Source organism: Anastrepha obliqua, chromosome 3 (genome assembly GCF_027943255.1).
Source record: "Anastrepha obliqua isolate idAnaObli1 chromosome 3, idAnaObli1_1.0, whole genome shotgun sequence".
In the NCBI taxonomy this organism is placed as follows: domain Eukaryota; kingdom Metazoa; phylum Arthropoda; class Insecta; order Diptera; family Tephritidae; genus Anastrepha; species Anastrepha obliqua.
In genome coordinates, this window is record NC_072894.1 from 28,530,644 (window position 1) to 28,602,732 (window position 72,089).

General features: G+C 37.8%; 1 protein-coding gene across 1 annotated transcript; it reads right to left on the reverse strand.

The window, feature by feature from the left end:
- Positions 1-29,062: 29,062 nt before the first annotated feature.
- Positions 29,063-40,972, reverse strand: LOC129241900 (uncharacterized). The gene is made up of 4 exons (XM_054878449.1): positions 40,927-40,972; positions 38,529-38,568; positions 38,084-38,150; positions 29,063-29,425 (listed from the first exon to the last, which is right to left on the reverse strand). Exons 1-4 carry the CDS (start codon positions 40,970-40,972, stop codon positions 29,063-29,065), a joined length of 516 nt encoding a protein of 171 aa, XP_054734424.1.
- Between the last annotated feature and the right edge of the window lie 31,117 nt (positions 40,973-72,089).

The following is a 72,089-nucleotide window of genomic DNA, read 5'->3' on the forward strand; positions in this document are numbered from 1 at the left end:
TTAATAGTAAAATGAAAAATTGCAATTTGTGATTTGCCACAAAACATCAATCAATCATCCGTAATAATACCGCAGCTTAATGCACAAATATAGAAAATACAGCTATGGTCAAACGTTTAGCGCACTTAAAAAGAGTTCAATATAATGGTCGATTAAATGATATGAAACCAAATTAAATCCAGTTTTTTAACTAAATATATTTAACACTTTATTATAAGACAAAATAACTTAAAGTAGACAGTTTTCCCTAGTAAAAATATGATAAAATAGAAGTAATTCTTATTTGGTTATAGTGGGATTTGGACAAAGACTTAGCGCAGTTTTGATTTCTGTAAAAAATATAAAATATTTGTAAGAATTGAGAAAAGATTTTTGACTATTATTATTTACCATATCAATATTTGGCACCAAAGGAATAGAGTTCCATGCTTCCTGTACACCTTCCCAAAGTTTACCGATATTTTTAAATTTTTTTTGTCCAACCATCGTCTTCACATCATTCCACAAGTTTTCGATTGGATTTAAATCCGGACTTTGTGCTGGCGAATCGAGCTGGGTAATATTTTCCTGCGAAAGCCAGTTTTTGACCACTCCCGCAGTATGTTTGGGATCGTTGTCGTACATAAATATCCAATTTACTGGCATAAACTCGAAAGAATATGGCTCCATATTATTTCTAAGTATATTCAGATACATATGCTTATCCATATTTCCTTCTATCTTGACCAGCGGCCCAACCCTGCGCCACGAAAAAGACCACCAAACTTTTAAATTCCCACCGCCATGCTTCACCGTCTTTTTTGTGTACCTGATTTTTGTTTCCTGATTTTTTTCACGATGTACATACGTTTTTCCATCAGGACTGATGCGGTTTATTTTAGTTTCATCCGTAAAAAGTACTCGTTTCCAAAACTCTGTCTTTTCGAAGAAGTGCCTACGCGCGAATGATAAACGCGCTATAATATTCTTTTTTGATAGGAGCGGTTTTTTTCTGCTTATGCGACCAAATATTTTATTTTCATTCAAACGCCTTCGCTTACGAGCTTACTGGAAACAACTAAGCCTAATTCTGCCCTTACTTCAGCCGATATCGTTCGTGAAGACATAAAAGGATCCGATCGACTTTTTCTTACAATTATTTGATCCTCACGGGGGGAACTTTTACGTGGCGGAGCTTTACGAACTTTTTTTTGTTTTAATAAATTAGCATCCGACTTGACATCTCTGATGGCATTGTATACCATTTTTCTTGAACAATGCACTATTCTGGAAATCTTCACTTGATTGGTCCCCATTTGGCAAAGATTCCATATTATTTTTCTTTGTTCAACTGAACAACACTCTCCTCTAGCCATTTTAGCAAAAATTTAAATAATAGACGTTAGTAATTAAATATTCACCACAAAAAATAGTTATTTGCCGAATTAGTGCGTTAATTAGTTGTGCAACATAATTGAGACAGAACTCAAGAAAAAACAAGCAATAACAAATACGAAAGAATTATAACGGTTATTTTTTGGGCATTTGAAGAGACCCATAAATAACTCTTATCATGCTGAAAACAAAATTAGGAAAATTTGCACTCTCTTAGAAGTAACTGCATTATTTATCAGTTTAATATTATATAAAGTGCGCTAAATGTCTGACCACAGCTGCACATACATACTTGTAGGTTTGAAAACACGAACACTAGTTTACAGCAAAAAAACCAAAGAACTAGACCGACCATCTCCGATGTAAAATCGCTCGCTGAGTTCGAAAATCTATATATTTTTTTGTAATCTATTCCGAAACCTTTAAAATCCTAAACAGAGAAAATATTGTGGTTTGCTAAAATCCGCTGATATCTGGAAGGAATGGCGCGTATGTAAAACATATTCATAATAATCTAAGACAGGCGGAGTATTGTAGGTGTTAACAATAACCACCAGCCCATGAGCTAACCAGCACCGTGAGATAATACCCTTTTGGCAGTTCCTCAGGGAGAGTGGCAGATTGTGGAGGGGTATTCAGTACGTATCTACTTAGGTGTAGCTGTGTAGTCTACACGTCGGTATAGCAGTACTCATGAGAGTTCATTCTTTACGAGAGTCATCTCGATGTGATTTGTTGGAGGATTTACGCTTTCTCATTTTGAGGCAAATTTTTGAAAAAGCACCGTATTTTCAATTGCTTACAATACAAACGCACATACACATACATGCATACATTTTGTATACACATTACAAAAATCAATAGAAACCATATTTAGATGATTCGCTGTTATTTTTAGGCTGCATCAATTTACGTACGTATGTATGTATGTATGTATGTAGTAGGTGTGCATGTATGCATGCCTGTAGCGTAATGAAGATACGCGCAGAGAGAAAATATTTAAAGCTTTAACCTACCGAGAGTGTTACGGATTTCAGAGCACTACGGTTAGTCACGTGCGGTGTTATGCAGTCTTGTATGTTTTTTTGCCGATAGAGCGCTTTACACACATACTTATACACATGTAAGTATTCGTTTTTCCCCAGTGCGGACATACGAATTGCGTGGCTTATGTGCGTTAAGGAAATTCACCAGCAATCAAATGAAAAAGAAAACAATCGAAAAAAAGTAACGTAAATACACAAAAACACATATTTGGAATGCAGTCCTGTACACGAAAGCCATTCAGCAGCTTAATTGGTGGCACAGGTTGAAAGTACATAATATGTAAATATCAAAATTATATTCGGTGGAGTAAAAAGTTTTCAATTTGTTTTTCGCTTTACGTACTTCGACGATATTATTCCGCGTACCTAATTTACCTCATGCAAATAAATTTAAATAGTTCTTGGACGAATCTTCAATGGGTGGGCAATGAAATAAGTGCTCACATGTCGGTCCGACTAGATGATTTTTTTTATATTATTAACGTTTTCAACAGTAGGCCCACCAAACGAAAACACTATTTTGTTGTTGCATTGGAATTGAATGCAGTGTTGGATCCAAAAACAGCGGAAACTTTTTGGGGGCCTGCCTGCTCCAACTTTTCAATCTAGTCGTATTGATGCTGAAGGATGTATTAAATTTCCTCTTTCTTTTTTTACAGTTATTTTGGAACGCTGTAACGCACACAGGCTTTACTAATTCACAAATACAAAACTGTCAATCAACTTTTTCAGAGGTGTAGACTAAAATGTTAAAGAGTATGACCCGCTGGAATGTACCGCAAGCTATGGCTCGCCAAAAACATGTAGCGTAAAATTATCAAAACTTTTTACTTCACCTAATAATTACCTAGGCAAGTATGTACTTATTTGTATATTATCGATGTTTGCTGCGCATAGTGCCACAAAAGCAAAATCCTATCGGCCCTTCGTGACTAGTAAGCAACTCCATTGTCCTTCATTACATTCAAGTAACCGAAAGGGGCAAACATAAAATTTTCAGCAAGTTTGTAAATAAATGCATGCACAGGTGTCGAGAAAGTATAAGCAAATTTTATCAACTAATATTTGTGTTTATGCTTTTCGCGGCAGCCATTCACGACAAGTCTATAAAAAGCTCTAAACTTGTTAAAAAAAAACCTAGTTTCGAGGCAATGAAAAATATTTGTTCTCAGCGGTGGATTTACCTGTATACTAAGAACCCAGCGCGGCAAGTTTCTAGAGTGGCAAAATATGGCACGCTACAAATACAATAAAAAATATTAATGTAAACATAGTGAGCTTGAGAAAGAATGCTGTCAGCCGAAAACTGCAACAGAACTGGCGCAATTGGGCACAGTCATGACCTCGTTAAAGTTGCAGCCGACAAATGAAAGTGAATCAAAATCTACGAAAATAGAGCTCTGAAAATCTCTGAGAATCAAGAGTAATCAAGATGTACGGAGATATGTGCAGATGTGTGGTCAACATCGCGTCGTTAACCGGCTCTCAGTAATTTTGGAGGACTCAGCTGATTTGCTGACAATGTTATGAGATTGTGTTGGTGATACGCCTATAAAAAAATCATCGCAGCCACTGCTCATCTTACTTCGATGGCATCTGAGCACTGACTGATTTGAGAAGTGTATAAATACGAATGAAAGGAGTGGCCAGAATTCTCCTGCCGAATCCCCAATGACGTGGCAGCCGAAGTTACTTCCTATTGCCCAAGGACGATAGACTACCATTCGAAACAAAATTGTGAGAGTAACTTCGACTGCGCAGCATAATTCGGCGGCTCCGCTGCAAAATTCTCTCCACTCATTTCACACACTCGTCCCATCTGTCGTTGTTCAAACGGCAACGAAGTAACTGAGTGAAGATTGTGTTCATTTTTTTTTCATATATTATCAATATAATCTCAGTTTTTTTGTAATGTAATGACCAGTCGAACGTAGGTTCGAACCTCGGTGAAAGACCAAAAAGAAGGAAAAGTTTTTTCTAATAGCGGTCGCCCCTCGGCAGGCAATGGCAAACCTCCGAGTATATTTCTGCCATGAAAAAGCTCTTCATAAAAATATCTGCCGTTCGGAGTCGGCTTGAAACTGTAGGGGACCATTTGTGAAACAACATCAAGACGCACACCACAAATAGAAGAAGGAACTCGAACAAACACCCAAAAAGGGTGTACGCGACAATTATATATATATATATATATATATAGTGACTAGTCATGATCCCGGTTATGTCATTCAATGAGCTGAGACCTTTAAATTTGCTAAGAGCCCGTTAACGGTCTGATGTGGGCCACACCACCCCATTCTTTACTTCTTGGGCGTTTCCGGTAAAACTAAAATAAAGTTAGAAGCTGATGAATCACAAAATAAAGAAGTTCCTTTGTCAGGTCTGAATGATACCAAAACTAATACTCCAAGCCTTATTCTGGACATCATTGAATTTAATTGCCAAAGAGATACACAACATGTAAAAATGTTAGCGGAAGTTCTTTCCTTGTCATTGAATTGGACAATCTGAAAAATTCTTGAAAGGCCGAAATATATAAGAGAATTGACGAATTTGTGTACTGTCACGAAAAATGTTGGAACAAAATGCATCTTTCACTATTTGCATGCAATTTTGTGTAAATGTCTCATTTAAATAAAATAATTTCATTCACAAATGAATCATTTTATTAAATTAGAAAATAGTAAACATCACTTTTTTAAAGCGTAGAGGCTTTAAGTAAAGGGGTGACATTTTTAACGGCTCCTCAGTATGACATTTGAAGAATGTAGATCCCTCTCGCCCTGTTTGTTCTCATATAACAAACTGGGCTCTTCTAAAGCTCATACATGTATTTGTAGTAAATGGACAAAGACAGTATATTAGCTTAGGAAAAATTATAAAAGGAGAAGTAAACCGAAAGCGAAAGGGGAGGAGCGAAAGTGGTAAAGAGTATTGAGTATAACAACACTCATGCAATCCCTACCCATGGAGAATATTGGATTTCTAAGGCATCTTCAACAACAATATCGAATTCAAATGAATTTTTAATCAACCTACTCTCTGTTGCATTTGTTGCATTAAAGTCGCTACAGGAATGTACTGCTTGCAAACAAATGTATAGAAAATGTGATTAAGTGTTGTTAAACTGTATTGCAAACATTAAAAGGATTAAATTTGTTCAGCAATTTACAAATAGATTGCACAAAAATGTATTTACTAACAACGCTGCATAAATAATAGTGAATGTTTTGTAAATATGTTGAAGAAATAAGGACAACGGCCATTGCCCAATGCTTCTTTCCGTATTGGTTATAAGGGTTTCTCCGTATGTTTGGGCTTGATGAGAGAAATTAATGGAATTAGCTTATTTAAACATGGTTCCGTTTTCAATACATACATGTTTTAAAATTTTAGATTATTTTTTAAGCTTTTTCTAATAAAACTATAATACACTCATCACACAATAACTTTTTTTAATCCAAATATACCCAACAGAATTAATGGAATTATTAATTTGCTTCAGCAATATTAAAAATATTTAGAAAAGCTATGTATATTTTTTTTATTAATTTTTAACATTTCTCTAGAAGCAGAAATCGATTACTCTAGTGGCCGCTTTTATTGCTGAAACTAAACCGAATTATTTATTTTGTGCATTTTAAATCCCAGTTGTTAGCGTCCCAAGTATTTCCGCGCGAAAGTTATCTACTACCTTTTTAGCAGCTCTTTTATGGCCTTCGTATAAATTTTACTCTTAAAGAATTGCCCTAAAAGTAAGAACGATTGAGTTAACATAAGCCTCGAAATCTTTGCTGCCAGCCAATATCGCTCTCAGTCAACCGAACATACACTCAAAAATCCTACACAACTTTTTTAATCCGAATGATGGCGAAAGCTAAGTGACGCAGCTAGTTTTGAATAATTTCCCAATAATCTTTGAGTCAACTCTACTTTATATGGAAATATACGAAGATCTTGATTGAAAACCATTCTTACTACTGTGGGCAAAAAGTAAGGTGAATTTGGTTGTAAAATGAAAAATCTTTATTTATTCTTGTAAATCAATTTCATCCCCTTCAAAATAATCCCCTCTCGATGAAATACACTTATGCCAACGATTTTTCCAATCCCCGAAACATGCTAAATAGTCCATTTCCGGTATAGCCATCAGCACCTTCTTCGATTCAGCTTTTATCTCCTCAATCGACTCGAAACGCGTTCCCCGGAGTGGTCTCTTGAGTTTTGGGAATAGCCAGAAGTCACACGGAGCCAAATCAGGCGAATACGGTGGTTGCGGAACGATATGCGTGGAATTTTTGGCGAAATGGTTACGAAGAACGAGTGCAGTGTGAGACGGTGCATTATCGTGATACAAAAACCAAGAGTTGTTGGCCCATAATTCTGGTCTTTTTAGACGAATTGCTTCACGTAAACGACGCATAACGATCAAATAATATTCCTTATTAACAGTTTGGCCAGGTGGAAGGAATTCATAGTGCACCACACCACGAAAATCTAAAAAAACTGTCATCATGACCTTTATTTTTGAACGATTTGACGTGCTCTTTTCGGTCTGGTCTCGCCTTTAGCACGATATTCGCTTCATTGGTCGTTTGTTTCAGGGTCGTAAGCATAAATCCAAGTCTCATCTCCCGTAATGATGCATTTGAGCTTGTCCTGATAGTCTGAAAGCATTGTTTCACACACATCAACGCGACGACTTGTTTCCAAGAAATTAAGAGTTTTCGGTACCAAACGAGATTTGACTTTTCGTAGGCCAAATGGTCTTTCAAAATGGTTTCCACAGATCCTTCTGATATTCCGATCATATCAGTAAGATCTTTAACATTCAACCGACAATTTTTCAGCACTAACCCTTTCACTTTATTGACGTATTGTCATCTGTTGACGTCGATGGTCATCCGGAGCGCTCCAAGTCATCAACACGTTCTCGACCCTCTTTGAAGTCTTTGTACCACTTATAAACATTTTTCTACGACATGGTCGAATCACCAAATGCCTTCTGCTTGCTAAACGTTTCCGCAGCCGAAATTTCATTCCGCAAACAAAATTTGATGGCACTTCTCTGCTCAATCAAATCAGACATTGTAAAAATCGAAAAATGCACTCTTGGTCGTTTGGTAAACACAAGCGTAAATATATTACTGATAAAGACATTCACATGAGTTGGCCCAGATGTTATTAACAGTGCTGCCAACTCATGAAAAAAATAACTAGAGCGAAATTTTAATCCCGCGAAGTTTGACAAATAAATTCACCTTACTTTTTGCCCACAGTATGGGGTTCAGCCATTGTGAAAAAAATTCAGATTGGCTACACCAATATCAAACAGTTAACTGGTTCTCAGCGAATTTGAAAGAGCCGGCTGATTGGTTGACGCAAGCAGTGTCATGACAGCGGCTTGTTTATGAGAAAAACTGAGATTGTGTTGCTCATAAATGTAAAAAATCTGCACTTATGTTACTTTGTTGCCGTCTGAACAACGATTGAATGGCCGAGTGTGTGAATACATGTAAAATGAGCGGGCAGAATTCAGTTACCCAGTTCCCGGTGATGTGGCGCGCTGGAATTTACTCGCTCAATTTCGTGTTTTACAGTAGCGGAAGGCCAAAGCTGGTAATATAACAGCCTTAGAGTTTAGCGAGAGTTGACTGCTAAGTTCAGCGGCAATACGAGATATGCATTTGAATATTGTGAAAATTATTCACTAATTCTATTGATAAAAAACGCAGTTACCTCAGGGTGTCATAACTTAAGTAGAAAACGAATAATAAGCTATAAAGTGGCAAAAAAATTCGGTGGTGTTCCAAACATTTCATTCAAAAAGCTAAATGTGAAGCAAATATTATTTTTGCTTTTTTATACGATTCATATCGTCTCGACAAGTTAATAAACAAGATCAAGGCAACAATTGACCAATATAAATTCTTGTATTTTTTGTTATTCTTTTTCGAATACCGAAATAATTTTCAAAATATACTTGTGTTTATTTTTTGTAGATAGGTAGGTGAAATGGTTGAAGTACCGGTCTGGCACTTCTCAAGTAGCACAAAAGCGCCGTTTTGATACCATTATGAGACCTCCAACAGGCACATATCTACAGCCAGCAGAGCTGTTGATGTAATGGAGAAGATTTATGGGATTTAGGTTGGCGCACTGCCCAAGGCTGTTGAAGAAAAGAGTACCCAGTGATCTTAATCAAGCCCGAACATTTACACAGAAAATGCTCTACAGCCTCTTTCTCTGAAAGGTCCCCGCAGCTTCTGCAATGGGGTTAAATCTGCAAACCGGTAAACACAGTTACGAGTTAGGAAATTGAATGGCGAGGAGTCTAAAGGTCTTTCTGAGTTCTTCGTATATGGTATCGGGACCAAAGGATTTTCGAAATAGCACAAGAAATAGAATTCCATCTTTTCTGCGCTTTTCAGAGAAATAATTTATGCAGTTTCCCTTTAATAACTGTCAGGAGAATGCCGATGACCGGGTAGGAGGTCTCTAAGATCAATTCAGTCCCCTTCCTGGCAAGCTCATCAGCAATATCATTTCCCCCTATGTTCTAGAACCCAGATTAGAGAAATGTTACCTACACACCCAAGAGGTTTGATCTCCTCTTTACAGGAGTTTACTAGTTTCTTTCTGCACCATGGCGTCGTCAGAGCCTTGATCGCAGCTTGACTATCGGAGAAAATGTTAATATCTCGCTCGCTTCCGCGTTCCCTAAGCATTTTGCATGCCTGCTGAATCGCCAAGCTTTCTGCCTGAAAGACACTAACAGTATACGGCAGTTTAAAGGAGATAGATAAATTGTCAGCTCCGACTACCGATTCCATCCTGGAGTCATCAGTGAAGACAGAGGTGCAAGGTTCGGTACACATTTTCCCCTCGATCCAATCCTGCCTATTTAGAAAGATTGCCCTGGCACGATCCTCAAACTCTAGTTTGCGGCTAGAGAGATCTGTTCGAAGTTCGGAGAACTAGGGGGTTCAATACCTTTATTTTTTGTTAATTTTTCTCAAAACTAAAGTATGAATGTAAAAAAATACATGCGAAATTTAATGTATGTCTCTTTCCAATAAAAAGTGATGTTTAGATATGGGATATTCTTAATTAGAATTCTAATGGTTTAAAAAATATTTCTTAAGATGGCATACAATTAGAAGAAAAAGAAAACAAAAAATGCATGTGTAAAGCGATTCCATGTCAAAGGATGCAAATATTTTGGACATGATCCCACATTTTTCTGAAAACTGATTTATTTGTACGCTTGAGTTTAATGCGAAGTGAAGAAAAAAATTTTAATTTTTATAATTTTATAATTTTGGGATCTATTCAATGTTGAACATTTTGCTATGGATTTTTTTAAAGTCAAATATCTTCTTCTTAATATACACATATACTTTTTAAAAAAACATTTTTTTTATTTAAAGTCAGGTTTTCTTCTCTTTTTTTCATTTTTTTTTTATAAAGTATACTTTTTAAAAAACCTCTTTTAATTTAAATTTTTTCTTCTTCCCAGCGCAAATTTTTCCCTTTTTCCATTAAAAGAACTTCGTACCAAAATATTCAACATTGAATAAATTTCAATAAAAGTAGATTTTTTCCAAAATTATAAAAGTCCACGTTTTCTTATTACTACGAGGGGTGCCTTTTATATTTCGGGATTAGAAAACAAAAACAAATTTTAATCATCGGAAATCACTTTATTGTTTTTCAAAATATTCTCCATGAAGATCTATACACTTTTGCATGCGTTTGAACCAATTGTCGAAGCACTTTTGCCACACCTGAATGAGGTACCAACCGCTTCTTCAGGTGTCGAAAAATGTTGACCTCTCAGTTTGTTTTTTACGTACGGGAATAAAAAGAAGTCATTCGGTGCCAAGTCAGGACTATACGGCGGATGACCCATTAATTCGATGCTTTGGGTGCTCAAAAATGCAATTGTTTGAGCTCGCATTGTCCTGGTGAAGAGTGATCCGTCTTTGGCGATTGGTTTTTAATTTCTTGGAAGACAACTGGCAAACAAATGGTTGTGTACCACTCAGAATTTACTGTTCTGCGTTGTTCTAGTGGTACGGTTGCGACATGTCCAGTTTTTCCGAAAAAACAGGCGACCATTTGCTTGGAAGTGCTTCGTGCGCGAACAACTTTTGTTGGATTTGGCTCATCTTGAAACACCCATACAGTCGACTGCTGCTCATACGCGTAATTTCATAGACGTGTTTCGAAGCCCCGCGATCGTATTTTTTGAGCATTTCCTTCGACCAATCGACACGAGCCTTGTTTTGAGCGATTGACAAATTGTGTGGGATCCAACGCTAACAAATTTTTTTGACAGTCAAATATTTATGCAATATTGAATGTATGCTGGTCCCACTAATGCCTAAGATAGTCTCAATCTCACGATAGGTCACATGACGATCTTGCAATATCAGTTCGCGCACAGCATCAATGGTTTTCGGAACAACAACTGATTTTGGACGACCTTCACGAAATTCGTCTTGAAGTGAACTACGACCACGATTAAATTCACCATACCATCGATAAACACTGGTCATTGATGGAGCTTCATCGCTAAAAAATGAATTAAGTTCATCCATGCAATGTTGCTGAGTTAATCCACGTCGAATGTTGTAAAAAATAAACGCACGAAAATGTTCACAATTTAATTCCATTTTTGGACCGAGATGAATCTTTTAAGTTACTGTAAACAACACAAATAGCGCTGGTATTTCAAAACGTTCTGAGCACGTAAAAGCCAAAAAATGTCAAACTTTGCGATACAGCTGTCAGTTGCCAGATTACAACACCAGGATTGCCAAATCCTGCCAAATAAAAGGCACCCCTCGTATAGATAAGATCAGATTAGGTTTGTTGGGGCTTGGACAAGTCCAAGCACTCAGTCAGGAAGACCATTGTACTACACCCGGATAGTTTACAGTAAAAAAAATAGAGATATAGGATATATACAGTATTGGTGGTAAGGCGGAAGACTTAGTTTGAGATCACTCTTCCACAAATTCGATGAATGTTAAGAGATACGAAAGAGCAAGGTATGAACTTTATCCATACTCAGTACATCGCATCCTTATATATATATACAACGGGTGATCAATTAAGAGGAGTTTTTTTCATTTGCGTTTTTTTTACAGATCGCGCGCGAATTGTGGCAAACTGTCATCGTGGATTTGTTGAACAGCGCTTGGCATTTCATCATGGAAAGACTCACACCGCAACAACGTCTACAAATTGTTCAACTATATTATGAAAATCAGCGTTCTGTGACAAATGTTTTTCGTGCGCTTAGACCGCATTATGGTCAACATAATCAGCCTGCCTTAAACACTATTCGACATACCATCAACAAATTTGAATCCGAATATTCATTGGTGGATAATTCTCGACCGAATAGACCACGTCCAGCAAGAAGCATTGAGAATATAGCGGCAGTAGCAGAGAGTGTACGTGAAAACCGCGATGAATCGATTCGGCACCGTTCTCAGCAACTTGGACTGTCGTATGGAACAACTTGGTCAATTTTACGGAAGGATCTTCATTTAAAAGCATACAAAATACAGCTCGTACAAGAACTAAAGCCAAATGACCTTCCTGCACGTCACCGTTTTGCTGATTGGGCTCTTGAAAAATTGAAGAAGATCCGCTGTTTTCGAGCAAAATTTTGTTCAGCGATGAGGCGCATTTCTGGCTCAATGGTTACGTCAATAAGCAAAATTGCCGTATTTGGGATGAAGAGCAACCAGAACAGGTTCAAGAGCTACCTTTACACCCAGAGAAAACAACGGTCTGGTGTGGTTTATGGGCTGGTGGAATCATCGGTCCATATTTTTTCAAAAATGATGATGGCCGCAACGTAACTGTGAATGGTGCTCGCTACCGTACCATCGGACTTTTTGCTACCTGAAATTGAATATAATGATCTCTACGACATTTGGTTTCAACAAGACGGAGCCACTTGCCATACAGCTCGTGCAACAATGACTTTATTGAGAAGTCATTTCGGAGAGCAGCTCATTTCACGTTTAGGACCTGTGAGTTGACCACCAAGATCTTGTGATATCACACCTTTGGACTTTTTTCTTTGGGGATTCGTGAAGTCCAAGGTCTATGCTGCTAAACCAGCTACGATTGAAGCTCTGGAAGCCAACATTACGCGTGTTATTCACGACATACCAGTCGAAATGCTCGAACGAGTGATTGAAAATTGGACCTTCAGAATGGACCACCTTAAGCGTAGTTGCGGCCAACATTTGAATGAAGTCATATTCAAAAAGTAAATGTCAAAGAATGTCCTTTCAAATGATAAATTAAGGTTTTGAACATAATTTATATTTTTGTTTTTTTTTTAACTATTGAAAAAAGCACCTCATGATTGATCACCCGTTATATATAATTGGCGCGTACACCCTGGTGTTTGGCCGAGCTCCTCCTCCTATTTGTAGAGTGCGTCTTGATGTTGTTTCACAAATGGAGGGACCTACAGTTTCAAGCCGACTCCGAACGGCAGACATTTTTATGAGGAGCTTTTTTATGGCAGGAATACACTCGGAGGTTTGCTATTGCCTGCCGAGGCGCGACCGCTATTAGAAAAATGTTTTTATTAATTTTGGTTTCACCGAGATTCGAACCAACGTACTCCCTGTGAATTCCGAATGGTAATCACGCACCAACCCATTCGGCTCCGGCGGCCGCCTCCTAATCCTCCGCCTCGCATACTAATAGCCTAAGTCTTATTCTAGAAAACGCCGCTCAGTTACAGCCTGAGTTTTATTCTAGAAAAGGCCAGATGCTTTGCAGTGTCCTCATTCTAAAAACGGGATAGGCATATTGGGTCGCTAATCATTCCCATGTTGCCATATCTGATCACAGGCGTTGTGCCCTGTGATTGCAACCGTCAGTTCTCTCAGTTCCTTCCTACTAAGTTTTAAGACACAGGTCGCTAATTCCCTGTTTGGTTCTTTCACAATGAACTTAACTACTCTGCAGGAGTCCAACTCAGACCAACGACACCTCATCAAGTCGTTAATCCATAGTAGAATCGATGCGGAATTGATACCTGGAAAGGCTTCAGAGCCTAGTGGTATGCTAGCAGAGCCTCAATTAACCAGTTTATCAGCCAATTCGTTCACTATAATACCACTATGTCTAGGCACCCAAACTTTGTTGTGTTTTGCAACACTGTTTAGTTTTATCTGGCATTCACCAAATAACTTCGAAAACCAGTGGGTTAGCAAGGGCTTTAAACGCAAGCCTACAAATCAACCAATTCCCATTAGAAATTAAGGTAGTGTCCAAAATAATTAGATCACTTGGCATGGAAGCGCTAGTAATGCAATAAAAATAAATGTTTGTTTCTCAAATAGTTCCCGAACTTTTCGGTGTGGTACAATTATCGCAAGTTTGCTGTACCTATAGGGCCATGTAAAATTTGCTTTTTGAATCGGCTTTAAAAAAAAACTAATCAATATTTTTTCAAACTTTTTTTTTTATTTTGAAGATTGAACATTGTCATTTATGAATGAAAAATAATATCGTTCAAATGACTGCCACGACTGGCTTTACAGTAGGCCATTCGATCAACCCAATTTTTAAGCACATTTTCGATTGTTTGGGCTCCAATTTCATGAATGGCCACTTCAAATTCGTGTTTTAAAGCATCAATCGTCTCTGGATGGTTCGAATAGCATTTGTCCTTAACGGCTCCCCACAAAAAATAGTCCAACGGGCTTAAGTCACAGCTCCGAGGCGACCAATTGATATCGGAATTCAAAAACGGTAGCCAAAAGTTCGAGTGTAACTTTGGCAGTGTGACAAGTTGCAAGGTCCAGTTGAAACCAAATGTCGTCTATGTCATCCTTCTTTTTAATTTAATTTTTGGAAACAACTCGTTGAGCATGTCACGGTAACGCTCGCCATTTACTGTAACCGCGGAAGAAGAAGAAGACTCACCACTTTGGAAATAGGTTTTCAATAGTTTCCAATTTTGTTCAAGCGTATAGCGTCCCATTTCGTAAATGTCAAACCTTTAAGTAAATTATGAACACATGAACACATTATGAAACACATAAACTCAAAAAAATAAGTGGTTCAAAAAGCAAACGCTATATGGCCCACCCTGTAGTAATTTCTGAGACTTATGGCTCTATTTTTAGATATTAGGCAATTTTGAAATAATGTTTTTGCCAACTACTTAAACACTTAAAATGACTGGCATTAATTTAATGTCCCGAAATTATTTCCATCGCAGCAAATATATGTATGACTTTCAAAGCTCCATAAAAGCAGGCCTCCATACTTAAATATATGTACATATACATATATACGAGTACATCGGCAATATGTTTGTTAGACTTATGACAAAAGAGGCATTTTCAAGCACTGAGCACGAACGACAACAAACACTTGGAAATACTCAACTCATACAGTCAGACATTCGAGTATAGAGCGAGTGATGTGAATTTTCGCCTACGGCGCACAGTGTGATATTAGGGGTTTCTAGTGGAACTTAATACAAAACTAGTATGTTCCAAATGGGAGAAAAATTAATTCCAAATTAACTAACTATTCATACAATTAAATTTTAGAAAAAAAATCGAATAATTTTCATAGGGTAAATTTCGAAATAGAGAATTTTTTCTTCTCACAAAAACAAGCAAATCAGTACTAATTTTTCAACAACTGAGAGAAGGTTTGTAGGATTATTTTTAGTGCATAAGCGCATAAAATTTTATTGAATATAATTTTCTGAGTTTCATTATTTTATCACTACTTATCATCAAAAAATTTTTCAATGTTTTCAATTCTTTAGAACAATTTATTTGAAATGCAATTCTTTATTTTGCATTTGATTCTAAAAACGCCCGGCATTGTTTGCTTTACAAATTTTTCCCTCTTAGATAGGTAGGTGAAATGGTTAAAATGCCGGTCTGGCACACCTCAATTAGCACTAAAGCGCCGTTTCGAAACCATTTCGAAACCTCCAATAGGCAGATATCTACTGTCAGCCAGAGCTGTTGATACAATGGAGAAGATTGATAAGATTTTGGTTGGCGCACTGCCCAAGGCTGCCGATGAAAGGAGCAACAAGTGGCATTTATCGTCTAGCTGTCAAACCCGTACATTTACAGAGAAAGTGCTCAACAGTCTTTTTACTCCGAAAGATTCCCACAGCTTCTGCAATGGAGTTAAATGGTGCACTTAGCTTTTACGCGTGTGATGACCGGTAAGCATAGCTACAAGTTGGAAATCGAAAGGCGAGGAGTTCAAAAGACTTTCTGAGTCCTCCGTTCCGTGCATTGGGGCCAAAGGGGTTTCGACATAGCACATGAAGAAAAGGAGTTCCATCTTTTCTGCGCTTTCCTGAGAAAAACATTGTGCAATTGCCTTTTAATAACAGTTATGGGGGATGCTGATGGCCGGGTAGGAGGTCTCTGAGACTAATTCAGTCGCCTTCCTTGCAAGCTCATCAGCAATTTCATTGCCCTTTATCTTCCTATGTCCTGGAGCCCAGATCAGAGAAATGTTACCTGCACATCCAAGAGATTTGGTCTACTTCTGTAAAGAGTATCTGCTTCGTCAGAGCCTTGATCACGGCTTGACTATCGAAGAAACTATTAATATCTCTCTCGCTTCCGCGTTCCCTAAGCATTTTGCATGCCTGCTGGATCGCCAAGCTTTCTGCCTAAAGAACACCAGCAGTGTTCGGCAGTTTAAAGGAAATAGATAAATTGCCTAATTCAGAGAAAAACGCAGCTCCGACTCCCGTTTCCATCTTGGAGCCGTCAGTGAAGACAGAGGTACCAGCCTAGCTGCAGATTTTCCCCTCATTTCAGTCCTACCTACCTGGAAAGATTGCCCTGGCACGACGCTTAAACTTAGAAAATTGGAAATTACTTCTTTAATATAGAATATATTTCTGGCGCGAAGAATGTTCGCAAGAATTCAAAAAGTACACACTGTAAACAGCACACAAGCAGACGACAATGATGCGTAGAAAGATATAAGTGTGTGCATGCATATAAGTGCCTACCCAGCAGGGAAATCCTCTTGCTTTGTTTATTCAATACGTACTTTGGCACTTGTTTCAATTTATCCGAACTTGATACGCAGAAGTAAGACAAATTTCGCACGAAGTAGCTTGAGCTCCTTTAAATATCTACAAGACCAGGACTTATTGACAAGTTTTGCTACTTTATTTGTTTATTTATTCGTTTATATAATTTTAATATTTTTTAATATTAATCTTTCCTTTGGAAATTTAGTTTATTCTAATACAAAAACCATAACAATATAAGTTTCAAACTTTGTGTAAATTAAAAAAAAAATATCGAAAAATTTCACTTTTTTAATCAGAATTTTTTAGCCAAAATTTCGATTATACAGTTTTATAGCCCACTGAATTTTAGTATAATAAAAAGCAAATTTCAAATGGCTCGAAAATCGTGTTGATTTAAAAAAAATCCATTTTTTTTTTTTTTTTGATTTGCACAAAGTTTGAAATTTGTATTTATATCCTTCTTATATGAGAGAAAATTATTAATATTAAATGAGAAACAAATAAATTGTCAAAACTGGCCAATAAGCCCCTGTCAGTTTAACGCTGTGTATAATTTTTAAATTTTCCTACAAGACGAAGCCCCACTTTGGTCTCTCCCAGCCATATTTGCAGTTGCGGAAATAACACCAATTCAAAACAAGAAATATTTTTTACCGATTCAGATTTTCCCTACAGGATATGAATATCATGTAAATGCCGGTAATGATTGCAAAACTCAATTCGCCCTTTTGTTAATGTTGTTTGCAATTGTGTACGGAAGCCGGCCAGCTTGACTGACTGCAATAGCTGTTTGATGGTGAAAACAAATAAACTTCTCTCACTCGCATTCTCACCTCAAGGGGTAAACAAACTTCGCAGGCAACGGAAGCGCATAGTTAAAAAACAAAAACATATTGAGGGACAAAAACATGCTGTCTCATTGTTGCCGACGACAAATGCCAAATTGGAGCTTCGTGTTATTTGCGCCGCTTCGATGCCAACCTCCACGTCGTTGGCAGTTACCATCCTAGCGAAGTTAGTCACGAATGGCTGCATGGCTAGTGGAAACAGACAACTAGCAACATAAAGCAAAAACAATATTGGCCCCATCAAGCGAACGACGAGCACTGACAGAAATATATTAGAAAAAGGATTTTGCACTTATCAAGTAAACCGAAGGGGTAGTGAAAAAACGCGGATACCGCACACTTCGGCATACAGTGTAAGATTTTGCCAATCTAAGGGAACTTAATTCAATTGCTGCCGTGGCTTTGAGAGATGTTGACTAGAAGGTTTTATTTTCAATATGTAGGTTTAATTCTAAGAGGAGTAACAAGGGCAAACAATATTCACCCCACTCCTTGTAATCCGACTTTTACTAGTTTTAAGGCCAACAATTTTTTTTTTAATTAAGTAAGTAAGCAAAGTAATTAATTAATGTTTCATTCTCACGATATTATATGAGATTTAAAAAAAATTACCAATAAATAAAATATATTCTTTCAATGGTATGAAATAATCCTCCTATTTGTGGTGTGCGTCTTGATGTTGTTCCACAAACGGAGGGACCTGCAGTTTTAAGCCGACTCCGAACGGCAGATATTTTTTATGAGGAACTTTTTCATGGCAGAAATACACTCGGAGGTTTGCCATTGCCTGCCGAGGGGTGACCGCTAGTAGAAAAATATTTTTCTTAATTTTGGTGTTTCACCGAGATTCGAACCGATGTTCTGTCTATGAATTCCGAATGGTAGTCACGCACCAACCCATTGGGCTACGGCGGCCGCCCGGTGATTTGGTTTTTTTTTTTACTTTAGAATCAGGAATCTGTCCACTTATCCCATATGTGGTGCCAACGTGGAAACTGATATAATTTGTGAGTAGCAATCTAGATGTAAAGCGGCCGCCGTGCCCGAATGGATTGGTGCGTGACTACCATTTGGAAGTGTGTAGGTTCGAATCTCCGGGCAGGAAGTACCCAAATGGTAGAAAAAGTGGTTTTCCAATAGTGGTCGCCCCTCAGCAGGCGACAAACAAAACATTTGTCGTTCGGAGTCGGTTTGAAACTGCAGATCCCTCCATTTGTGGAACAGCATCAATAAGCACATCACAAATCGGAGAAGAAGCTCGACCAAACACCCAAAAAAGGTGTAAGCGCTATTTATTTATTTAATCTATTAGGTGCGCAGCTAAGTTCCAGCTGTTTGTCAATAGATGCCGCCAGCTAGTCGATTCTAGCATAAACTAAACATCATAAATCAAGCTTAGACAAACTGCTTCGACACATTAGTGATTTTGTTTTGGTGTCATATACTTTTGGTTTTGTGAAAATGTCTGATTTTGTGCCGAACAATCGCCATTTGCGAGAAGTGTTGATTTTCCTCTTTCATTCGGAAAAAATTGGCGGCTGAAGCGCATCGAGAGCTACAAAAAGTTTATGGAGATACTGTTTTAAGTGAAACAACGTGACGAGATTAGTCCCGGCGCTTCAAAGACGGTGATTTTAAAGCTGACGAACGTCCGCTTGAAGAAAGGCCAAAAACCTTCGAAGACGCTGAAATGGAGGCATTGCTCAATGAGGATTCGTGTCAAGCGCAAGAAGAGCTTGCTTCAGTATTAGGAGTTACCCGCCAATCTATTTCCAAGGGATGTTGAGCGTCGTTTTTTCGCCTTTGAACAACTGCTCCTGCGGCAAAAAAGGAAAGGTCTTCTTCATCGCATCGTGACGGGGGATGAAAAATGGATTCATTACAGGAATCCAAAGAAAAGAAAGTCATGGGGACTGCCCGGTCATGCTTCTACGTCGCGAAGGTTATGCTATGTATTTGGTGGGACCAAGTTGGTGTTATTTATTATGCACTGTTAAAACCAAGCGAAACTGGGGGGTATCACTGGGCATCAGTATCGACTTCAATTGATGCGATTGAGCCGAGCACTGCGCGAGAAGCGGCCGCAATATGCGGAGAGGCATGAAAAAGTGATTCTACAGCATGACAACGCTCGGCCTCACGTTGCCAAACCCGTTAAAACCTACCTGGAAACACTGAAATGGGAAATCCTACGCCACCCGCCATATTCCCCAGATCTTGCGCCGTCCGATTATCATCTGTTCCGAGCGATGGCACAGCAGTTCCATTCATGTGAATACATCAAAAACTGGCTTGATCCGTGGATAGCCTCAAAAGATGAACAGTTTTACCGCGGCGGTATTCGAGATCTATCAGAAAGATGGGAAAAAGTAGGTAGTAGCGAGCGATGGGCAATACTTTCAATGATTCACTTGTACCCATTTTTTCAGAATAAAGTTGTATTTTCATCAAAAAAAAAAAAAACAGCGAGAACTTAGTTGCGCACCTAATATAAAAAATAAAAGATTTTTGAAAATGTTTTCGCTTTTAACTGATGAAAGAAAATATTCTATTGCTGTTATTCAGATACTTCATTGCAAATATTAATACCAATTATTGAGATTTGGAGTAACAAACTTAAAAAAAAAAACAACAATTTTAATTTTCTTAGCATTAAAGTATTTTTCTAATTTGTAAAAGAAATATAATTGCATTTGAAGTAGTTTCTTTTAGCATTAGGTCGCAGTAGATTGACAAAATGTTACACTGTGCGGCGGGCATGTCTAAGTGGTTGATTTTTGTGAATATTTCCAACATTTCCTTCAACCATTAATGCCTTTCCGAACAGAATACTAACTACTCCTGACTGTTTTTCCGCTATTCGAGTTGGTGAATGAAAAAAAGGTATGGGTTCATTCTTCCATTGTCGCCCTTGTGTGTGTTTGTCAAGTGATGGCTTTCGTGTTTCAGAACGGTATGAAATAACCAGCATGCATTAAATTTGTTATGGGTATGTGTGCACACATCTACACTCATATATATGCACATGCAAAGCCCAGTCAAGAATGTTGAGATGAAGCCAAAAGCTTCAAACACGCTGCATGTGCACCCACTGGAATATTTGCATTTGCAATACCTAAGTATGTATGTGTGGGTGTGTGTGTACGTACCGAAATAAATCCATTCTTTTGAATTTTTCGTTTTCAACTCCCACACCAAGGTCCCCATATAAGCATTTATATAAGCTCACTCTGACTTTTATGCAACGAAGAGAGTAAAATAAATGCAAAGTAGTCAATACAAAGCAAATGAAATGGTAGGTGAGCATTTTTGTATCAATCAACCGGGGCGAATGCTTTGGTATTTTTAAATTGCATGCCACTAAAGAATGCTCTGCTCCGAATGTGGTATTTAAAGCATTTTGTGAGTTCTAATTTTATCTTCCCTTTATGCACATTTTATTGTCTAACCCTGATTTTTAGAGTATAAAAAAATAAAAACTGAGCCGTACTATGCAGCAGAACAGCATGAATCAAAAAGTGAGAAAATGTGTTGATGAATAAATAAAAATAATATTCTATTATGTCAAAGGCTTATGTAAAATTGTATTTACAAAATATTTAATTTAAATTTGTCTGCGTGAAGGTTTCGCATACAAGGTGACGCAAAATGAATTATCATAATCAATTTTGTTTTTAATAACTTTTTTATTAAATAAATGAAAAAATGATTTGGAGTGATGGAAATATTTATTTTGATCGTTTCGCGCTCCACTGCTTGTCTGTTTGTGTGCTACAGCTCTCTAATTCCCAAGTGTCAAATATAGCTGACGTGCGATGGCATTTGCGAAAATTATAAATCTTGTAGATACATAAATACGGTTATTGATAAGCTTACCAAATCGGGCAGAGAAACTCTTAGTGACGAAGAAAAACCAGGTCGTCCACAGTCGTCCTATAAAAACTTCGAGAAAGTGCATGATTTTTAAAAAAATATTAGCAGAAATTGTGCGAAAATCATTGAGATGGAATTGAGGGATCCTGTATGTTGCATTTTGACCGTATCTGTAAATCACCGCAAGTCCCATTTAAGATCTCTGTTACACAAGCTGGCACAACCATAATGCCACCATCTTGTCGGTCAACATTTGTGCGAGAATTTCTAACAAACAGCCATTTTAATTCGTTACAACCATTTGCCATTTGCACCAAACTTAGCAGCTTGCGTTTATCACCTCTTAAAAAATAAAATTTTACTACTGGTCTTCACAATAGCCACCCTCTAACTCCACATAAAAATGCCAATGTTGCTCTCTCGAAGCATTATTGGCAATCTTCCGTATTTAACACACTCAGTGCTGCGGTCACCGTTACTTTTACCTCCTGTACGCTGCTACAAGGAGTTCCATTGGGATAGGACTTTATCTTGGGCAAACGGAAAAAGAGGCGATATCGGGGCAATTTTGGAATACCTTTCGCCTTTGACCAAAATCTTTGACCCAATGAATGAGAAATTGGTCGGCGCGTTGTTGTGGTGCAAGATTTAGCCATTCTCTTCGATTTCGCCGTGGAGCTGTCCACCAGGGTTGGGCATAGTGCACTAAATAATTAATGCAATAAGCGGATAATTAAAACATTGAAATACTGAAGATTTTGTGATAATGAAACTCTTATTTGAACTACCACTAAAATATTAGCGGTTGTGCAATTTAGTGGTAGTGAGAAATACCCAACCCTGAGGTCCATACATTGTGTCACGGGTATCGAAAAAAACGATTTAGGCATCCTCGCTGATCCCCATCAGGGGTAATTTTTGAAAGTATGCGAATATGAGACTGTATTCACCAAAACTTCCCAAATATGTGGCTTTGCTAATGACCTGGTCATCTTCACGAGAATCATACATATTCTAAAAGAAGTATTGCCATCACTCCAATTAAAGCAGAATTCCTTAGTTTAAATATCAATGAAAGCAAAACGAAGTACCTCACAAGACTTAACATGTTGAGAAAAGCGCCAGATCTTACAATTGTTGATCATAAATTTGAAAGCGTGGATCAAATTAAATATCTAGAACTGCTTCTCAGTAGAAATTCCTGAGTAGAAAATAAAAATATATAAACTCGCATCAGATAATATGACAAGCTAGAAGAGTTCCTAGAAGTGCTACTTTGGACTAAGTAGGCAACTGAGCTGTAAAGTCCTCTCTCGACGAACAAAACTAACACTCTGTAAGGCTCTCATCATGCCCGTTCTAACGTATGGCGCAGAAGCTTGGACGATGACAACATCCGATGAAGCGACGCTTGGAGTGTTCGAGAGAAAGATTCTGCGTAAGATTTTTGGACCTTTGCACGTTGGCAACAGCGAATATCGCAGACGATGGAACGATGAGCTGTATGAGCTTTACGACGACATAGTCATAGCGCAGCGAATAAAGATCCAGCGGCTATGTTGGCTGGGTCATATCGTCCGAATGGATACAAACGCTCAGGCTCTGAAAGTATTCGATGCGGTACCAGCTGGTGGTAGCAGAGGAAGAGGAAGGCCTCCTCTGCGTTGGAAAGATCAGGTGGAGAAGGACTTGGCTTCACTTGGTGTGTCCAACTGGCGCCGGTTAGCACGAGAAAGAAACGACTGGCGCGCTTTGTTAAACTCGGCCGAAATAGCGTAAGCGGTTCCTACAAGGCGAAAACGTCGTGCGGTTTACAAAATTGCAGCGCATCCGATGGATAGAACACGTTTGGGGAATGCCAGATGAAGGAATACCACCCAAACTTTTGAATGCACGCATGTTTGGTGAAAAGCGAAGAGGGCTTTCGCGAAAAAGATGGTTAAACAACGTTGAGGACGATCTAAGAAACACAGGAGCGACCAACTACCTTAGTATGGCTATGAACCGAGAAGCATGGCGAAAAATTATGGGGGAACCTAAGGCTCACACCAAGCTGTAAAATCGATAACTTTTATTGTAAATAGTTCGAAAATCAGGCAAATTCTAGTAAAAACCTTCAGATTTGGAGAAGATAATTGCTCCCCATTCTGAACAAACAATTGAAAAAATAAAATAAAATTCCATAAAAATGTATGCATGTTTAAAGTGATTTACATTTACTACTTATCGGGCACCTAACACGTAAAAGTTTCCAGTTTTCGAAAATCATGTACGCTAGACCGTACCACCTTGCGAGCAAAACAAATGGATTCGCCGTTCCACTAAGCTCAGATTTATTTCTTTCGACAAAAGCTAAAGAGGAGAACGCTTTAGATCAATGGTATCTATCGATCGATCTTATTGAAGTACGAGTCACGTTGCTCCCTGCGAGCTGCTACACCCTTTATCGTCTGAACGTACTAGCAGATCGTCTAGCAGCACTTTTTCTGAGCCCATCAACTTCCTTGCAACGTTGCATTAGTTGGCAGCATACGGTCCCGATCCAACAAACACCTGCATTCCACCGACAAGATCCGGGTGCCCAACCGAAGGTTTCAAAAAAAGCGCTCCAACGCAGGCTTATTTGTGCCTAAACACGCCTATTTTGCAAAATAAAGGGTGGTTAAATTTCAAGGGCCGATGTTGAATGTGAACCACACCTAAACGTCAACGTCACCGTTGGACTTCTTTCTTTGGGGTTATTTGAAAGAAAAGGTATACGTCGATAAGCCAGCAACAATTCAAGAGCTAAAGCATGAGATAATTCGGCACATTAACGGCGGTGAACCTCAATTATGCCTCAGCGTCATCGAAAATTTGGACCATCGGATTGGCCATTTGGCCAATATTTTGTTCCATACGTAATTGAGCCATACCAATATTATCATAATAAAGAGAAATGATAAAAATTAAATAAAAAATTGTATTTATTCAAAACTAACACCGGCCCTTGAAACTTAACCACCCTATTTATGCAAAACTAAATTTTTTGCTTGAAACTCAAGCTATATACAAATTGTTAGCTATTTGGCTCCAGTATCATCATCAACAACATCACCATCATTACATAAATACGCCACTCCAAATGTGAAATCACTGCCCTATTAAAATGGAGCCACAAGAAAACAAAAGAATGGAACCAGCATGTAAAGAGAATGGGAGACGATTGGTTGGCAAAGATTGTACTGAGAAGTCAACTTAAAACGCCACGACTTCCAGGAAGATCATCAAAGCGTTGGCACGAGTGCCAATAATTATATTTTTATGATTTTCAACAATATATTGTATTTTTTTTTTTCGGTAAAGGAACAAGATCTTAGAATAAAGATAAAGCAGATGTAAGCTAAAATTTCCACATCGGTTTTCTCCGGAAGCACAAAAGTTAATAAAATTTAATACCAGTTTGATAAATTCGTTGGGATAGATTTTTCATTTTGAAATTGCATTGAAAATTTTTAATATTTCTTATAAACAGTTTAATTGTAATTTGTTTAAAGCCTAATAACCTTAAAATATGTTTACTTATCCTACAAGAATCAACAAAACTTAGTACTTATATTACTCTTTGTGCAAGGTAGGTCAGTAGCCACGCCCATTTTCCACGAAACGTTAATTTTCAAAACAAGAAAAATTAAGTAAAATTAATGCAAATAATGAACCTAAAAACAAAAATACGACACAAGTGAAAGTTCGAAAAATGAGTAGATATAATACATTCGCCCATTTTCGGTAAATGCGTATGACTTTATAATGACTTAATAAATCACATGTTTTACACCCTACATTCGACATAGATGATTATGTAGGCATATTATTCAGGTCGAATAAAAACACTGCCCACTTTTTCTAGAGTAGACTATGCTTTTTAGGACTTAATTTTCGATCGTTACACGCTATAACTCCCATGGTCTATAAGTCTATTTGATTCCAAAAATTAACAGCCAGCACAAATTAAATTCTACTAAAATGCGCACAGGTATATAAAATTCGGTCCGAACGGATTTAGCGTTCCTTCTTTACTTTTTTATTGCTATTTGTAGACTATCTAAAGCAGTTTTCCTTTTCAACACAGCTTTGATACTTTTGGAGGGTTTCATGAAAATTGCAAAGGTGAGACGAATAACACTTTGAGTGGCCGGATTAAGAGGGAAGCAACACCAATTGCTAAGCTTTTATGTTTCATTTCATTTTTTTTTTTTGCAAGTGCAACAAATATAACAAATAAACGAATAGCTGAGTACAACATAACAAAAACTTTTTCTTTCAAAGTAAACGCTTTAAATTTCAACTTTTCAAGTTTAGGTTTAGTTTATCGCAGCCGAAGCAGGGCAACCCAAATCCATTGAAGTTCTACGCTTAAGTCGATTTAAAGCACTCACACCTGCATTGTTGTCTGCACTATCGCAAATAAACTGAATACACTTTCAGAGTATAAAGCAGTGCATTTATATAACTGTGAAAAGAAATATACATACATATATATGTGAAATGAAATCAATAAAAACATGCAATATGTATGTATGTATGTATATACGAGGTGTGTTAAAAAACTAAGGTGACTTTTCATTTTTCTCAAAAACTATTTATTTATTCATCGATTTCTATTTTACCTCCCTTAAAGTAGTTCACCTCAGATATAACACACGTGTCCCCCAGCGTTTTTTCTAATTCTCGAAGCAGTTCTGAAATGCACTTTTTGGTATATCCTTGAGCTCTCAGCGATTCCGTTTTTATCTCCCCAATCGTCACAAACGTCGCCCTTTCATGGGTCTCTTCAATCTTGGCAGCAGGAGAAAGTCGCAGGGGCCAAATCTGGTGCATACGGTGGCTGAAGCATGATAACGGTGCTGTTTTGACCAAATAATCTCTTACAACAAAGTTGAGTGAGCAGGTGCATTATCATGATGCAAAAGCCATGCATTTCTTTTCCACAGTTCCGGGCGTTTTCTTCGTATTGCTTCACTCAAACGGCGCATAACTTCAAGGTTGTACTCCTTACGGCCTACGGTAACCTTGTGGTAAGAACTCCTGATGCACTGCGACATGATAATCGAAGACAGCAGTGAGCAAAATCTTGACATTTGATCGAACTTAGCGTCCTTTTTTTGGTCTTTGCTCTCTTGGGCTCTTCCATTGAGACGATTGGGCTTTGGTTTCGATGTCACAACCATACTCATATACCCAGGATTCGTCACCAGTTATGACCCTTTTAAAGAAATCTGAATCATCGTGGACGTTATTCATCAATTCCTGAGCGATGCTCATGCGACGTTGTTTTGATCGAAATTCAGCAATTTTGGAACGAACTTCGTTGCCACACGCTTCATACCCAAAATTTCCGAAATGATTACATGGTATGAGCCAACCGATATGTCGACATCCTCAGCAACTTTTCTAATTCTGATTCGACGATTGTTCATAACAATTTTCTTCACTTTCTCAACATTTTCATCGGTTGTTGATGTGTTGGGGCGTCCAGAGCGGGCGTCGTCATTCACATCTTCTCGATCTTCTGTAAAAAGCTTGCACCACTTGTAAACATTTTTTTTACTCAATGTGCTCCCACCGTATGCCACTGTCCACATTTCAGGTGTTTTTGAGCACTTAATTCCATTTTTTACACAAAATTTGATCAAACTTCTTTGATCCATTTTTTTTTTTTTTGATTGTGAAAATCGCCAAACACGCAAAACACTTGATTTATTTATGCCTCTCACAAACAAACTAAAGATGTTATTAGGTGCGAAACTAAGTTCAATAGACGCCGCCAGCACTGTGTGCTAGTCAATTCTAACATAACCTAAACGTCGTAAACCAAGCTAGACATATGTTAAACAAACTGCTTCGACCCATTAGTGGTTTTGTTTTGGTATCATATACTTTTGGTTTTGTGAAAATGTCTGATTTTGTGCCGAATAATCGTCATTTGCGGGAAATGTTGATTTTCCTCTTGCATTCGAAAAACACGGCGGCTTAAGCGCATCGAGAGCTACAAAAAGTTTATGGAGATGCTGCTTTAAGTGAAACAAAGTGCCGAGATTAGTTCCGTCGCTTCAAAGACGGTGATTTTAATGTTGACGACCGTCCGCGTGAAGGAAGGATAAAAACCTTCGAATACGCTGAATTGGAGGATCCGTGTCAAACGCAAGAAGAGCTTGTTTCAGTATTAGGAGTTACCCGCCAATCCATTTCCAAGCGATTGCATGCTTTGGGAATGATTCAGAAACAGGGGGCTTGGGTTCCTTTTGAGTTAAAACAAAGGGATGTTGAACATCGTTTTTTCGCCTGTGAACAACTGCTCCGGTGGCAAAAAAGGAAGGGTTTTCTTCATCGGATCGTGACGGGTGATGAAAAATGGATTCATTACAGCAATCCAAAGAAAAGAAAGTCACGGGGACTGTCCGGTCATGCTTCTACGTCATCGCGTCGGCCGAATATTCCCTCTGCGAAGGTTATGCCATGTATTTGGTGGGACCAAGTTGGTGTTATTTATTCTGAACTGTTAAAAAAAAGCGAAACTGGGGGGTATCACTGGGGATCGGTATCGACTTCAATTGATGCGATTGAGCCGAGCACTGCGCGAGAAGCGGCCGCAATACGCGGAGGGGCATGAAAAAGTGATTCTACAGCATGACAACGCTCGGCCTCACGTTGCCAAACCCGTTAAAACCTACCTGGAAACACTGAAATGGGAAATCCTACCCCACCGTCATATTCTCCAGATTTTGCGCTGCCCAATTATCACCTCTTCCGATCGATGACACATGGTCTAGCTGACCAGCAGTTCCATTCATTTGAAGACATCAAAAACTGGCTTGATCCGTGGATAGCCTCAAAAAATGGACAGTTTTATCGCGACGGTATACGAGATCTACCAGAAAAATGGGGAAAAGTAGTAACCAGCGATGGGCAATACTTTCAATGATTCACTTGTAACCATTTTTTCAGCAGAAAGTGGTATGTTCATCAAAAAACAGCGAGAACTTAGTTGCGCACCTAATATATTGCTAAAACCGTGAACATATCTTTGAGACGGGTATACCAATACAAAGAAAAATAATAATAATAATCGAAATTCGATTGTACGTAGCCCACGAAATTTGAAAATTCACCTTACTTTTTAAACACACCTCGTACATCAGTACAAGTCGCACACATGACTTGCTCTGTCTAAGCACGTCATACAAGGCATACAAGTTTTCAGATTAATTTTTTTAAATAATAAAAAGCTTCCATCTGAAAAGTTTTTTAATGACTTGAAAAAATATATCAGGCAGCCATTTTTAACTGTTACGGCTTAGTTAAAATTTTATTGATGATTTGATATGATTTGATGATTTGTTAACTGACCTATCTTTCCATTAAAAGTATAATAGAAAAGAGATAGCAGCCTTAAACTAAAATTTAAGAAAAGTGGGCATACGAGCACAAATTTAATATTTTTTAAATCATCTTTATTTCAATCAATCGAATATTTCGAAAATGGTTAAGCTTTTGAAGAAATCATTTTTTTTGTTTAATTATTTTCAAAATCGTATATTTCGAAAACGTTTACGTTTTGGACATTACGCCATATAAAATCAAATCAAACAAAAATGACCCAAGTAATAATGCCCTTAAGTATCTAGGACGACATTCCCGACCGCTTCTTGCTTATGGGGGATTTAAATGCTTACTTCGAGCTTAATGTACCGCACTCTACAGAATTTTGAAAGCATTTTTTTTATTCGAGTTTATAAAAACAAAAACTTCGGGTTTCGTCATTTCGCATCTAAAACAATTATAATTAATAAGTTAAAAAATGCTCAACTCACAATTTCCCGCTGCAGTTTGGCTATGTTGAAATTCGCCTGTGCTAAGCGTACACTCAGTGTAGCCACATCGCTGGTCAATTGCGCTTTCTCGCCAGTGTTCCGATCCACCAATTTCAACAGCTTGTCCTCCAAGCTCTGATTCACCTTTTGCACGCGCTTATGCGATTCATACAAACGATCGTATTTGTCTTGCCACGCAATGACACTATCCTCCAATTCGACTTGACGCTCGGTTTCCTGCATGCATGCCGCTTCCATGGCAACAATTTGATTATGCTTTCCGAGGAGAGCTTGCTTCAGCGCTTCGATTTCGGCGGTGGCCGCAATTAAATGCGCTTCACAGGGGTTGCTAGGCTGGAGTAATTCAGAAAAATAAATAGTGTTAGCTTTTAGGGCATACATAAATAATTGGAAAATATGTATTAACTAATTAATTATGGTATTATCTACTTTCCTAAATTCCTAGCCAAGCAAATAATATCTATACATAAATAAACTGGGGCACTTCTTCGTTCTGACTTCAATCCTTTATAACTTCAGAACGTTTCAATCAATTTTCAAATATATTTAATTCAAGGCGAATTTATTAAAGGTGGTATCGGTAAATTATCTGAATTTTTTTTTCTTTCGCTGTGGCCATTTGGCTCCTAGGTCTATCGAAAATTTTTTTATACAAATAAGAGCGTTTAAAAAATTATACATCATCCTATTATTCCCTGACATAATTGGCTTATTTAAACTTTCATATACATATATATATATATATATATTATATATATATATATAATATATATAATTGGCGCGTACACCCTTTTTGGGTATTTGGCCGAGCTCCTCCTACTATTTGTAGTGTGCGTCTTGATGTTGTTCCACAAATGGAGGGACCTACAGTTTTAAGCCGACTCCGAACGGAGATATTTTTATGAGGAACTTTTTCATGGCAGGAATACACTCGGAGGTTTGCCATTGCCTGCCGAGGGGCGACCGCTATTAGAAAAATGTTTTTCTTAATTTTGGTGTTTCACCTAGATTCGAACCAACGTTCTCTCTGTGAATTCCGAATGGTAATCACGCACCAACCCATTCGGCTACGGCGGCAGCCTAAAAAAATTTAAAAAATTATACATCATCACTCCTATTATAGCCTTATCATAATTGGTTTATTTTATACATACATACTACAATATATATGACAGCAAACATACAAGGGGGGTTCAATAAGTACCCGTGTTAAAAATGAAGACATCTTTTTTTCAAAAAATTGTTTTCTATTTTTCAACATAGTCCCCTTTTAGAGAGACACTTCTCCCAACACTCCGCCCATTTTTTAACCCCTCTTAAAAATAGAATTACTCGAGCACTCCAAAATACGCCTCTGTCACGACGATGACTTCCGCGTTTGAACTAAATTTTTTCCCGCGAGCCATATCCTCATGTTAGGGAACAAGAAAAAGTCGAGATCAGGGAGCCAGATCAGGTGACACGGGGGGTGCAGCAGCAATTCATAACACAATTCCTGCAGTTCGGTGCCGGCAACGCAGCACGAATGTGCTAGTGTGTTGTAGTGATGGCACAGCACCTACTTTTTTTCCAAATGCAGCCTTGTCTCGTTCAATTTTTTTTAAAAGCAGTCTTATAACTCACTGTCACGTCCACTGACGCCGTTCGCTTACCAAAAAATCGTCGCCTTTCCCTCTTTGGAGCAGATTCACCGGGAGAAATCCACTGTTTTGATTGTTTGCTTAGTTTCTGGTGTGTAATAATTAATCCAGGTCTCATCAACTCGACGCATAAATTCTTCGGATCTCTCTTAAATTGCTTCAAACACTGCTTCGAAATTAACAGCCGCATCCGTTTGTTGTCCCCCGTGAGCAATCCCGGCCCCCATCGGGCCGACAATTTTTTCATCGCCAACTTGTCATGTAAAATATTAATTGCCGTTCCGGTCGAGACAAGCCGAATCTATTAAAGGTGGCATCGGTAAATCAATCGATTAGTTTCTTTCTTTCGCCATGTCCATGACAGCTCAGAATGAAAGAAGATAAATTCATTCCTTGTTTTCTAATTTGTCAATACTTTGGTTTGGCAATCAAACGTACAAATAATAGTTATTGGTCTAGTACCACCACCTTGAATTAATGCGCCTTGGGTTGAGACAACTATGGCCTCTGTTACTTCACGCACTTTCATTCGTCGATCAGCGATAATCATGTCGTCTGCTTTTTTGAATGATTTTCTCGTCATCTACGTCTTCCGGGCATCCTGGTCTCTCCTCTTCAAAAACGGATATTCGCCCACGTTTAAATTCCTTGAACCCACATCTAACAGTGGTCATATATGGCGAAGCATCCCCATAGACAGCATCCAACACCGCTTTTATCTCCTCGCGTTTTTCCCCATCCAAAAACAAAAAGCGAATTACCGAACGATTCTACTCCTTTTCCATATTAGCGAAAATCAAGAAACCCATCTTACTCGAATAGCTGCCAAATCCAAACTAACCTATCAATCAGTCTGAAATTTGTTTTGTCGTCGTTTGATAGATGGCAGCACACGATGCTAACACCAAATTTCCTCAGGAACGCTCTCTGTTATCAAACATTGGTACTTATTGAACCGTACTCGTAAGTGCGAGTATAAAAATTAGAGGACAAACATTTTTATCTTTGTTTTACCTGCAATTTTTAGAAACAATTTTCCTTTTGCTTTCAAAATTTTAATAGTAAAGAGGAAAATTTGATAAATTCGATTAGCGCAGAGTGCTAGAAAATATTTCAATATTGTGGAGCAAAAAACTAGTACTAAAATTGAGGGAGTACTTTTTGAAAATTAATGCTATGATTTTTTTAACAAATGTTGGCTTATATACATTTATGTAAAAATTCGCATTGATTTACATTCCTGCAGCCTACTGAACGGGAATAACGAAGTTTCAAACGAGGAGGATGCTTTACAAGTATGAACGATTACGTGTCAAGTTATCCTGCTCATAGTGTTTGGGATATTGAAACAATTTGTTTTTTCTGATTTTATAATTTTCAGGTCTTTTTTGTTGAAAATTTGGTATAAAGTTCCTGTGTTAAGTTTCCCAAACACCAAGAGTTTCCTGCTCTTAAATTAAAATTTATGGAGAAATACCCATTCCCAGGCTCATAGATGGAGCACTCATTACATTTTCGGGTCCATTGAAATAAATTAAGCAGATTTGCTATTATCGAAAGGGTGGATATTCCAAAAATATGCAATGCAGACTACTTCATGCAGACTATCATTATCAATGCTCACTTCGGTAGTACTGTACATAACTCTTACGTGAGGCAACGTTCCAGAGCTTGCAAAACTCTGGAAGAAAGCTTTAGTGAAGGAGAACGAAATCATTTGCGTTTTTACAGCGGTGGCTAATTAAAGCAATCAGTGTAACAGCGATAACTCCTAAAGACCGTTACAATGTGGCGCACACGTCAAAGTCAACAAATTCAGGTGTCGGTGTTTGTCAAAGAAAATAACTCTTTTTTATACTCCGCAAAAGACAGGACTTATAATCAACGCTGGTTTGATTCTAGCACAGTTTTTTAATTCGGGCGAGAGTGAAATGCGATGTGCTTTATTTAGAGTACTTTGAAGAACCTGAAGGACGTGCTGGTTCCCCTACTACTATTTCAAATCATGATAATTTGAACATTGCAGAATACAACATTTGCAAATAGCCTTTAACTCAACATTCAATTATAAAGTTTATCCATATTCGGTTTTCTTCTATTCATTTTTAACAAAAACGTCTATTCATATGCCACATTTGCTCAAAACTATTTATTAAAGGTACTAAAATATTTAAGCTTGAAATAAAAATACTTCAAATAAGTTCTTTTTCTTTGGTAAAAGATATTAATCTTAAATATTAATCATACAACGATGCATACAGTGGTTCCCAGTCAACATGGGCAGCGGCCAAAACGAGCAAAGCACTTAGGCGAAGCGCGCTGCGAGTAGCTTGCGCGTATTGAACCGTATCGAACGACGCAATTTGAGGCATTGCAGAAAAGCCGCCTTTGGATCTGCTGGCAGAAAAAATTAGCCGACTTTACAGCAAGCAGGAGGTTCGGCCAACAACGGATCAAAAAGCCTCAGAACGGGCGCTTACTATTAGTCGATGGCAGCAGCGTTGAGAGCTGTCTCAAAACGGGCGCTGGATATACAAATTCATTCCGTGCATCGATGAGTGACTTACAAGAAAACACGGGGACGTAGACTACTACCTCACCCAATTGCTATGCGAATATGACTATTTCCAAGAATACCTGCATCGGTTTAAGCTGGCAGACACGCGTTTCTATCCAGACTGCCCCAACACGGTAGAGAATGCGTAACACGTCATTTTATACTGTGACCGCTTTAAAGAAAAAAGAGATGTGCTAGGTAGAGTTTTGGAGCAACAAATAGCCTTAAGCCCCCTCACGAGAGATATACGTTCAACCAACGGGAAATGAGATTCAGTTCGAGCTTTCGCAGCAAAAATCGTAATGCGTCTCCGCCATATGGATTGGGAGCACAAGGCACGGCAGCAATCAATAGTAGCAGCACTAGACGCAGAATCGCCATTAGCAGCAGTGTAGTGGAGACTGACCGCAATTGACGGGCTGACAACAACCACAGACACTTGATTCATTGATTTGCAATGACGTACTGCTTGACGTAGAGGCACAAGAAATCGAATAGAATTGGTCCTTTTTATGGATACCGTTCTGGGGCTTCCCGAAGTAATACAGAAAGTAGTCCGGGAAGGGAGTCTCCCCAGAAGAAGAGGAGGGATTGTTTTAGTGGTCACACCACTCAACACAGTAGATGATGGTCGCTGTCAGTGTGAAGGCAGCTGGTGCAAGAATTGAAGCCGAACGACCTACCGCAACGCAGGATTTTTGGTGAATGGGCTCTTGGAAAGTTGGTCGAAGATCCACTTTTTTATCGAAAAATTGTGTTCAGCGACTAAGCTCTTTTTGAATCAATGGGTACGTAAATAAGCAGAATTGTCGATTTTGGAGTGAAGATCAGCCAGAAGAATTGCAAGAGCTACCATTGTATCCAGAAAAGGTCACAGTTTGGGGCGGTTTATGGGCTGGAGGTATCATTGGACCGTACTTCTTCAAATATGCTGCGAATCGTAACGTAACTGTGAATGGTGAGCGCTACCGTGAAATGTCATCCAACTTTTTTTTTGCCCAAAATGCAAGAGCTTGACTTGCATGACATGTGGTTTCAGCAAGACGGTGCCACATGCCACACAGCACGCGTAACAATGGACTTGTTGAGAGGCGAGTTCGGTGAACATTTTATTTCACGTTCGGGACCTGTCAATTGGCCACCCAGATCGTGTGATATAACGCCTCTAGATTATTTTTTGTGGGGCTATGTTAAAGCTCATGTCTATTCAGACAAGCCTGCTTCAATTAACGCATTGGAAGACAACATTAAAGCGTTTATATGTGAGATACCGGCCGAAACATTGGAAGGAGTGTGCCAAAATTGGACTAAGCGGATGGACCATTTGAAGCGCAGTCGCGGTCAACATTTGCATGAAATAATCTTCAAACATTAAATTATATGGACTGTACTATCGATTTAAATAAAAATTTTATGCATTTTTCTGAATTTTACGTGTGTTTGTTTGAAAAACTTTCCTATAGCTCTTAAAAAATCACCTTTTATATATATTTCATCCAATAGTAAAAAATTCTACATTATCATTCGCGACATCCATGTTTTTTGAAGCCAATTTATTAAAAACTGATTTAATTTGATTTACACTTTCGCGCTTGCCACGGACCTCCTTCTCCATTTTTTCACATAAAAATTGGCAGTGCAAAGAAAATTCTCATATGAAAATATTTATTATTATTTATTTTCACTTGAACACACAACAAGAATCAAGTATGAACTGAAAAAGTGGAAAAATTCAATTTCATTTCTCTTTATTATTTTCATGTGAAAATAGTTTGACATTTCTTTTCACGGAAGGCGAATTGAGAGTGTAATGAATATGAAAAAAAAACTTTTCATTTCACGTTAACACATACCGAGAATTGACCCCCTACTATTGCTTTGTATAGTAGATGTGCTTCGGTCGTATGTGTGTATCCAGCAGTTCGGTGTTTAAGTGGAACTTCCCGAGTACTTTCCAGGTACTTTTCATTAACAATAGCATCTTTTGTTTGCTTTACAACACTACTAACCAGGTATCATGCAATTATAGTTTTGCGCTTTTCACTTAAACAAACAAGATGTTTTGTGTTGTTGCTTTCCACGTAACTCACTAAATGTCACTAAATGCTCTTTAACAGGTCGGATGCAAAAATCATAAAACTAATAGCTGGAACTATGGTTGAGTAATACCTAATAGTTTCATAGTGGGTTATAGAGTATTATTTTATTATTTATAGAATAAATACATGGCGATTCATTTTATAGCATAGACAGACGGGGGCGTTAATCTGGATTACCGGGGCAGTTAGGTTAGGTTAGAGATAGGAGTACCTAGCTGATCTGAATAGATCTCACATAACACTACGGGCGTTACCAGTGTTGTTGTAGTCGTGTTAAACAAGTTCATAATAAATATCTTGTCGAGTTTTAATTAACAGTTTCAACTTTTGTCAGCGATTACTTTCAGAGATGAAATGGCGATCCCAGGCTATTGTAACGGGTGCTGCTTAGAGCAGGACAGTGGCAAAGGAAGTGTTCTAACGTGCCACTTTCTTCTTCGCATAAGTCATATGTGGGGTACTGCACCAATCCAATTTTAGCTGTGTGATAAGGAGTGAGCCAATGTTCCGACACTACACCAACCAATATTTTGTATTCCTTCCTTAGGAGTGTTAAAATAAAGTCAGTTGTTTTCGCGTTGCAAGTTGGTAGCATTATTTTGACAATCTTGGCTTCCCATATTGACTCTACTTCCAGTGTTAGTTCTTCGTCTAGTTCCGTCTTCAAAACGCGATTTTGGCCGAGTTTAACAAAGCGCGCCAGTCGTTTCTTTCTCGTGCTAACCGGCGCCAATTGGACACACCAAGTGAAGCCAAGTCCTTCTCCACCTGATCTTTCCAACGCAGAGGAGGCCTTCCTCTTCCTCTACTACCACCAGCTGGTACCGCATCGAATACTTTCAGAGCCGAAGCGTTTGTATCCATTCGGACGACATGACCCAGCCAACGAAGCCGCTGGATCTTTATTCGCTGCGCTATGTCTATGTCGTCGTAAAGCTCATACAGCTCAGCGTTCCATCGTCTACGATATTCGCCGTTGCCAACGTGCAAAGGTCCAAAAATCTTACGCAGAATCTTTCTCTCAAACACTCCAAGCGTCGCTTCATCGGATGTTGTCATCGTCCAAGCTTCTGCGCCATACGTCAGGGCGGGCATGATGAGAGTCTTGTAGAGTGTTAGTTTTGTTCGTCGAGAGAGGACTTTACTGCTCAGTTGCCTACTTAGTCCAAAGTAGCACTTGTTGGCAAGAGAGATTCTACGTTGGATTTCAAGGCTGACATTGTTATAGGTGTTAATGCTGGTTCCTAAATAAACGAAGTCTTTTACAACCTCGAAATTATAACTGTCTACAGTGACGTGGGAGCCGATACGTGAGTGCGCCGACTGTTTGTTTGAAGACAGGAGGTACTTCGTTTTGTCCTCGTTCACCACCAAACCCATTCGCTTTGCCTCTTTATCCAGTTTGGAGAAGGCAGAACTAACAGCGCGGTTATTAAGGCCGATGATATCGATATCATCGGCATACGCCAACAATTGTACGCTCTTATAAAATATTGTGCCTGAGCGATTAAGTTCTGCGGCTCGTACGATGCTCTCCAACATCAGGTTAAAGAAGTCACACGACAGCGAGTCACCCTGTCTGAAACCTCGTTTGGTATCAAACGGCTCGGAGAGGTCCTTCCCAATTCTGACGGCGCTACTGGTGTTGAGCAACGTCATCTTACATAGCCGTATTAGTTTTGCGGGGATACCAAATTCAGACATCGCGGCATACAGGTAACTCCTTTCCGTACTGTCGAATGCAGCTTTGAAGTCGACGAAAAGGTGGTGTGTGTCGATTCTCCTTTCATGGGTCTTTTCCAAGATTTGGCGTATTGAGAATATTTGGTCGATGGTAGACTTTCCAGGTCTGAAGCCACACTGATAAGGTCCAATCAGTTGGTTGACGGTGGGCTTCAGCCTTTCACACAATACGCTCGCTAGAACCTTATAGGCGATATTTAGAAGACTAATCCCGCGGTAATTGGCACAAATTGCAGGGTCGCCCTTCTTATGGATTGGGCAGAGCACACTTAAATTCCAATCGGCAGGCATGCTTTCATCCGACCATATTTTGCATAGGAGCTGATGCATGCACCTTACCAGCTCCTCGCCGCCATGTTTGAATAGCTCAGCCGGCAGTCCGTCGGCGCCCGCGGCTTTGTTGTTCTTTAGCCGTGATATTGCTATTCTCACCTCGTCATGGTCGGGTAACGGAACTACAATTCCGTCGTCATCGATTGGGGTATCGGGATCTTCACATTCTCTACGACATGCGCAGCTGTCACTGTTTAACAGGTTCGAGAAGTGTTCCCTCCATAGTTTAAGATTGCTCTGTACGTCAGTCACCAGATCGCCGTCTTTGTGCTTACAGGAAAATCCACATTAATGGCACTTAATTCCTGAAATGATTCCGAATGAAGTCGTTAAACGCGTCTTTCTAGGCTATTACGCCCTGCTTTAAGCATAAAGACAAGTCGAAAACTCATAGACTATCGCGGCAGTAAGCAAACTTAAAACCGGCATTAATGTCATAGAAGCAGGAAATCGTGTCGCGTTTTGAGTAGAAAAATGTATAACTCCAAAGCGCCAAAATTTCAATAATTTCCTTTGCATTGCTGATAACACAAAAGAGCTCGCGGTCTCGGGCACATTTGATGAAAACAATGTTTTGGATTATGAATTAGTACACAAATAACGAGAATTAGTTGTTTACCTTTTTAGAATCACTTATGTAGGGTTTTTTGATTGTATTTGAATTAAAAACCCTCTTCACACAATGCCTTTGATTAATTTGCTTAATATTTCTTTATTATTACTAATGCCAATATTTTACTGTTACAGCTCCTTATTACTATTACTATTTTTATTATTACTATTATTTCTTTATTGCATAAATGCCACAATTCGGAGCGGTTTGCGAAGTTATAACAGACAATTATCCCATTTTTGGCTGAATTGTATAATGAAAAACGACACTAATCGGCAAAGACACTAATCGGAGAGCCAATAATCGCCTTACACATTTTCTATAGCATCTAAATTCATACATTGACACACCAACAAAACAAACGTCTAAACGCCAGAAAAGGTTACAAAATTCGACCGTTATCGTTGCGGATAGACGCGACAACTGACACTTCAAACTATTTAATTCTTACGATGGCAACTGTTGCTGCTGCTGTGGCGAGCTGAGCTGAGCTGTAGAAAATATTATTTTATGATAACATTTATTTTTCGTACTACACATACATATGTATGTATGTATGAAAGCGTACATAAGTACATACTGACATATTTGCATGCCGGCTACATCTGTGTAAAGCTGCTATAAGAGAAATATTTTTTAAAGGCAAGCAGATAGAAAATGTTCAAGGTAAATGTAATGCATAATACTCATGCCCATGACCATCGTAAAGTTCAAAGGCAATATTATGTAGTAGCCGCAATAGCAACAACATAAAGATTGGGCAATAAAAGCGGCCCATTGATGTCATCTATAATTTTTGACGAGCAATGAAGAGCAGCATCAGCTCAATATACGAATTCGGTCATGCTGATAAGCTATAATCACATTAACAACACAACGAGCTGCAATGATAATAAGTAGCACATACATTTGTATATGTATGTATGTACAGAGCAAACCAAAAACTAGAATCAGTGATCCAATGCGCTATGAGACAAGTAAGGAAGTTCTAAATTCAGTACGCGCCGAAATTTATATATAGGGTGGGCCATGTAAAATTTGCTTTTTGAATCGGCTTTAAAAAAAAAACTAATCAATATTTTTTCAAACTTTTTTTTTATTTTAAAGATCGAACATTGTCTTTTATGAATGAAAAATAATATCGTTCAAATGACTGCCACGACTGGCTTTATAGTAGGCCATTCGATCAACCCAATTTTTAAGCACATTTTCGATTGTTTGGGCTCCAATTTCATGAATGGCAACTTCGATTTCGTGTTTTAAAGCATCAATCGTCTCTGGATGGTTCACATAGCATTTGTCCTTAACGGCTCCCCACAAAAAATAGTTTAAATCACAGCTCCGAGGCGGCCAATTGATAACGGAATTTCGGCTGATTATTAGGTTTTCAAAAACGGTAGCCAAAAGTTCAAGTGTAACTTTGGCAGTGTGACAAGTTGCACCGTCCTGTTGAAACCAAATGTCGTCCATGTCATCCTCTTCAATTTTTGGAAACAAAAACTCGTTGAGCATGTCACGGTAACGCTTGCCATTTACTGTAACCGCGGAAGAAGAAGAAGACTCACCAACTTGGAAATATGTTTTCAATATTTCCCAATTTTGTTCAAGCGTATAGCGTCCCATTTCGTAAATTTCAAACCTTTAAGTAAATTATGAACACATTTGACATGTCATTTGTGTTGCCATTCTCAAAAAAATAGGTGTTTCAAAAAGCAAACGCTATATGGCCCACCCTGTACATAACATATGGGCTGAAAAGTCCCGAACGTAACACATAGATGGCACTCGTTTTATTGCATTCGACTCTTTTTCAGCTAATACTAACCTTAAAGAGACAGCTGTTAAAATCATTCATAATATCCTATTCATTAGTTCGTGAGTTATTTTGGTAAGAGCGACGCTACTTTTGTTATTTTCAAAGCAGGAGATCAAAAAGAATTTCGTGTTTTAATTTTACACTGCTTCTTGATGGGAAAAAGTACCGCTTAAGAGAAGCAGTGGCTTGAAAAGTGTTATGGGGACTCCGCTTGATGAGAAAAACAATAAAACGATGGTGTACTGACTTCAAACGTGGTCGTAGAGACATCGATGATGCACAACGCAGTGGACGTCAAAATGAAGCGATAACACCAGAAAACATGAAAATAATCCACAAATTCGTTTTGAGTGAACGAAAAGTGAAGTTGCGTGAGTTAGCTAACATCGTAAAGATATCAAAAGAATCTGTTGGCTTTATATTTCATGAGCATTTGACTGTGACAAAGCTCTGTTCAAAGCGGGTGCCGCGTTTACCCCCTGTTGACCAAAAACAAGACAATGCACCGTGCCACAAGTCGATCCAAACAAGGACAAAACTACTTGAATTGAACTTCGATTTGCTCCCATACCCACCGTATGCGCCAGATTTGGCTGCCAGTCACTAATGGCTGTTCGTAGACCTAAAAAAATATTCACCGTTAAGAAATTTTGCTCGAATGAAGGGGTATTGGTTATCGTTGGAACTGTGGCCTATTTTGAGGCACAATATAAATCGTTCTACAAAAGTGGTATTGAAATGTTGGAGTGGCACTGGAGTGATTGCGTTGTTCTTGATTGAAATTACGTTGATGAATAAAGCTCATTTTGAACCAAAAAAAAACGTGTTTTCTTGGTTAGGCCCGGAACTTTTCAGCCCATGTGTTACATATGTACATACAAAAAATGTTAATAATTATAATCGTTGTAAATTGTTACTATCGCAACACAGACATGCATCTTCTGTTCATAGCTTCCAAACAAGCGTTCGACAGCGTCCACCGCTGTAAAATCCCTGAAGTGTTCGCAAAACTGGTCACCAGCAGCAAACTTACCAATTTGGCTATGACAGGGTGAACACGTCTCACTTCTATTCGGCATTTCCTGTGGAGTTAAACAAAGGGACTCTCCTTATAACCATTTCCAATTTGCTACTGCATTATGCAATTGGTGGTGAAGTAAAATTTGACAATCTCGATAGGTCAGGCCCACTCAGGGCTAACCATTGCAGCCAACGCACCTGCGCTCTCGGAGTGGCGTCTTCATACAGAACATTATGAAGCAGCGGTTTTAGTTATTAGCGGAACCATGCCTATAGATATTCTAGCACAAGAGCGCAAACGGAGATGGGAGGTAAAAATCACAGGAATCCCAGTACCATGCTTCACCGATATTAGAACTCAAACGCTCACACTTTGGTAGGCAAGATGGAGCTCTAAACGGTACGGTAGATGGACAGCGAGACTAATACCCGATCTAAAAAAGTGGGTTAAAAGAAAGCACCGTGAGGTTAACTATTACCTCACACAGTTTTTGTCTGGACATGGCGAAAAGTGAACGTACCAAACTGCATATATGGAGACTTTGATGATGCGGAGCATACCTTCTTTAAATGTGAGAGGTGAAACATAGGGAGAACAGCTCTGCAACGAACTATTGGTGTACAGGGTTGGCCATATTAAACTGACCCATGTGATTATTAAAAAAATATGGAAAAAGAAACATTTTTTTGTGTTTCATTGTGAAAAACATTTAATTTAGTTCAAGGAGATTCGTTTACATCACTTTTTGAATATGATATCGCGCAAGTGGTCGCCCTTAGCTCGTATAGCGTAATGTGCCCGTTTTTCGGCGTTTTCCATAGTTTTGGCCAGCGTCTCGGCCGATATGGCGGCTATTTCCCGTCGGATATTGGCCTTAAGTGCGCCTAGTGTCTTTGGCTTGTTGACGTAAACCTTAGATTTCAAATTACAGTAAAAAGTTATAGGGTTACTCAATGGGTCAGTTTAATATGGCCAACCCTGTATATACACCAATATAATAATCGAGAAAATGATGATAGACGAAGAAAAATGGAGTGCCGTCGCACGTTTCGTGGAAAAGCGTGAAATGGAAACTTATGCTGAAGAGCATTGAGCATAGGTTTCTCAAAACAGGCGGCCCTGGACACAGGGTGAGTAAGTAAGTGTACTTCTTAGGACGCCGTCTTGGCCCTCTACCTCGAAGCAATGCGGAAGCAGTCCCAGGGTGGAGAGAAAAATCCAAGAGAAGAGGAAAGATATTTTTGTGGAATCACTACACACGTAGTAGCGACGGTTACTATGTATATGGTGCTAAGGCATTTTTAACCCAATCTCACCGCAAAAAAAAAAACAAAAAAAACCATTGCATATGACGGGGAGATCGCGATAAATGCGTGAAATAAAAAATACCTGGCCGAACTTTTTCTCAGCATCCAAAAAGGTGCTGAGACCACAACTCAAAATCTATGCAGAGAAAACCAAATACCTGAAGATTTCACGCAAGGGGGAGAGAAGACAGCCAGAACGCATGGTAATTGACACTTACCGCTTCGAGAACGTACAATCGTCTAATTATCTGGGCGTCACAATACAAAACGACAATAGCGCACACGACACAATACAAAACAGAGTACAATACAGAGCATATTTCGCTCCAAATTCGTAAAACTCGAGTGGTAAACCGGATAGAAGTGATTGTATTAAATTGAAACTTAAGAGGAATTTAAACTTCCATAAAATATGTCTCGAAGAACTTAGATACGTTAACCGGGATGGGACCCAAGGAATAATGAGGCCGAAACCAATTAATATCACTAAGATTAAGATCTTTTAGAATTATGTGATTATTACCCAGTTTGGTATATGTTTGTTTATACCTATCTCGATTCTTTTGTGCTATTACATACAGCCGCTATGTGAACAAAATTATAATACCCTTGGCAACAAGTGCGCGCGGGTATACAAATTTTATTATATTCACACATTTATATATACAAAAAAAGCATTTAATCAAATATTTTACTAAAACACTAGTGGATGATAAGGAGAGTAACAGGCACACTCTCCTATGTAGGTATGTATGCATATATATATAAACATGTATAGAATATAAGTGAATTGTTTAATCAGTAAATCCACCCATCACTGTGCTAACCCATTATCTACTTTTTTGCTTTCTACTTCATTTTTATTATTGTTTTTGTGTTGATACATCGGATGCTATTTTACAGACTGGCCGCGGTAATGAGGCGGTAATCAACCACCACAAAGGCAAGTATTAATGTGCATCACCTGCGTCTGCTAGCGGCGTGCTAAATATGCATCACCCGAATAAGTAAGAAGTAGAAACTTCGGCGAAGCTTTTTATATCTACACACATACATATATACATATGGAGAAAATTTCTACGAAGGAACTTTACTCAAAAATTACCGCCTCGATTTGAGCATTTTTTAAGCCAACGAGAAGCCTATACAAGGAATACGCCGAACAAAAATTGTTCGCTACAAAAACGAAAAATAGTTTTTCAACCACTGCTCTGACTTTTATTAAGTACTACAAGTATTGTATTCAAATTAAAAGCGAATTCTAAAAATAAAGTAATTAACATTAACGCCAACGTAAAAAAAAGCTACTCTTAAAAATGATTTACTGTTCGGAGTAGGTTCCTCCACAACATGAAGACCCACGCCACAAATAGACGGAGCAACCCGACCAAGCATCCAAAGGAGTCAATTATTGGGTTGGCAACTAAGTAATTGCGGATTTTTTTTAGAAAATCAAACACAATTTTTTCATGGAACTAAATAACTTTATTCTGTAATGTATTGCCCAGTTTGATCACAGACTTTTTGCCATCTTTCGGGCTGCATCATAATCTCACGTTCATAAAACTTCTGGTTTTTATTAGCAAAAAACTGAATCGGGTACGATTTGACATCGTCATCATTATTGAAATGTTTACCATTCAAGGAGTTTTGTAAAGATCGAAACAAAAAGTAATCAGTTGGTGCAAGGTCAGGACTATACGGTGGATGTGGCAAAACATCCCAACCAAGCTCCAAAACTGACCAAAGATGTGTGTGGCCTTGCATTGTCATGATGGAATACAATACCTTTCCGATTTGTCAATTCGGGCCGCTTTTCTTCAACTGCATTGTTTAATTTCGTTAGTTGTTCAATGTAGACATCAGAATTAATCGTTCAGTTGGGCGGCAAGAGTTCAAATTAGACAATTCCTTTGTAATCCCACCAAACTGATAGCAAAACCTTCTCTTGATGAATATTAGTTTTTGATGTTGTTTGAGTTGGTTCACCTGACCTGCTCCAAGATCTTTTTCGGTTGCTATTGTTGTAAATAACCCAGTTTTCATCGCCAATTATCAGACGTTTTAGAAATTGATAATTTTCATTACGTTTCTTTAGCAAATCGCAGTTGTTAATGCGTTGCGTTAATTGCGTTTCTTTCAGTTCGTAAGGAACCCATGCATCGAGCCGAACATAGCCAAGTCGTTTTAAGTGATTTTCAATGCATGTATGTGATACATAAAGCTTCTCTGCAATCTCACGTATTGTACTGTGACAATCCGAATCGATTACTGCTTTGATTAGGGCGTCATCAACTTCAACTGGACGACCAGAGCGTTTTTCATCTTTCAGTGAAAAATCACCAGAACGAAATTTGGCAAACCAATTTTTACACTGCCTCTCTTTTCATCACTTTTTATGAGCTTGCGATGCGGTTTTCCCTTCCCGGAAATAAAAAAAAACGAAAATGTTCCTTTTGATTTTCCATTTTTCAACGAACGCCAAACGAAAACTACGCAACCGATCAAAAAACTTACTTTACTGATTGACAGCTGAATTGCCAACTGTCAAATAACTAAACGTGTTTTACATTTGTACTACAAACCTAAAAATTCAACTGAAGCCATCGGGTGCCCTTTATATGTCGGGATTAGAGAACAAAAACAAATTTTAATCATCGAAAATCACTTTATTGTTTTTCAAAATATTCTCCATGAAGATCTATACACTTTTGCATGCGTTTGAACTAATTGTCGAAGCACTTTTGCCACTCTGAATGAGGTACCTCCAAAACATGCATTCTGAATGCCGCAACCGCTTCTTCAGGTGTCGAAAAACGTTGACCTCTCAGTTTGTTTTTTACGTACGGGAATAAAAAGAAGTCATTCGGTGCCAAGTCAGGACTATATGGCGGATGACCCATTAATTTGATGTTTTGGGTGCTCAAAAATGCAGTTGTTTGAGCCGATGTGTGAGAGCTCGCATTGTCCTGGTGAAGAGTGATCCGTCTTTGGCGATTGGATTTCCTAATTTCTTGGAAGATAACTGGCAAACAAATGGTTGTGTACCTCTCAGAATTTACTGTTCTGCGTTGTTCTAGTGGTACGGTTGCGACATGTCCAGTTTTTCCGAAAAAATCAGGCGACCATTTGCTTGGAAGTGCTTCGTGCGCGAACAACTTTTGTTGGATTTGGCTCATCTTGAAACACCCATACAGTCGACTGCTGTTTACTTTCGGGCTCATACGCATAAATCCATGATTCATCACCTGTGATCGTATTTTTTGAGCATTTCCTTCGACCAATCGACACGAGCCTTGTTTTGAGCGATTGACAAATTGTGTGGGATCCAACGCGAACAAATTTTTTTGACAGTCAAATGTTTATGCAATATTGGATGTATGCTGGTCCCACTAATGCCTAAGATTGTCTCAATCTCACGATAGGTCACATGACGATCTTGCAATATCAGTTCGCGCACAGCATCAATGGTTTTCGGAACAACAACTGATTTTGGACGACCTTCACGAAATTCGTCTTGGAGTGAACTACGACCACGATTGAATTCACCATACCATCGATAAATACTGGTCTTTGATGGAGCTTCATCGCCAAAAAATGAATTAAGTTCATCCATGCAATGTTGCTGAGTTAATCCACGTCGAATGTTGTAAAAAATAATCGCACGAAAATTTTCACGATTTAATTCCATTTTTGGACCGAGATGAATCTTTTAAGTTACTGTAAACAACACAAATAGCGCTGGTATTTCAAAACGTTCTGAGTATGTAAAAGCCAAAAAATGTCAAACTTTGCGATACAGCTGTCAGTTGCCAGATTGCAACACCAGGGTTGCCAAATCCCGAAATATAAAAGGTACCCGTCGTATGAGTGAAATACACAATTACTTAGTTGCCAACCCAATATTGGTGGGCGTTAATCCACTAGCGTTTTTACAATAGTGTCCGACCCCCTTCCAGTGGTTGATTGCCATTTAATTTCAAACTCTTAAAGGTTTTTGACCACTTTTGTGACCATCGAATTTTTCGCTTTTACAAAATTAGTTATTAATGATTCAACAATTAGGCCGCAACAATTAGAGCACATTTTTAGCTTCGTACTTAATTCACCATATGACAAAAAAATTCTCATTTTAATAATTACGCTTAAGGATTTTCTTCACCTTCTGCTGTAAGAATTTTCAAAAAATCGATTTTTGTTTTTTCGATATTTCGAAAGTATAGGCTTTTTAGAATATACTGCGAAATTTTCATGTGGAAATTCTCAATAGCTTCTGCAGCCTATTAACTCCACGCGCTCCTGTACCTCAAACTTTAAACTGATTTACCTTGAAACGATTTTTTTCGGACTGGTGTTGTCAAAAAAAAAAACCATTCAACCGAATCGTCTAAAATTTTAATATATTTTGTTCACAACATCAATGGCTATCGCTCGTACTAGAATCATATTATTATTTCAATTATTTCGTATTTTTTTTGTTAAAAAACTGAAAACCCCCGATTTTTAGAGTGTGAAATTCAAACCCGCGCCATTTTGTTAATTTTTTTTTTCTAGTAGCGGAACATAGCTACAGTCATACTGATTAATCATTTTTTTGGTTTTTGTATTTGAGATAAATAGAAGAACAAAAATGGGCAACATCGTCCAGATCCAAGTTTTCTGGAAGGTTAACTTCAGCGCCATTTTTAAAATTATTAAAATTAAGAAAAAAAAATTTGTTTTTCATTTTGGTATGCAAAAGAAGTTAAATAAAAAGCCTAAAAAATTTAAATATCGTTTTTCATTTTTTTATTAAAAAAAAATCCTGAAAATACCCTAAATTTTCGAGCTCTAGACCACCGCAAGTCTCCCGGAATAGACGGAATACGCAATCAAATTATAAAATATGGCGACGAAGCTTTTTCAGAAGATGTAGCCAATTTTTTTCAAAAAATTCTCGACTGGCGCGTGTCGAGGTTATTTTTAGTTAACAGCATTTCTTGAAAGTTTCAATCTGATCCGTATATTTTCTTGTATTTGGCATTCGTTGGAATCAAAGAATTCGAGTGATTTGATTGAAAATGGACGAATAAGAATTTCGTGTGGTGATGCACAATTACTTTATGAAGGACAAAACGCCTCAGGAGACTAAAAAGGAGCTTGATAAAGATTATAGTGACTCTGCATCTTCGATTAGAATAGCTTATAAAAGCTGTCAAAATTCGTTTACGCCCAAACGCCCGAAAACACCCGCCCGAATCCACACGCCCGAATGTATATTTCCCCGAATTGACAGTTTCCCGAATTTTTTTGCCCGAACGTCTTCGCCCGAACCCATTTGCCCGAATCCTTTTACCCGAAAAGAAAAAAAAATTTAAAATAATTAAGAATTAGTATACACTTGAAGTACATGCAAGAAAAGAACAAAAGAGTGCTATTCCTTTATTTATTCATAACAAATGTTGTCAAAATTCTTGTGTCAAATTCATCAGTCAGTCATTCGTTCTTAATTATTCATAAAAATGGAAGAAATTGAGGAAGTGGGACAACTTGTCGGAAAAAAATTAATAATCGGAGGATACATTTATGTCAGATCCAAACCGTCGAAAAATAATCAATTCTATTGGGACTGTCAATTGGTTCGAAGAAAAGAATGCAAAGCGCGGGCAATTACATTGCAGACAGTTTCTGAGTTAATAGTTTTAAAAGGCCCTAAAAAATCTCCTCATGAACATCCGCCCAATCAGGATACAGCGAAAGCGGAATTAGTGAAGGTTAATTTAAAACGAGTCGCGGAAGATCACTCCAAAAACGATTACGCACAATAACGGAAGAATACCAAAGATATAAAGAAGAAAACAAAATTTTGGAATACTTAACTAATTTAGCATACAACATTCAAATATCCTAAATTCACACAATTCAATTTCTTTCACACCATGCCATATAATTAAAACTTGTTTACAAAATTTTGAATTTTAATTATTTATTAACATTTTTATATAAAATTTATTTTTATTTTTTCGGGCATTTTTCGGGCATTTTTCGGGAAAATTAATAAGATTCGGGTATTCGTATTCGGGCAAATTTATTCGGGTAAATTATTTTCGGGTGATTGGGTTTCGGGTGAATGTCCATTCGGGCATGTGTTTTCGGGATTTTGACCTGGAATCGTCAAAATTTTCGGAGTGGCTATTTGAGCACAAGGGGGGCTGAATGTTCTTGACGCACTGTTTGCGTTGAAATTGAAATGAAATATGAAAAGTTCGAGCCAAGGACCACCAGGAGATTTGGTGGCTCCTAAAACACTCAGGCTAAAAAGCCCATTGTAATTAAAGCTCCGGAAAGAGGGTAGATAGTCAAAGAGGGAAGAAGAAAAGTATCAGAGAAAGAGATAGGAAAGAATAGAGACAGAGATAAAGGTAGTTAGTCCTGTGAGAATTTACCAGATTCTTTGGGAAATCTGTAAATATCCTCCAGTTTTAGAGAACGAATATTACTCATTCTTACGACATCGGAACCAAAACCTCGTAGCAAAGGCAGTACACTCACAGAGAGTGTGTTCAGTGCCATCCGTCTTCTCCAAGTAAGACATGCACATTGGATCCTCAATGATTCGAATGGTGGTCATATATTGACCCCATGGGTTGTGTCCTGCAATAATACCGACCCTCAACCGAACGTCTTTCCTTTCAAGTTTTAGTAGAATGTTTGACAGTTTTCTGTTCGGACTTGTCACAAAACACTTTACAGTTCTGCAGCGTTCTAGACCGGACCATCGCTCTTTATGTGGATTGCCTACATAATCGCTGATCCAATTCATGATTGCTGCGGAACTGATTCCAATTATTGGTTCTGGCCTTTGTGGGGGAACCGCTAATCCACGGTTGGACAATTCATCAGCAATTTCGTTTCCTTGAACACCGGAGTGTCCTGGAACCCATATATGTAAGTACAAGCCCGTTCTGTCTTGCGACAGAATTAAGCTTCTTCTTACATTCTTGAACAATCTTTGAGGTTTGCTTTGCGTTCCCCGGGGCTCTCAGGGCTGCCGTACTGTCACTGAAGACTCCGATCTGTTTCCCGCTCCATCTCCTCTCGATTATCCATTCGGCTACTTTCAGGCTGGCAAAAATTTCCTGTTTACGTTAGTACTCCAGAAATCATTGATAAAATCCATGAGAGTGCGGGAGATTACTAGTGCTGTGGGCATCTCGAATAGATGGGTACATAATAGTTTGCATCAACCTTTGGATACGACAAAGCTAACCGCTTGACCAAAAACGAAATCGTGTGAAGTGTTGCCAGGTCGGCTCGCAACTATTCCAGTAGAATAAGTAAGGCGTTAAGCAGCATTTCGTCACTGTTGATGAAACATGGGTACATCACTACACTGCTGACACCAAAGAACAATCTAAAGAAAAGCTTACTAAGAGGGAAGCTGCGTGAAAAAAGACGAAGACCCTTCCTTCAACCGGATAGATGATGACGACTGTGTCTTGAGATTCACAAGATTATCTGGAAAATGGTAAAACTATTACAGGTGCATATTATTCATCATTATTGGATCGTATGAAAACCGACCTGCCAAATAAATTTCCACGATTGGCCCACAAAAAGTCCTTTTCCAACACGACAATGCACCAGCTCATGTCTCAGCTAGTTGTGATTGCAAATTTGATGAAAATAGGGTTCCAATTCGTTTCACATCCCCTAATTCTCTAGACTTGGCTCCCTCGGACCACTATTTGTTCCCCAATTTGAAGAACGGACTGACGGAAAACAGATTTTATTCAAACGAGGAGGTGATTGCAGACACTAATGGTTATGTTCCAGACTTTAATAAATCGCTTTATTCGGAAGGGATCAACAAAGTAGAACAGCGAATTGTTTAACCCTCCGTTTGGGCACCCTGGTCTGGCCAGAATAGCTTTTTCGGCTTTGGACGTGAATGTAACATATTTCTATTATAGCTAAGGACATGAGCTTCCAGGTAGCTGACTAAAATTAAATTTTCTATTGATTTACCCTTTAAAACCCTTTAAAAAGGATCCTTGAGCAGGACGACAAAAGGTCGGAATCGGGTGCCCAATGAAGGTTTTAAAAATGTTGTCCAACGGAAGATTAAGTCTTAAATGAGACTACGTCGAAAAATGAAAAAAATTTACTCCAATTAGGTACTTTTTATTTTTGCACGGGGTTTTCAAATGACCCCAGCACATATGCCGCTGACATGCATGAAAAATTCCATCATTTAATAACTTCCATTAACTTCTTTTAAGTCAGGATATTACCTATGGGGGATATGTATTTGGATTTTACCCAGCCACACTGCATCTTTTCATTTTTGCAATTCAATGGTCGAAAATTTGTCTTTTACCACCAACATACCATTGGGGGTCGTCTACTTTCAAGAAAATAAAGAAATTTAGTTGAAATTTGAAATAAGTGCTTAGAGTATACAAAAATTGATATCGCAACAAACTTAATGCTAACTAATAATTAACATTTATTTAATAAAATCTCAGGCAGTGAAATGCAAGTAATTGAAAATTTAAGCTCACAGGGTGTTGAATGTCAAGTCAAATTCTTTGCAAACAAATTTTTGATATTTAATTTTTTTTTTAACAATAAACCAGTTGAATATATTTTATATTGAAAAATACGTATTTTTGTTATAAAAATTTAAGTGATAAAACTTTTAGATGGTACCGGCTCATGATTCAATGATAAAAGGTTTGCTCAGTAAGCAGCTTTCTCGTTCTTTCTTGACAAATCGGCTCTCCTTGCAAGACACTGGGTTGCTAGCTCTAGAAATTTTGAGTAAACGTGGAGGAAAAGTAAAATTTGTAGAAAAAACATTTCATTTTCAAAATGGTCTGCTTACGAGCAATAACTCGCTAAAGAGTTTTCATCGGTATGTTCAGGACTATGACATAAAATACATACCTACTGCTTAAGTCAAGACATGATAGAGCAATTGAGGCAATCCGAGATCGATGAGTGGAGAGTTTACAAAGCTTTATTTCTTATGGTGTGTGATTTAGACGGAATTCATGTTTTGTAAAGAGCTAGCATTTCCCAAAGAGTTACGACGGGAAGAATAATTGGATAGTCCCGACGCGACCGATAACATATCAGACCATATTATAAAAAAGTTGGTATTGACGGAACTTGTTTCCAATGAGCGCACCTTCCCAACGATGGATGAAGTGCCCAGAGGAGGCTTAGCAAAGCACAGTACCAGCAGGAAAAAGCTCCACATAAAACTGTTGATACGTCATTTATGGAATAACAGCAAGACGCGCGCTACAAATAGGAGGAGGATCTGGGTCAAACACCTAACTGAATTATAAAGAGTGGTTAAGTTTCAAGGGCCGGTGTTGATTTTGAATAAAATACAATTCTTTCAAGAAATTATTGTCGTTTCTCTTTATTATGATAATACTGGTACGGCTCAATTAAGCATGGTACAAAATATCGGCCAAATGGCCTCCGCTGCCTCGGTGGCACACCTCCATCCGATGGTCCAAATTTTCAATGACGCTGAGACATAATTGAGGTTCTATGCCGTTAATGTGCCGATTCATCTTATCCTTTAGCTCTTGAATTGTTGCTGGCTTATCGACGTACACCTTTTCTTTCAAATAACCCCAAAGAAAGAAGTCCAACGGTGTCAAATCACATGATCTTGGTGGCCGATTGACATCGCCGCGATGTGAGATTATTCGGCCATCAAATTTTTCGCGTAAAAGAGCCATTGTTTCGTTAGCTGTGTGACAAGTGGCACCGTCCTGTTGAAACCACTTATTGTCCACATCCATATCTTCCAATTCCGGCCATAAAAAGTTTCTTATCATCTCACGATAGCGAACACTATTCACAGTAACTGCTTGACCGGCCTCATTTTGGAAAAAATACGGCCAATGATAACGCCGGCCCATAAACCGCACCAAACAGTCACTCTTTGTGGGTGCATTGGTTTATTGGCAATCACTCTTAGATTGTCGCCCAAATGCGGCAATTCTGCTTATTGACGAATCCACTGTGCCTCATCACTGAAGATGATTTTCTTCGAAAGTGCGCGATATGTATTTTGGTTTGAACGCCCGTTTTCATAATAAGCCTGAATAACTTTAACGCGTTGCTCGATTGTGTATCTTTCCATGGTTCAAATTGAGTTAGTCTGAAATTAAAAAATGTTAAATAAAATGCAAAAAAAGACTTGATGTTTAGGTGTGGTTCACATTCAACATCGGCTCTTAAAATTTAACCACCCTTTACATGCCAATTATTTATTTATTTTTAACAAAAAAGTTTCATATTGGCGAAACTTCGCGATAGGTTTTAAATTTAAAAATTAATTCACAAAATAAAATCTTGGATTAAGTGAGATAATTTATTGTTTTAATTTTAGACTTAACAATTTCCGCTAATAACTGCTATTCGTAACATTCTTTATTTTCTCAGTTTCTCTCCAGTTAAGTAAGAAAATACTTTTTTGCTACTATTTTTACCAAAAATTATTTAATATATTCCACTTTATTCACCTTCTTAAATACAACCTTTTGTAAGGGAGTGTCAAAAATCGAAAGTCACTAGTGAGCAAACCTTTAATAATTGAATCATGGTACCAGCTCAGAGAATTGAATTCTATTTTGACATCTAACTTTCCCAATTGCGATAATTATGGGTGACAAAGAAAAAACTTTCAATCGAACTGGAAACCAAGCCAGTTAAAATGTTAAACTTTTCCTTTGAACAAATACGAAAATCAATTAATTATCTTCATATTGATAAACAAGCAACTTAAAAGTTTGAATTGGTAAAAGAGAGCATTTCCTGTGAAGGGGAAACGCTAAAAAGTGCAACTCGCTTAACAATTCCGCTCACTTCAATAAGAAACCACTACAACCACAAAGATCTGCTCGAAATTAACAGCAGGCAGATGTGGCGTTGACATGTAAACCGAATATGCAGCATTCTTAATCTCCCACCTACCCCCTTTTACACCGCAGCACTTTCATGGAACAATGCACAATGTCAACTTGAACTTTTGCAACTTTGCTTAATCATATTTTACTTACAATTTACTTATATATATTTTGCAAAGCAAGCAGAACGCAAACTTAAGGCTGCGAATTGAGAGAGTTTACGCGCAACGATGGCTTTCACTGCCTAGCAGTAGTTTTTCGTAAATTCGTATGTACATACATACATGCGTGCGCTGCAACTTCATGATATACACACATATACATACGTACAGATACTACAATCCCATGTGTGCACTTTGATGTGTGTGAATGTGGGCGAGTGCACAAGAGCACTTGTGATAGTGCGTGTAAATTTGCTGCCAAGCTTTGTGTAGAGTAGAAAATTTTTAATTTAATTTAACTCAGCTCAGCAGAATGGTTTTAAAACTAAATACAAACAGCTACGTGACGATTATTATGAAGAAGGCCCTTATCGCACAGGCGAGCGAGTAAGTAAATCGAAAGTTGATAGTGCGCAAGGAATTTTCTTTTAGCCTCTAAGGCTGACTGTCTCGCTTAGCACTCCTCTTTTATGTTAAGTAACGTTAAGTGATATGCCGCACAGTGGTATGACTTGGTAAATTTTTTGGCGAAAATAGTGGGAGTGCTCCTGAGGTAATAAAATTGTGTGTGCATGTTTAGTTTAAGCTAATTGAAAAATTGTTAAAAAATATTAAAAAAAAAAATTGGTTCAAATCGATCACGGCCTAGTGGTACCTCCTTTGGACCTTTAGTAAACAAATTTTAATCAATATTTCAATTTAAATATGAAAAGGGAAATATCTTAACAAAACTCGATACATCAGATAACCTGATAAAAAGTGCCCGCGCTATATTCTACAAATAGGAAAAATCAGGCCTACTTCTCATAGAGCAGTATTTTTCAAAAACACAAAAAATTAGATATATCAGTAATTAGAAAATAGAAATTAACCAAATTTGGTAATTGGATTGACTTCCGAGATCGTCACATTACTGTGTCGAATTTCAAAAAAAAAGGTATTTGACATCGCACAGTGGTATGGTTAATACTTTTTGAAATTTTGAATACATGGTTAGTTTAAGGGGTTACATGGGTTTCGTCGAGTAAAAAAACGCCTATTTTCAATTTTTTTTTTCTATGTAAAAAATTATTTATTTAATTCAAACTTTCTTCTGTCTTATAGATACATATTTAAAAAATAATTTCTGATATTAAAAAAAAACTTAAAACTCCTCCATTGTGACGTCATTTCCGGTAACCCTGCGTCCGCGTTGTTAGCATAACACGTGACAGGACCATCAAAAATAAAAAATAAAACAAAAATAAGTGTTTTAGTTAAGACCATAAACTCGTGCTTGAACGAAGAAACGAAAAAAAGTAAAAATTGGAATTTTGGCAGACATTTTTCCAAAAAAAATGAAAATTTCGGTCAAATTTGCTTGACATTTTGTTTTTTTTTAATAGTTGGAATTGAAAAAAAAGAACAAATTCCTTCGTTCCTTCGTAAATTGTATCTCGAACACCTGTGTAAAATTTCATCAAGATCGGCTGAGTAGTTTTCGAGAACATTTGACAACCGACTTTGAAAACACGGTTCCGAGAAAAACGCGTTTAAAGTTTTGAGTAGCAATAAAAGTGGCTTGAAGCGCACACATTCCAAAGGCTGTATCTCCGAAACTATTATTCGGATCGACTTGAAAATTGAGGATAATATTCTTGAGATTTTGTAGAAATTAATAAGCAAAAAAAATCGATTTTTTGCACCCACGAAACCCATGTAACCCCTTAAGGCTAAGATAGGAAATTTACAGTCTGTGTCAGAAAAAAAACCTGTTTTTTTCTTGTAACTTCAACATATATTTCGTTCTGCTTTTTGCTGCGTAATAGCCCCACTCAAGGGCTACGACACCAGTGCTAACTCAGGTTAGTGTCGTTCGAAACTTTCACGCAAATGCAACCAAACAAAAATGATTGAGAAGTACGCGAAGCGTTTCGAGATGGTATTTTTATGCACGCATCGAAAGGGAAGAAATTATCTTACGCTGCGGCTGCAAAAGTGATTAAAAAAGTTTGCTGTGATGTGGAATCAGCGGTATAAAGTGTACAAAAATATTGATGACTTTTCCGAGCGCGGCTTGAAACGAGTGACAACAAAAAAGGAGTATGAAGTGATCGTCCAACTTTTTAAGCAAGACCCTTCTTTGCACCTACACCAGCAAGCATAATTCTTGCTAAAAAGGAAATAGATGTGAGTATGAACACAATCGAACAACGACTGAAGAAGGCGAACATATCCTACCGTCCCACATCACCAAAACCACTGCTTTCAGAAAAACACATTGAGACCGCAAGGCTTGGGCTACCGAAAGCATGGAACGCGATTGGAGTAAGGTTGTTTTCTAGAAAGAAGCAACTTTCTGGGCTTGGGTTCCACTTAAGCGCGCTTGGTTCATGAGCCATACTAAAATCATACAGTGCACTGTTAAACACCCGATGAAAGCGAATGTTTGGGGTTGCTTCTCCGAGCGTGGTTTCGGTTGTTTTAAACTCTTCACCCAAAATTTGAAAGCCGAAAAAATGGTCGAAATTTACAATCGAGAGAGTTGGTGAAAAAGATGTAGTCAGGAAGAAACAATGATTGGGTCTTACAAGAGGATAATGACCCAAAACACCAAAGTTGACTCTGCAAGGCCTGGAAACAAGCAAATGGCGTCACAATAATGGACTGGCCTTCCCACTCCCCAGACGCCAACCCCATTGAAAATGTGTGCGCAAAACGCATCTTGCCAGAAAGGCAGCCCATGATTTAAAGCAACGCAAGAGGCAAATTCGCAAAATCTGGTCCTCTTTGTCGACGAGCTACGCAGAAAAGCTGGTTCAAAGCATGACGAGAAGATGCCAGGCTATACTCGACAACGATGCAGATTACACGGCTATTGCGACTTTGTAAATACTTGCATGTAAAAAAAATGTTCAAAATGTTTCATGCTTCACGAATAATCGCGGTTCCTTTTTTCTGACGCAGAGTGTAAATGTCAAATATGATTGAAATATGCGGGTTAGTCGCTATGAGTACCTCCTTTGTTGCTATAGTAAAAATTTCTTAATACTTTCACTTATGAATAACTATGGAGAATCCAAAATATTGAAACATTTTATTGATCAGCTATCATTTTTTCAACTACATCATTCAGTTCTGTTTAGATGGTTGACGCCTTAAACTAAGTATAGAAGAATCAGATGGTGCAAACAGATCATTCAGAACATCCGTAGTTGTTAAAGTTCTATAATATTTTCCAAATCTTTTTGTGAATCTATTAAAAAGTTTTATTGTAAATCAATGGTTAATAAATTTTTGTTATATCATTTGCAATAAAGAAGTTTGAGCCTCGAAGTATGTAACATATTTGCATTAATTTTGCTCAGCGATCGGTGATAAGCGGTGAATTTTTTTTCATACATCAAAAAAACGGACTCTCCCAGCAAAACCTGCGTGACCGAAACTCTAACACAATTACACTTTTTTGTATGTTACTAACACATATGCACTCGTATTTGTTTGAAAATCGACTTTTTTTTTATTCTCCGTCACCTTTGGAAAATGTGTAAGCAGTAAGCAAACTTCATTCATATATTTTTTCTCATTTTTGCATCAATAGAAAAAAAAAAAAAACAAAAAAAACGGCAAGTGGCTGTCAAAGCAATAAGTCAAAAAGATATCTTTTCTCTCTTTTTGATATCAAAGTAGGCCGAGAATCAAATTGTCAACCTTTGGCAAATGTGTAAGCAGTAAGCAAACTTTATTCATATAGTTTTCCTGATTTTTGCATCAGTCAAAGTAAACAAACGCCGTAGCCGAATGGGTTGGTGCGTGATTACTATTCAGAATTCACAGAGAAAACGTCAGTTCGAATCTCGGTGAAAGCAAAATTAATAAAAACATTTTTCTAATAGCGGTCGCCCATCAGCAGGCAATGGCAAAATACCGAGTGTATTTCTGCCATGAAAAAAATCTCCTCATAAACATATCATAAAACAAAATGAAATAAATGTACAAAAAAAAATTTTTTTTTGTGATTCGAACCAAGGATTTCGGATCGGAAGCCCACATTGCTAGCCGTTGGGCTATCGCGCTGTGCTGTCGCCGCTGGCCTAAAAGTTATTTTGTTCGTCGCTACGTTTATATGAAACTGGCCCTGGCAAACGAATCCATATGTATGAAAGGGATAGAAAATCACACGTACACAAAGTTTTTGGCACGATTTTCCCAACGCTTTTAACAAAGTGATTGTAAAGAGGTGTGGTTAGTGACCGTTTAACGGCCACGCGTGGCGGTTACGTGAAGGGTAACGTGACCGCCACTCTTCTTGCTGGGTCACCTTTCATTTATTTGTAATGGGAAGACCAAGAGCAATACCTAGCCAATTTATTTATTTTTTTTTTTTAAGAAAAATTGTAAATGTTGTATTTTATAAACTCACTTGGATCCGGAACGTCGTTCAAATGAATTACGTAAACAAAATAATTGTATCTTGAAGTTGTTAGGTCAGGTTGGTTATGTTGAAGCGGTTGTCCTGTTCCATGAAGTTGTTAAGAGAAAGTTATATTTCAATTGAAATTCCAATAAACGTCTTCCATACACGCATACGCCATTGAAATGCATGAACAAATTTTCTGATTTCGCTCTAAAACCTTTTTGGAATTTTACTCAAATTTTTTTTGACTCATGGTCCAGCGCTACGATAGTCGCCAGTACTAACATTCAAGAATCCAAAAATCTTCCACAGCATGTTTCTCTCAAACAGTCTAAGGAGCACCTCTTCGTTGTTTGGCATCGCCTTTTCTCACTTAACCAGATAATTCCCTTTGAAATTGCAGCATTAAATTTGTTTGCATCACAAATATTTTTTTTTTTTTTGCCACTAAAATACCACTGTGCGCCACCATTATTAATTAAAAGTAAATATAGCATAATTTTACAAAATACTTTAAATGAATCCAATTAGTAGTTAAAGAGAAATTTACTTTGCCATAGTTACTTACACTTGTGGCAGCAATAAAAAAATAATTCTACATCTGCTTACAGCTACTGCCAACTAATTACGAACGGCAAGCGTTTCTTAGTAAGCGATATTAGTAGACTTTTGTGCACCATCTCTAAAGCAGGAACTAACAGTTTTCCGGAAATAAAGGCACTTATTGTGAGATCAACTGCATAGAGACTACGCCACTCTCCATACCTGGTGAAATTTTAGAAACCACTTGCACCTCATCAAAACTTTTTCAGAAATGTAAGTCAAGCAACACTGTGTTGCAAGATGGAATAAGCTTGAACTTAAGTGCAAGCTGGGACGATGTGATATTCGAGGCAACAATCTGGCTAAGAAATTGGCGAACTGCTGTTCTTTGAAGCTGTTATTTACCGAAAAATTAGGAGCCTGGGTGCCTCATGAGCTCAACAAAAAAACAAAGGAAGTGACTTTCAAATTGCTCCTCAGCACCTCGTCCACCATCGTGCAGCACGCAATCATACACAGCGCTTTTTGTACCGCATCGTCATGGGAGATGAAAAATGATGTCAATACATCAATGTGAAGCAAAGAACAAAGAAAGGAGTAGGTGGCTCCAGGAGATACGCCAAAGCTGAGAGTCAAGCCGAATTTTCAACCAAAGAAGAGTATGATATATGTTTGGTGGGGTTGAGACGGCATGGTGCATTGGAAAATGCTCGAAAGGAATGCTATGGTCAACAAGGAGCTCTATGAGGCTATTCGACTGAAAAGACCTGATGGACATAGTCAAACCATATTCCTTCAGAACAACTCTAGACTCCATGTTTTGTAAGTTGTCAAAGCCGCACTCCAAGAGCTCGAATGGGAGGTCCTTTAACATCCGCCGTACTCTCCGGACCTTGCACCGACCGATTATCATCTTTTCCGCTTCCTGTCAAACCATATCAAGGGCGTTATCTTCGATAACAAAGAGGTCCTTAAAAACTGGCTAACAACTTCTTTGACACCAGACCAGGCATTTTCGGCAGAACGACATAAACAAATTGATCAGGAGGTGGAAAGTGGTTGTAAACAGCAACGGTGAATATACATATAATTGATTAACTTATTTATAAAGGGTTTTCCAATAACAGCTGTTACAGGTGAATGGATTGCGCTATCGAGAGATGATTAACGATTTTTTATGGCCGGGATTAGATGGTATTGATCTGGACAACGTTTATTTTCACACAAGCAACGAAACCATTGATATTTTATGGGAAAAGTTTCCGGACCGTGTCTCGAAGACGTCAATTGGCCAACGAGATCTTATGATTTAACACCTTGTGACCTTTTTCTTTGGGGCCACGTGAAAGAGAAGGTCTACGCCTACAGCCCAGGGTCGATTCAAGACCTCAAAGATGGAATTCGTGAGGCTATCGAGGACATAGGGCAGCCACTTTGCAATATGGTAAATTTCATGAAAAGCATATTTTCCTGTAAGCGTGGCCGTGGTGGTTATTTGCCTGATGTTATTTTCCACTATCATTTATATTAAAAAATATAATTTTTTCTTGGATATGAAAATAACACCTCTTATTGGAAATCTCTATATTATTAATGTTTGTTGTTTAAATAAAATGCTTCGGTAAAAATACGACGAACTTATTCCCCATAACAGCAACCCTCATATACATTTCTAATGTAAGGATCGATAATTTCCAACTCCAAGCATTTCCAGAATCCAGCTAAAGACGCACATTTTTAAATATGTTCAAAAGTCTTAACGGCTTCTCACGCATATTTTATATCCAATTGATATTTGTTTGGAGTAGAGCTTTCGTTAATAGCCATGAATATCAATGTTCTTATTGGAAGGCAGGGGCCGAATCGTAACAGTCGTGAACGAGCAATTCGTCACGTAAAAGAACGCAAATCGGATTATAACTGTCGTGAACGTGTCATCGCTATTGGTATGATGACAAACGTCATCGAGTAATCGAACAACTCGTTCGTTCGAATTGTCATTCGATCGGTTATTTATAAACGTAATTGCGCAGAATTTCAAAGCATTAACGAAAAATGTAAGAATAACTAAAATATATGTAAATTGTGTAACTTTAAATGAAGTTTTATAATTTTAGGACAAACTGTAATAAATTAAACAGCAAGCAGAAGGATATAATGGCTCATTTCATGAGTGAGCACACAGATTTGGCCAAAAATTCCTTGCCGAATTGTGCACAAGGAAGGTCGACTGCCAACCGACTTTGGGAAGAGCTCAGCAAGCAGTTAAATGCGGAAGGACCGCCAATAAAAAATGCGAAGTTGTGGAAAAAAGTTAGTACATATATTATAATCATGTTATCAAAATGAAACTTATTAGTTTCTTTCTAGGTATACGCAGATCAGAAGTATAATGCGAAAAGAAAGTTGTCCTTCAACAAAACTTCAAAAAGGCAGACAGGCGGAGGACCTTACCAGCAGAGGGCTTTAACTCCAGCTGAGGAGCTAATAGTTGAAGCTGCTGGTCTTGAAGCATCTGTTTCAGGAAACAGCATGGTGCAAACATACGGTAGTTCACAACCTGCACCAGTCGCAGTTGCTTCAAGACCAGCATCAAGTGCTTCGGCCTCAAGCAGGAGCAGTGGACGTAATTGGAACCATTCAACTAGGAGTGTTCCAAGTCGTTCCTCCTCCAACAGCCCTGCTTCCTGTACGCCTTCTCGTCTAGTCGTTCCAACTCCACGAAGAAGAACAACAAATAAAGCTTCGCTGCTGGAAGAAAACATTAAATTGACAGCAGATCACCATAAAGCTATGGGGCAGAAAATAGATAGGCTGCTTCAAATTAAGGAGAGGCAACTAGAGATTGACGAGAGGCAGCTTGAAATAAGTGAACGACAGCTAGCTGTCTCTAGCAGGATTTTGGCGATGAAGGAGGAGAAGCACCGAGCTATAATAGCTGTAAAAGAAATTGATTTAAAAATAAAGAGTATTGAATTAAACCAATTGAAGGTCAATGAAAAAGAAAAAAAATAGTGTCCCTCCTTCTGAATTAAAATCCTCTTTGTAAATATGTATATATTCCAAATTTTTATTCAAGTTTTATGTAAATATGTATATATGTAATTGAAGTTTTATTTAAGTTTTTGTAACTATGTATATATTTAAGTTTTATTTAAGGTTTTTGTAAATATGTATATATGCATTTGAATATTTATTTCAGTTCTTTTTAAATAACTATACCTGAAGTTTTGTTCAAGTTTAAATTAACTAAATTTTACGTTTTTAAATGGAGTAAAAAACAGCATTAAATGAAATTGATTTTGAATAAGTATCCATTAGTGTTTCGAGTTATTTTATTTTATTTAGGTCGGTTAGCATTATACTTCAAAAGCATAATAGTACAATATGAAAACAAGATGGTTATGTCGAGTTCATCAACGAGATTTTAATTTGATCTCTGATTGTTTGGCCGATTCTAGTATACTGGCCTTCTCCAGACACTATGTCAGATGCGGTTTGACTCTCTGAATTTGTTGCTGTAAAGCTCACATTAAATTGTATACAAATGTTGTGAAGCGCTGCACACACATTCGCAAACCTAGCCACTTCTATAGGATCATATCTTCCTCTTTTGTTGTATTCTAGGATTCTCCACCGACCTTTCAGTACACCATTAGTTCGTTCAATGATGCACCGTGCCTTGGAATGAATTTCGTTGAACCTTGCTTCACCTGATCCGTCCGATGGATTTCTGTACGGTGTTATGCACCACGGCTCAAGTGGATATCCAAAGTCCCCTATTAAAAACAAACAACACGTAATTTAGCACAATCTAAATCAATTGTAATTATATATGTATAACACATACCCAGCAGCCAGGCATTGTCACTCCTATTGTGCAAAAAACGATGTTCCATAACCATTCGTTCGTTTGAATGCTTCCATATGAATGAGTCATGGGCTGCACCCCCATATTGGCAGTTTATTGCGAGAATTTTCGTAGTGTGGTCGCAAATCTAACAGAAGCAACCTTAAAGTAACATTCCATCTCTTTATTAAAAAACTCACCAACATCGCATTTATGCTATGAAAACCCTTCCTGTTGAAATAAATATGCTCGTTGACCGTGGGCTTTTGTAGTCCAATGTGGGTGCCATCAGTGCATCCAACCACTATTATTAAAAAACGAACATTAAATAAATTTTTCACAGCTAAAACACTCTTTGCACCTTCTCGAATCATCTGGCTCAAATTTAATATGTTTAGGACACAATTTGGCTTCAATTTCTTCCAAAACATTGCCCGTTAATATCGAGACAGTGCTCTGGCACATTCCTATCAAATAGTCATTGCCTATTGCATGCTGATAGCCACCACTTGCGAGTAGGCTGAGACACGCAGCCAGTTGGAGCACCGCCGGAACAGCTTTTGTGTCTTGGCAATTTATATTTATGTTATTTAAAACATAATTAAATGCTTCTTTGCTTAAGCGAAACCTTTGGATAAAACTGTAAGCGAAGGATATTTTATTACCTATTTTTCGTCATATATAAAGTACTTACGCATTGTTTGATAATGCTAGCGGATTGCTTTTGTCTCGAAGTTGTTTTCGCACAACTCTTTCATTATTTTCTTCATCGCTGGAACTTAAATAAAAGAAAATACTCGGATCCATTTAAACTTTTTATATTTTCGTTACTTTCTGCGGTTTATTTTGACACTTCAAATTCTATTGTGACTTAAAAAAACGAAGAAGATGAGAAAAATAATCGATAAACAAAATTACAATTACGATACGTCTTCTTCCGACTGTTATGATCCCAACTCGTTCATTCGATTACCGACTCACGTTATTTGTGTTCGAACGATTGTAGTTTCGTTAACGACTGTCACGATTCGACCCCAGATTTTTGGCAAAACGCACCTCTTAACTTCCTTTCTATTCTGTATGCCGGCCTTTGTCTGGAACACTTTTTAGAATGCAAACTTTTTACTTTTTATTTCAACTTAAATTGATAAGTACATTCTTCGTTGCTTGTACTAAATAACAAATTGTTTCCATGCTGTTGAAATTAATTGAGAAATTCCACCAAATGACGTAGCATCTTCTAACCTTTCCTTCAAAAATCGCAATTTGCGCTCACAAAGGTTTGAAAAGCACAGCAAACAGTTAAGTGCAGTCTTATGCGCATATGTTTGTATATGCGTGCTTATGTAGAAATAGATATGTTTGTTTGTAAGTGCTTTTCACATCCATTTAAGCGAGCAACAAATTACGGTAGCAATTATTTGGGCACTCTGCTCCTTTAGAATTCCCATTATTCTTCGTTTGCCCTTTTTGGCGTCTTGCCTAATCCAAGCATGAGTCGCGCATCGTTTGTCTCCATCAAGAAAAACGTTTCCCGCATAGCGCGATTCTTTAAATTTTATCTTTAGTGCGAAGAGTTACATATTTACACACACACATATACATATTTCAACGTAAATTACCGGCAGCTGAGCTACGACATAAATTGTAAGCGGGAAGACTTCCTCGAACACAATAAAAGTACAAATTCAACAATACGATTTTGTGTGATGACTAGGGTATACGAGTACAACATCCCGAATCTCGAAACTTCTGTTCTTTATCCGTACTCAACCTGCTTTGCTTAGGCTCAGTTGGAGGTATTTCCTTTTGTTGTTGGGCTCAAAATATTATATAAATATAGTTTAGTTTTAAGCGAGCAAGCGGGTATGCACATAACGGTTGTTTGTAATAGCAGAATCAGAGCTATATAGACATCCATACATACATACGAGTATATACAAAAACACTCACAATGATAAGATTAATAGATTTAGCCATGCCCGTCCGCCCGTCTCTGTGACTTATTGAAATTTGGTACACATTTCACTTTTTCCCCCGGTAGGTTAGGTTATACTGGCTAGTCGAGGCTCCTCAGAAACCAGTTTGGTCCATAGTGATACCAGATCAGAGTCCTTTTTTTGTGAAAATATACATCACTTAAGATGCGCGTACTGTTCGCGAATTTAAGGAGTCGCTCAAGCTCCGGTTCAGGGATGCATTCCAGTCTTTCAAAACTGCCTGCACCCAGGTAGCATAGTTTTTTTTTCGAAAAAGCCAAGCAGTATCATACAAGATGCACCCAGCTCATTACATTTTCTACAAACATCGTCAAGAATTAGATTTAGCTTGTGCGCATGCGCATGCACTGCAACTAGGCTGAGCCCTGCTGGTAAAACAACTAAAGTTCTACAGTTCTGTCTATCGAAAGATATAATAGATTTAGTGTACCTGTCATCATATGCATCCGTTACACATGATCCTGGTAACTTTGGAATTGGTTAAACTAAGTCATCTGCCTTTCGCCTTTACCAAAATGTGCATCTCTGGACTTCTACTCTACACAGCTTCATTATCTTCCTGTCAAATCCAAGTTCTTCTCAGCATCTTCGCAGCTGACGGTAATAATGGTTTTTAGTAAATTTAGTGGTAAAAGTGGTGAAAATGTAATACATTTTCATAAAGTGCACCACATCATAAGAATGCCCAACGAAAAAATCCAAAAAAGGGTGTTTACTTTGCGTCCAATAGGAAGAAGAAAGAGAGGCCGACCAAGAAAGAGATTTCTTGATGACATCAAAGCAGACTTAAAAGCGATGAACATTCGTAATTGGAGAAATGAGGCAAGAGAAAGACTGAATTGGAGGACGATTGTTGATGAAGCTATGGTCCACCACAGACTGTGAAGATAAGAGAGAGAGAGAGAAAGTTAGAGTAAATTTTGTCCATCAAACCTGCATTCTAATCGCCGGTAAACAGTGAAGCAGCCCCAAGCATGAACCTTATTAACAGTTCGTTGAAGTTGCCGATTCCGTAATTCCGTTCCAAATTTTCCCTAGCCCATGCAAATTCTTTTTCAATGTGTGATAGAGAGAGTGATGAGAGCAGCGGTTTTTTAATATGCTCCGGAATTCCAGGTTTTCTGCACGTAAAGCTGGAATCGGGTCTTTGGATGCATTAGTACCACTTTTCCTTAAAACTGTTTAAGCTTCACGCAACGATAAGTTTGGCTTTGTCATAAACAAATCAATGATCTTCCAACTTTGCTTAAGAGAGGTTTTTTTTTTTTGGGTATTGTCCGTGGAAGTAGTCAATGTATTTAACTTTGGTATATTGCACCCATTTATTTAGGAACGTTTTCGATTTCTTCAAATATTTTGCTGCAGGTGCACGAGACATTTTTGAAGCGTTAGGGTATGAATGATATATAAATCTCTCACAAAGCTATAAAATTGCACAACGCGTATTGCAAAAGGGATACACCTATATAACAGCAAATATATTTTTTTTATAACGGAACTCTAAGCTTGAATTTTGCCGGTTACGCGTCCATTAGACGGACTGTATGTGAGCTAACGAAGTATGAGCATATCTCCAGCTGGAAATTGTCGGAGAGAAACTGAACTTTTCTATTCTGATTTCCGGGTAAGATGCCTAACTATCTTCATGAGAAATTATCTTTCACGAAATCGGTTCACCGGAATGAACTGATATTACTTAAGGGGTTAGGGGTACGCAGAATTTTCAAAAATAAGCTTTTTTTCTTTTTTGCATTTTCTTAAAGTATAATATCTTAAAAATTGTGTGTCAAAATTTGAAGTGAATCCGACAAATACTTTTCGAGTTATTCAACAATTAACAAAGGGCGCTCGGGCGCTCCGGAGCGTTCGTATGCTGAAAAAATAGATGCTGCACATATGAAAGTGCAAGTAACAAAATTTTAAATGCGTGTTTCTCAAAACTATATTTTTTGAACTGGTGATCACTGTAACTTAAAAACCGCTTGGTAGATTTCAATAAAATTTATACTGCTTTGAAAACCTTAAAAAAATCGCGCCTGATCGAAAGATTTTTTTTTCAAAATTTCGATATTTTTAAACAACAACATGCGGAACCGTGTTCAACAAATTTTTAACACCCGCAATTTTTTTATTTATCGTTAAAAAACCGATTTTTGGTGTTTTCCGACACTTAAAAATTCGTAGCTCGTCTACATTTTATCCGATTTCCAATCTTGAAACAGTTTTGTTGAGGTAAATGTTAGGCCTTCTGACGTATGTATTCTATTTTTCACGCTTTGCGAGTTTAACGACATGTTGTCGATAATATTGAAATGAAAGGTTTATTTATTAGTAGAAAGTCTTATAGCTGTGTCTATTCGGAATGTAAAAAGCATTTAATTTCAATACTCGATCAAAAAGTGTCGAAGTGACGGATTTTTTTGAACAAAAAAAAAACAGTAAACTGAAAGTTTTGTTCACTACTTCCATATTTGCAAATTTAATGCGGTTCCCCGTTATTATTCGCGAAATACGTATACCTCTGTCCATTCCGAATCTAGCAAGCATTATTTCATCAAAATTGATAAGAAATTTTCCAAGTGAAGAACGTTTTTGTAGAAATAAAATAAAAACAGAACATTCTCGAGTTGAACAGAGACCGTACAAGAATATTATAACGTCAAAAAAAATATTGCAAAAAGTAACGCTATTTGCTGACTTACTTCTGCAATTTTCTGACCTGATCAGATTACACCTTACCTAACGTTACCTAACCTAGCCCTAACCCAACTCAATCGAATCTAGCCTAGCACTTTTCCTCGCCTGACCTAAGTTAACCCTAGAATCGTAAGATAGTTTTACCCTACGTTAATGCTAATATATGTAAATTTTACGTACAACACAAAAATTTAAAATAAATGTTAAACAAAAATTTATATATCTTCTGTTTTGATTTTATTTATTGAAAATACAAAGTTTTATGTTTCTTAAAGTGAATTATAAAAAAATGGATATGGACCTAGTTTATGTTTTATTTTAATAACAGTGTTTAAAAAACATCCGCTTTGAATAATATTTACCTGGTCGAATATAAACAACATTCATAGCCATTGCTCTTCCGCTACTACGATGCACTGGATTGCTACTCCAAACATGACCATTCCTTCCCAAAAGTGGATTAGAACTGGATACATCTTCAATGTCATTTAGTTGTAGGTGCACAGTTGGTGCTGACTTCTGATCTTTTGCCGGGGGACCTAAATTTTTTTTCAGATGCCATATTTTGAGCGGACTCCACGGCTTTCATCAGTTCCCCTTCAAAAGTATTTTCCTGGAATTCAGGAGAGTAGTCTGGATCCTCCAAACTATCGTCACTGTCAAAATCAACTTCCTCTTCAAGGTTGTCCTCAGTAAAGCTTACATCGCTGTCAATAATGTCCAGGAGGGCTTCTACTTCTGCATCCGCAAGGCAACGACTTGAGTTTTCCATTATTTTCTTTTATTTCTCCTGAAAACCGCACGGAACATAAATTTCATTTACAAATATTTATACGCTAATAACAAGACCACGTAAAACTTACGTACAAAAATGTATACGTTAATGCTAAGACCACGTAAAATTTACGTGCACACTTTTTTTTAAAGAACGGTTAAAGCTAAACGCGAAGTAACAACTGATTTATGATTCACTTGTTAATGCAACAATAAAATAAAGGAAGCACTACCAAGAGGTCGTAGCGATAGCGCCAAACGGTAAAGTGTAACTGACTTTTTTTGCGACATACACGTAAAATTTACGTATATTACGATTCTAGGGTTGACCTGATTTTAGCCAAACCAAACTAATCTTACTTTACCTATTATATTCTATGTGTATATTAGTTTAATTTAAATAAGGTTAGGTTAGGTTAGGTTAGATGCACTTATACTAAGTTTTAATAGGTCTTGATCATTCAAGAGTGATGATTTTTCACACTCATTAAATTGTACATGCTTACCAGGAAATTGCAAACGGTTATGCATGCTTCGGTTGGTCAGTTTTGAGTATTTAAGCTTGGGTTATAACGAGTTTTGATATGTTAGATGTATTCATAGTTATGTAAACTTATTGCTGTATTTCAAAATTAGCCACAATGAGCAGTAAAGCATTATCAGTCATGCGGTATTCTCTCGCAGTCTCGGTTCAGCTGGATTTTTAAAAATGTGGAAAAAATCGTAACTTTTACAGTTTTCTACGTATGAAGATGAAAAATAGCTTAATTCGAGCACATTTTATTGGAGTTTAAAAATATGTGTATATTTGTGATGCCCGTTGGAGAATAGTGGCCAAAAAATTGCATCACATTGAAAAAAACGTAGAAAAATTGCACAAATCAGAGCTTGTTATTGAAAATTTCTTTTGAATGTTAATCGTTCAATCTTAGAATTGTATACATTCATAACGCACATACACTCCCATTCCCAAGACCATATTGAAATAAAAAATCGGTTGAAAAATGGGTTAGTTATGTATTTTCACTTCATCAAAAACACCATAAATCGGGTTTTTAACAATAAATAAAAATTTTGAGGGTGTTTTGGATTTTCTAAACACAGTTTTGTATTGTACTGGTCAGAACCTAAAACGTGCACTATATCACTTGAAGACTTCTCTCGATTTTTTTTATTTTGTAGCACCGTGCAATTAATTGTCGGTTTTTTCTCGAGAATCTGAAAAAAAATTCCTAAGGCCGCCATATTGTTAATTTTAAAGAGCGAAAAAGCTTCGATCAGGCACAAGATTATCTATTAATAAAACTAATTTCTCTTGTCCGATTGATTTTAGATGAATCTCCAAGGACTTGTGATGATCACCGCAAAGGACTTCTGAAGAAACGGGATCCACACAAGCAGCGATAACTTTTAAATAGAATTTTTTTTTTTTGTTTTTTTGAATCTTTGCTAAAGTCAAGTCGAAACATAATGTATTAATGCTATGTTTTTATTTTTTTTTTAAATAAAGCAATTGACTAGCAAAAAACAATTATTGAAAATCATCATTTTTTCGGGCCTCTGACTACCGATAACCCCTTAAATACGAATATGTAACCTCTGCAAGACTGTTTTTCGTGAATGTTGCGCGTATCTGGAACTCTGTTCCAGCTTCAATTCCCTGAAACTTAGGTAAGAGCAACTTCAAAAATTTTCTGCATTTATGCTTTCGTTAGCTCATAAAGAATAGAATAAAAAAATACCTGCGAAATATTGCACTATAAACACCGTTGTCTACATATATCCTAGTCTAGTATGCAATCATATTCTTTTGTTATTCTTTTCACTTGTTTTTATGGATATTCGTGTACGTCACGTTATTTTTATTCTACGGACTATCTTTGTTGTGCTATGAAAGTGCAGTGCATGCTCGAATAAATTGTCAATTAAATACAATAAATAAAAGAAATACGTGGAAAGAAATATGGTATTATCACATAGCCCATAAAGTCTGCGTTCACCTTGCAAATATTTTTAAATTGATTAAAAACACAGCATAAATTTGCAGTTGAAAACATATTTTATTTATTTATTCTTTCATTACATTTTTAAGTTACAAAAGCAAAAAAAAAACTAACAAGTTTCTTCACCTCACTTTTTGCATAACGGTAAGTAATTGCAGCAACATGTAAACATGGCAGCCAGGAAGTCTGTGTTCACTTTGGTTATTTTAGTAGCACCGTTATTTCATTAGGAATTTTTCTCATTTTGCTCACTTTTCAAACTTTGTTATTATAACTAACCGGTTAGCGAACCCAGTTGCACATTTTATCTAAAAGTGATAATAATTTGAAAACTAGGCAGCCAAGGGGAAAAAAATGGTGTTAGTGTATCGGAAAGAAAAGTAATTATAAAAGTGTGGCAATATGGAAATAGCTTCCGAAATATTGGGAAAAATGTCGGGCAAACGTATTTCTCTGTTGAACGCGTAGTAAAAAATTACAAGCAAACGGGGGCTTTAACTTTTATTTTGATTTTGATTTTGACGTCTGGGCGGCCAAGAACACTTCCGGCCGTGAAGAGGGCAGCATAATCAATATGGCAAAGGTTCATCCTCTAAACGGTTGAAAACGTAAACCAAATATTAAAGCAAAGTAGATATTTGTGGGGAAGCTGATCGAAAAGTTTTACGTGAAGCTGGAAACCATGGTCGTGTGGCTCTAAGAAAGCCGTTTATTTCATTTGTGAATAGACGAGAACGCATAGAGTTCCCTAGTTCTAGTCCAAAAGTCATTTTTTAGACGAAAGTAAATTCTGTATTTTTGAGATTTCTTTCGCACAAATCAATCACCGCGCTTGAGAAACAAAATCTTGTTGGTCCAGTCAAACAAGTTGGTGTTGGAGTTCTGGTGTCGGATTACAAAGCGGCTGGTGGTGTGGTTCGGTTGGAATTTATTGAATCATCAATCAATAGATAGGCATATATGAAGATTTTTAAAAAGTAATTTGTAACAGAGTGCCGAAAATCTTGGCTTATCGAGAACATTTTGGTTCCAACTAGGCAATAACCCGGAACACAGCCGAAGTCGTTAAGCTTTAGCTCTAGTGCAACCCTTCAAAACAGCTCGAAATACCCCATCAGTCGCTCGATCTGAATCCTATTGAGCAGTTGTAGAATCTGTTAGAAAAAAGAAACTGACAGAATGTAAGTTGGCAAGTAAAGTGGTTTTAAAGGGGTTATGCAGGCAAAATGGGCGAAGATTACAACTGAGGGAGCAGATAAGTTAGTAAACTCAAGACGTTTGTCAACAAGTAAGAGGAGGAGCTCGGTCAAACACCCAAAAATGGTGTAAGCGCCAATTATATACACGAGGGTGGTTCACTAAGTAGCCGTGTTAGAAATGAAGACACCATTTTTTCCAAATTTTTTTTTCAGCATAGTCACCTTTTAGAAAGATACACTTCTTCCAACGTTCCGCCCATTCTTTAACCCCTCCGAAAAATAGGATTTGTCGAACTCTCCAAAATATGCCTCTATTTCGGCGACGACTTCCTCTTTAAATTTTTTGTGAAAGCGGTCCAATAACTCATTATAGTATTGTCCAGTGATCGTTCTTCCTTTTTCTAAAAAATCCATGAAGATGGCGCCGTTCGCATCCCACAAAATCGTCGCCATGACCTTTTCGGCCGCTGGGACTGACTTCGCTTACTTCGGAGCAGATTCACCGGAAGAAACCCATTGACTTGATTGTTTCTTAGTTTCTGGTGTGTTATAATGAATCCACGTTTCATCAACGGCGACAACTCAACGCAAAAATTCCTTTGGATCTCACTTAAATCGCCACTCTGAGAGCAGTGGTTTTGGTGATGTGAGACGATACGATATGTTGGCCTATTTCAGTCGTTGTTCGATGGTGTTGATACTCACATCTATTCCCTTTTTAGCAAGAATTGCTTGGCTTTGTCGCAAAGAAGAGTTCCGCTTAAAAAGTTGGGTGATCACTTTATCCTGCTTTTTATCGTCACTTGCTTCAAACCGCGCTTGGAAAAGTCATCAACATTTTTGTACACTTTTTTGATTTTTTAATCCCTTTTGCAGCCGCGGCGTAAGATAACTTCGAGCCGGCTCGAAACGCTTGGCGTACTTCTCACCCATTTTTGTTTGGTTGCGTTTACGGGAGAGTTTCGAACGACACTAACCTGAGTTAGCACTGGCTTCGTAGTCCTTGAGTGGGACTATTACGCAGCAAAAAGCAGAACAAAATATACCTTGAAGTTACAAAGAACAAAACCGATTCTTTTCTTCTGACACAGACTGTATGTATTATTTCTAAGGCTTTTTCAATCAATTTTAATAGAGAACGCAGACTTTTTAGTTTCTGGTGCAATTACTTACCGTTAGGTAAAACATGAAGTTAGAATCGCATTATTTTCTCTTTTCTATCTCTATTTTTTTGCTTTTGTAACTTAAGCACTTAATGTGACTTTTGAACCATAAGTTTGCATTGTGGTTTTAATCAGCTTAAAAATATTTGTAGGTTGGAGTCTTTATGGG

Excerpts from the sequence above, each read along its gene's own strand:
- LOC129241900 (XM_054878449.1), bottom strand. The coding sequence starts at position 40,972 with ATGCCGAATAGAAGTGAGACGTGTTCACCCTGTCATAGCCAAATTG. Across the intron at positions 38,151-38,528 it reads CAGCAGCAACAGTTGCCATC|GCATTGTGTGAAGAGGGTTT; the intron begins GTAAGAATTAAA and ends AATTAATCAAAG. Across the intron at positions 29,426-38,083 it reads ACATAAGTGATTCTAAAAAG|CCTAGCAACCCCTGTGAAGC; the intron begins GTAAACAACTAA and ends GAATTACTCCAG.